General features: G+C 41.8%; 2 protein-coding genes and 2 pseudogenes across 2 annotated transcripts; 3 read left to right on the top strand and 1 right to left on the bottom strand.

The window, feature by feature from the left end:
- Positions 1-13,964: 13,964 nt before the first annotated feature.
- LOC136506462 (uncharacterized) lies at positions 13,965-15,138 on the top strand. Its single transcript, XM_066501394.1, has one exon. It carries the CDS (start codon positions 13,993-13,995, stop codon positions 14,911-14,913), a length of 921 nt encoding a protein of 306 aa, XP_066357491.1. The 5' UTR covers positions 13,965-13,992; the 3' UTR covers positions 14,914-15,138.
- A 20,785-nt stretch (positions 15,139-35,923) lies between these two features.
- Positions 35,924-37,281, top strand: LOC136507863 (protein ALP1-like; annotated as a pseudogene).
- Positions 37,282-37,437: 156 nt separating this feature from the next.
- Positions 37,438-38,515, bottom strand: LOC136506738 (glutathione S-transferase T3-like). The gene is made up of 2 exons (XM_066501630.1): positions 38,106-38,515; positions 37,438-38,026 (listed from the first exon to the last, which is right to left on the bottom strand). The coding sequence occupies exons 1-2, from the start codon at positions 38,513-38,515 to the stop codon at positions 37,438-37,440; spliced, it is 999 nt and encodes a 332-aa protein (XP_066357727.1).
- A 1,940-nt stretch (positions 38,516-40,455) lies between these two features.
- On the top strand, positions 40,456-67,992 carry LOC136507375 (uncharacterized; annotated as a pseudogene).
- The last annotated feature ends 4,097 nt before the right edge of the window (positions 67,993-72,089 follow it).

Genomic DNA, 72,089 nt, shown 5'->3' with positions numbered 1-72,089 from the left:
TGCTCAAATTCAGCACACAACTCACTTGACATAGATGCCACTTGCACCTCCTTGGTGTAACTCTTCCTGCTAAGAGCATCGGCAACAACATTTGCCTTTTTAGGATGATAGTGTACCTCCAGATCATAATCTTTAATCAACTCTAACCATCGACGCTGCCTCAAGTTCAGATCTATCTGGGTGAATATGTACTTCAAACTCTTATGATTAGTGTAGATATCACTCTTATGCCTAATAAGATAGTGCCTCCATATTTTTAGAGCATGAACCACTACTACTAACTCCAAATCATGAGTAGGATAGTTTAGCTCATGCTTTCTCAATAGTCAGGATGCATAGGCCACTACTCTTCCTTCTTGCATAAGAACACATCCGAGACCTTGACGAGATGCATCATAATAGATGGAAAAGTTCTTGCTCAAATCTGGCAAAACCAACACTGGGCGGTAGTCAACCTCTTCTTCAATTCCTCAAAGTTAGTCTGGCACTTCTCAGACCACACAAACTTAGCATTTTTCTCCAACAGAGCTGTCATAGGCTTAGCAAGTTTAGAAAACCCTTCTATAAACCTCCTGTAGTATCCAGCCAATCCCAAGAAACTTTGAATCTCACCCACATCAGTTGGTGGTTTCCAATTCAACACATCTCTCGCCTTGCTTGGGTCTACTGCTATTCCACCATTAGAGACAACATGACCTAGGAAAGAAACTTCCTTCAACCAAAACTCACACTTGCTGTGCTTAGCATACAATTTGTATTCCCTAAGCTTCTGTAAGACCAACCTTAGATGTCCAGCATGCTCTTCTTCTATTTTGGAGAATACCAATATATCATTGATAAATACCACCACAAACTTATCCAAAAACTCCATGAACACCTTATTCATTAAGTACATAAAGTAGGTAGGTGCATTGGTCAATCCAAAGGACATAACGATGTACTCATACAAACCATACCTCATAGTAAAAGCTATCTTGGGTATGTTAGTTGCATGAATCTTCAACTGATGATAACCAGAATGAAGATCAATCTTAGAGAAAATACAAGCACCTCTCAACTGAACAAACAAGTCATCAATTCTAGGTAGCGGGTACTTGGTCTTGATAGTAACCTCATTTAGTGACTGATAATCAACACACATTCTCTAGGTACCATCCTTCTTGTAAACAAATATAACCGGTGCTCCCTAAGGTGACGAACTAGGACGAATGAAACCTTTCTCCTGTAACTCCTTTATTTGTTTCTTAAGTTCCTCTAATTCATTAACCCCCATTCTATATGGACGCTTAGCTATAGGTGTAGTTTTAGGTAATAATTCAATAATAAACTCAATGTCACATTCAGGTGGCAAACCTGGTAAGTCATCGGGAAACACATCTGGAAACTCATCCACTACTGGGTCTTCCTTGTTGACGCGATCATCAAGCTGGTTCACTGTGGCTATCAACTATGCTTGTACTACAACATCGACACTAATTCTATCCCCATTCGGTGCGGTCACAACAACTACCTTCTCTTGACACTGAATGACTGTCCGGTTTTGCTTCATCCAATCCATACCTAGAATCACATCAATGCCAGATGTTCACAACACAATGGGGCTCACTTTGAACTCTACCCCCCCTTAAGGATAGACTAGTCAGAAGACAATGATAAGAAGCTTGCATACTACCTCCTGGTAAGTTTACTAGTATGGGATCTTTCATGGCACATAAGGGTATGCTATGCGTTCTAACAAATGCTTGTGATATGAAAGAATGCGAAGCTCCAGAATAAAAAAGAACAGTGGCAGGAGTGGAATTAACAACAAACATACCAAGCATGACTTCTGATTCCGCAAGCGCCGTCTTTGTAGACACATGATTCACGTTTCCTGTGTTGGGTGCTGGCTTCTAAGGAATTCCTTTTGGATTACTGTGCTGACCCTAGGGTGTTAGCTGATTCTGCTTTCTAGGGCAATGGTCGGCATAATGTCGAACTTCTCCACAACGATAGCATATGTTGGGGTGCTAGGTGCACTGGTCTTCATGGGACTGTTGTTAGGCGTTCCCTATCATGGTGTTTGCTGGCCACTCTACTGCTGGGGGCGTTGATTGCCTTTCTACAACTGATACGGTGGACGCTGCTTGTTTAGGTTGTGCTAAGGGTACTGACCACGATTCCACTGATTGTGTGGCCCCTGGTACCTCTGCTGGAAGCCTTGCTGAGGGTTGATGCGTGGACGAGTGTTGCTTCCAGAGGCCTATCCCTGAAGCCTCCTCTTCTTAGCCTCCATCTCTTTGCGCTTATTATCAATAACAATAGCGCGATTCACCAGTGTATGGAAATTGGGGTATGTATTGGACATAAGATGGAGTTGCAGACCATCATATAGACCCTTGAGAAAGAGGCGTTGCTTATCAGCATCATCAGCCACCTCATTCTGAGCGTAACGTGACAACTGAGCAAATTTGTCATGATACTCAGCTATAGACATGGATCCCTATTTCAGAGCTCTGAATTCCTCCCGCTTATGCTCTATCAATCCCTTCGGTATGTGGTAGGATATGAATTTCTCTCTAAATTCTTGCTAGGTGATAGGAGGAGCATTAGTGGGATGTCCATACTCAAATGCCACCCATCAGTCTTGAGCTTCTCCCTGGAGTTGTCCTGAAACGTACAACACCTTCTGCTGGTCATCGCACTGCGCTATGTTAAGTTGCTTTTCCACTGCACGAAGCCAATCATCTGCTTCTAGTGGATCAGTGGCATGAGAAAACACCAGGGGGCGGCCCTTCGAGAATTCACCACGCTTTTCACGCGGTGCTCCACCAATTGGTTGATTTTGCTGATTCTGCACCAGAGCTTGCATAATCTGTGTCTGCTCTGCTAGAAGTTGCTCAATTGTCAGTGGCGGTGGTGGATGTGGGGGAACACCTCCACGACCTCGGCCTTTCCTCTTCTAGACATCTGACATCCAACACAAATATTCAAAATTTAGAGATTTCCAAGTTATATGCACTTATAGAGATATAGACTACATTCTGAAAATTTTCTGGACGAGTTCCAACATCAGTAGCTCGGTAAAATAGTCATATCTCGAGTTCTAGATATCCAAATGAGGCGTACTTTATATGGTTGTAAAGCTTAGGAAATTATATACAACTTTTATTCAGACCACATACCCATATTATGTCGCTAGTTTACTCAAAAACAGGATACAACTGAAACTATTCTAGATTCCAGACTGCACAGAAACTTCAAGTTAAAACAGCTATATCTCTCAAACAAGATCAGATATTAGGGTGATTCCAAAGGAATTATAAACATACTTGAGTCTAGTTGTTCCCATTAAAATTTCATAATTTTTGGTCAAGTAGATTTAGGTTGGCATTAATATAAGGGAAGACTGCTCTGAAAACAGATCCAAGAGAACAAGATGTACCAAACCCAACTATTTATTTATTGAATCAAACTTTAATATTCTTAACTATGGAACTTGTGGACATGCCCACAACGCTTCAGCATTCATTACAAAAATCCAACTCACACATAAACATGATAATAAATCAACTAGCATACCAAAGTTCACACCACACTACTAGACTCGACTTGACTCAACTTGACCCGTGCTACTAACGTCTTATTACATAGAAATGACTCCAACACCTATGGGAGAAATTCATGGGGAAGCTCCTCGTAGATCTTTGGCAGGTTGAGGCACACCCTTTGCTCATCTATCACTTGTTGGTATCTCTTAAGGGTCGCCTCCTGTGCCTTTAGCTGATCTTCCAGCCGTCGATTCTTGTCCACTAAGAGTAGTGGGATCCGTGCCTTCAGGGTTCATTATTGCCCATCCCAAATTAGGGTGCTGGCGAGGGAGGAATTGGTATTGGTCTTCTTTCACATCATCAAAGCGACGACCACGGAGACCCATGCAGGATACAGCGGCTACATCTTTTATGCTATCTTTCATGGTGGCACAGTGAGCGTGATGCAAATAGTTTGAGTCCATCTGGTATGCTTCCTTCTCTTCATCCCTGATGGAGATGCACACTCTGGTCTTCCAATAAGTGTCCTCCATAGGATGCGTATGCTCATTGCAGACATACTCCCTCCGGTTCTCTAAATCAAGTCGTTTTGAGGTTGTCCTAAGTCAAACATTTTAAATTTCGACTATAAATAACTTTTTTTGGGTTGAGTTTGAAAATATAAAAATGATGTAAGTAGATTCATCTTGAAATGTAGTTTTATAAAAGTATATATTGACTATATTTTATAAATATTTTATAGCAAAAAGTTACAGTCAAAGTCGTTTCTTAAAGACCGTGTCGATGTCCAAAACGACTTGTTTTATAGAACCGGAGGGAGTACTCCACAGCTGTGTCCCAATTAGCGTAGTAGGTCTAAAGAATCCCCATAAGTCGGTGGTACGAAATGGAGGATTCACATCCCGGCTTGTACCAGACCTTCGTAGTCCATCCCAGGGGAGGGATATGCTAATTTTCTTGAACGACATCCTCATCATCATCATCATCATCATCATCATCATCATCATCATCATCATCATCATCAGACAATATGATGACCTCCACTTCTACAGGTTCTTCTTTTTTTGGGCTCTTCCTGGAATAGCTCAGGCGTAGGTGCAGGTGCTGGCGAATCAACTTCTTGCTCCTAGGGTTCCTTCTCCTCACGTGGCTCCAAGGACTCATACATGCCACAAGGCGGGTAGTAGCCTCCGATGCTGATGCAAGCGGTCTTATTGGCACGAGGCATCTATAGAATTAGATTTAGTCAGTTTAGAAGCAATAATTTTCATAACAGAGTGAGGCAAAGGAAGCAAAAAATTTAGCAAATAACAAGAGTGAGATGGGAAGCATGAAATGAGTGAAGCAAAAGAGGCTAAAATGACTATTGCTAACTAGGCTTGCATCCTACAGTCAACACGGCTCTGATACCAATCTATCACACCCGATTTTAAGGATAAAATGGGATGCATAATCTTATGTGCGCCTAGAGATCAGTCACACACATAAGCCAACAAATTATAAATAGTATCATCACAAGTGTTTATTACAACACGAATAATAAGACATAGTCTTCACATAAATGTAGCGGAAGTATAAAGAAAAATCTATCGCGAAAGCTCCATATCACAGGGACATCAACTGGTTGACCACAAGTCTAGTATTCCTTAGGAAAGTCATTATTACCATAGACATTTGTTGCCCATCCTGGATTTTATCCAAATAATGAAAATAAACAAGCGTAAGTACGTGTCGTACTCAACAAGTGTAACATGGGGTTCATGAGGCTCAAAAAGGTTTGACACAAGTTTAACAACATTCAACTTTTAATTGTCACAATTTTAGCATAAGAGTCGCAACAAGTTGTTTCAATCCCGAAGTAAACACATGATCAATGTAAACAAGAATAATGAACAGCATAAATGGATAATTTTTAGTGATCATCGATTCCATAAGGGTCCAAGGCCGCTCGTGACCGTGAGCACGGCTGGTATACCAGTTTTACACTCTGTAGAGGTTGTACACTTTCACTGTGAGTCGTGATACCCATATGCCTAGGTTAATTACTCCCAAAACACTTCCAAGGTGAGCAATCAGGGGTCACTATGAAGCCTTTCAAAGGCTCGTCTAACAAGTTAGGGTCATTAGATTCACTCGGCAAACAGATATAGGAACCCCTGTCGAATGGCACAATTCCATCATGGCTATACACATAAAAGTAGAGGCTGTCCTATACCCGATTCGGTAAGCCATTCTTACGGCAATAAAGGTAACCACTAACAAGCTAAAAAAAGGTCCTCATACTGAGCGAAAGCTAGAGCCATGTAGCCCTCACAGCTGTACTGTAAGTCCTGAATGATCGATTACAGATAAGTCCTTAGGGAGAGATATCTAAAGCATTTAGAAAGTAACTAAATACTCCAGCCCCCTATTTCTAAGTTGCTAAAAAGTCATATTTTAATGTTTATTGCATATACCATTAGTCAAGTTACAAGATCATGGTTTAGTTGAACACTAGCAAAGCTACCCAATGCATATCCCATAGGAAACAATGTATAAGTTCAATTCTAGGGAATCCCTATCAAGGTGACACATGCAAGCATGAATTAAATGTATTAAGGTGAATAGGAAATAAGGATGATCTCATGCTATACTTGCCTTGGATAAAGTGCTCCTGCTGATCCTGCTCGTTAAAGTAGTACTCTTGGTCACCCACGAATTGCTCACAGTGTATACTCGATAACCACAGCAACACACAAGCATCTAAAAGCAATTATGCATAGCAAACAAAAGCTATAGATTAGAATAATACACCAATCAGCATAAAATCTAGATGAAAAGTTTGTAAAATGAATCTACATCTCGCTACGATCACATAGACGCGAAGATCACAAAATTCAGAGCTAAAACAAAGAAGTTATGAATTAAACAAGATTTCCTTTATTAAAATAATAGATTAAATCTAACCATGAATTTTAAAAGTTGAAAACATACCTAACATTAGTATGAACATGTAGATTATGCAATTATGAACCTAACACAAGTTGAACGGGTCAAATCGGAGCTAAAATGAAGATTTTATGGCATAAACAAGATTGGTGGCAAAACTGTAAATAGATAAAAACATATTTTAAATCTAATCCAAAGGAAACTACACTTTCTAAAGAAGAAAACGTATTCTAGATTTGCACATTGGAGTGCAGGTTCTATAATAAAAAACCTAAGGGGTTCTTTAGCAAAAATGACCCGCGAAGGGGTATCTTAAGATCTGGACCGTTGGATCAGGATTGGATGGCGCGGATTGGATTGGGCGGGGGAGAGAGAGTGCTGTCGCCGGCATTGACAGGGACAGCGGCGCCATGGGTTGCGATGGTTGCTGCTCAAACGAGGGTGGCGGCTAGCGAAGAGGGTTGGGAACAGGGCGGCGCACCGCAGGGGTGCTATTTATGGGGCAAGAACAACTTGAGACGCAAGGCAAGGGAGAAGACGTGGGCGGCGCGGAGTTGGTGACAGAGGCAGTGTGCGTGCTGGACATGAGCTGGAGGAAGGAGATAACCCTGACACGCTTGCCCGGCGTGTCAGCGAGACAGCCGAGAGAGGAGAGGGCGCGAGCGGTTGCGCTGGGCTAGGCCGTCCACAAGCGAAGGTGCAGGAAGCTAGGCCTGCGGAGAGGGAGAGTGGGCCGACGACGAGGCCAATAGGCCGAGAAGAGAAGGGGAGGGAGAAAAATCCTTTCTCTTTTTCTTTTCTAATTTTCCAAACCAATTTTGAAATACAAATTTAAATCAATTTAAAGTTTGATTTCAAACCACAGAATTCAAAAATAATATGCAGCAGCATGAATGCATAGACATGTAGGTAAACCTTATATTTGATTTTTAATTTGATAAAATTTATTATTTTTCTATGTTGCATGCACACACTAATGCATAAATAAATCCAATCCACCTATTTAAAAGTGATGCTAATTTTAGGGTGTTACACTAACCGTTCATGTACCTCATCATCCACTTCCACCTCACCTATGAATGATTGTTTCACTTGTGATGCCTCACTTATGGTTGAGAATGAGACCTTGAAGAAGGAGGTCAATAAGCTCACTCTTGCCTTAGGCAAAGCCTATAGTGGAGAGGACCGCTAGCTTATGTGCTTGGGTAGCCAAAGAGCTTCTCTCTACAAAGATGGATTAACTATACCTCCAAGAAAGGCAAGGCGGCCTTTGCTCCTCATAAGACTAGTTTTGTGAAGAACAATGGTCGGTTTTGCACTAGTTGCAAGCAAGTTGGTCACATTGAGCAAAGATGCATGAACAAGAGATCACAAGCTAATGTATCCTCAATTAAGCTTGATTCTTTCTATGAGCTTACCAAGGGTACTAATGGTGTGAAGGCTAAGTTCATTGGTACACCATGGATGGGCTTAAAGAAGAAAGCCATTTGGGTACCAAAGAGCTTGGTAACTAACCTTCAAGGACCCAAGTAAGGTTGGGTACCTAAAAAGAATTGATCTTCTTTTGTAAGTCAATTACAAAGCTGGAGGAAGGCATTGGGTTCTTGATAGTGGGTGCACTCAACACATGACCAGTGATGCAAGAATGTTCAACTCAATCAACACCAATGGCAATGATAGTTATGATAGTATCACATTTGGTGACAATGGCAAAGGCAAGGTCAAAGGGCTTGGTAGGATTGCAGTATCAATGACTTGAGCATATCCAATGTGTTGCTAGTTGAGAGCTTGAACTTTAATTTGCTATCCATGGCTCAATTGTGTGATCTTGGATTCAAATGTATATTTGGGGTAGATGATGTAGAGATCATAAATGTAGATGGCTCTAACTTGATCTTCAAAGGCTTTAGATATGAGAATCTATACTTGGTTGATTTTAATGCTAGTAAAGCTCAATTGTCAACACGCTTGCCACTATGTCTAGTATGGGTTGGTTATGGCATAGAAGACTTAGTCATGTTGGAATAAAATAATTGAATAGATTGGTTAAGCATGACTTGGTTAGAGGCTTGAAAGATGTTGTGTTTGAGAAGGATAAACTTTGTAGCTCTTGTCAAGCTAGCAAACAAGTTGGAAACATCCATCCTAAGAAGAGCATAGTGAGCACTAGCAAGGCATTTGAGTTATTGCACATGGATTTGTTTGGGCCAACACAATACACTAGCATCGGTGAAAACAAATATGGCTTTGTGATAGTGGATGACTATACTAGATACACTTGGGTATTCTTTCTAGTGGACAAGAGTGATGTGTTTGCAACTTTCAAATCATTTGACAAGGGCATTCACAATGAGTTTGAAACAACCAACAAGAGAGTTAGAAGTGACAATGGTAGTGAGTTCAAGAACACTAGAATTGATGAGTTATGTGATGAATTTGGAATTAGATGTCAATTCTCGGCCAAGTACACTGCATAATCAAATGCCCTTGTTGAGAGGAAGAATAAAACACTTATTGACATGGCAAGGTATATGCTTAGTGAGTACAATGTGAGTCATTTCTTTTGTGCCGAAGCAATCAACATGGCTTGCTATTGTAGCAACCAACTCTATTGTCACCCATTGAAAGAGAAGACACCATATGAGCTCTTGAATGGTAGAAAGCCCAACATTGCTTATTTTTAGGTCTTTGCTTACAAATGCTATATCTTGAGGAAAGACACTAGATTGAGCAAGTTTGACAAGAAATATGATGAAGGATTTTTACTTGGATACTCAACCACTAGCAAAGCATATAGAGTTTGGAATTTGGCAAGTGGTACTCTTGTGGAGGTACATGAAGCCAAGGGTTCCCAAGATGAGAATGAGAATCTTGAAGATGTTAGAGGCATTCAACTTTTAAATGCCATGAAGAACATGAATGTTGGTGAATTGAGACCTAGGCAAGTGATTGATGAAGAAGATGATCAAGTGCAAGTGCTCTCCAACTCAAATGTGCAAGTTGACACTAATCAAGCAAGTACAAGTGGCTCTCATAACAATGAAGAAGATCAAGTGGCTAGTACATCATCTCAATCAAATGAGCAAGCAAGTGCAAGCAACAATGTTCCAATACTCCAACCAACTCATATTGCAAGAGATCATCCATTGGACACTATAATTGGAGATATTTCTAGAGGTATGCAAACAAGATCAAGATTGGCTTTATTTTGTGAGCACTTCTCATTTGTGTCATCAATTGAACCAAAGAAGATAGAAGAGCATTGATGGATGTTGATTGGGTGAATGCAATGCATGAAGAATTGAATAACTTCACAAGAAATCAAGTATAGGAATTAGTGGAAAGACCAAAGGGACACAATGTGATTGGAACCAAATGGGTCTATAGAAACAAGCAAGATCAAGATGGGATAGTAGTAAGGAAACATATGCCTCGGTATCACAATGTTACACTCAAGTGGAAGGTCTTGACTTTGGAGAAACATATGCCTCAGTTGCTAGATTGGAAGCAATTAGAATCTTGCTAGCCTATGCTTGTGCCCACAACATCAAGCCCTATCAAATGGATGTCAAAAGTGCATTTCTCAATGGCTACATCAATGAAGAAGTATATGTTGAGCAACCTCCTGGTTTTGAAGATGACAAGAAGCCTAACCATGTGTACAGGTTGAAGAAGGAATTATATGACTTGAAGCAAGCATCTAGAGCATGGTATGAGAGGTTGAGGGGTTTTCTACTCTCAAAGAGATTCATAATGGGCAAGGTTGACACCACTCTTTTCACCAAGAAGATTGGCAAGGACTTGTTTGTATTGTAAATCTATGTTGATGACATCATATTTGGGTCAACCAATCAAGACTTTTGTGAAGAGTTTGGAAAGATGATGGCTAATGAGTTTGAGATGTTCATGATTGGAGAGTTGAGTTACTTCCTTAGACTTCAAATCAAGCAATTGAAAAATGGTACATTTGTGAGTCAAGGCAAGTATAACAATGACATGCTCAAGAAGTTTGGCATGAATGAGAGCAAATCCATTAGCACACCAATGGGAACAAATGGCAATTTAGATAGTGATGCAAGTGGCAATATGGTGGATCAAAAGTTGTATCGATCTATGATTGGAAGCCTACTCTATGTGACCATATCAAGGTCGGATGTCATGTTTAGTGTGTGCAAGGTTTCAAGCCTCACCAAGAGTAAGTCATTTGAAGGCTACAAAAACAATATTGAGGTGCTTGAAGCATACACAAAATATTGGTTTGTGGTATCCCAAAGGAGCAAAGTTTAAGCTTGTTGGATATTCGGACTTTGACTATGCGGGATGCAAGGTTGAAAGGAAGAGCACTTTGGGCACTTGTCAATTGTTGGGAAGATCACTTGTTTTATGGTCATCAAAGAAGCAAAATAGTGTTGCATTATCAACCGCCGAAGCCAAATACATATCCGCCGGTAGTTGTTGTGCACAAATTCTTTGGATGAAGGCCACCTTGAATGACTTTGGAATCAAGTTCAAGAAAGTGCCATTGCTATGTGACAATGAGAGTGCTATTAAGCTCACCAACAATCCGGTTCAACATGCAAGAACAAAGCACATTGTTGTCCGCCACCATTTCATAAGAGATCATCAACAAAAAGAGGACATTTCAATTGAGAGTGTGGGCACCGAAGATCAAGTTGCTGACATATTCACCAAGCCACTAGATGAGAAAAGGTTTTGTAAGCTAAGAAATGAGTTGAACATATTGGATTTCTCAAATATGTGTTGATGCACCCCCACTTATATGACATGCCTCTCCTTCGAGCAATCCAAGGTAAAATTGATTGGCATGGCATACATCCTTTGCTAAGGACATGTTTAGTGCATCTAATCATTCCTCATGTTTTATAGGCTCATTCACATAAATCAAATGAATTTAATGCATGTATGGTACCACTATTGCTTCTATGCTTGACTTGATCTAGTGGTAGCATATGACATTTGTGGGCTTGTACCTAGTGTTTGATTTAGAAAATGAGCTATAAGTGTTTAAATCAACATGGTACAAGATAACCCTTGAAATGAGGTGTGAAGAAGCTTATCCTTCGATCAAACAGAGTTAAATACTTTGGCAAGCGTTCTAGATTGAACAAAATTTGGAAAATTGATCCTCACCCCAATGATTGACATTGATAATCTTAATCTATCTAAAATTGAACCTTTGTGGTCATTGATGACAAAGAGGGAGAAGTAATGCACAAACATAGCGATAAGATGACAAATGGGGTGAACTTTGACATAGAGGGAGAAATATGAAAGTAAGGGGATACATTAAAATTTGAGCACACAAGTAGGGGGAGCAAGCTCCTAAACTTCATTGATGCATTTGAATGTGCATTTCATATGTTTGCTTGCATGGCACAACTTTTAAATGAAAATTCCATGCTTGTGTGGTGTATGCTAGTTGTAGGTTTGAATGATGAAATGAAAAACTAGCATGCATAGGTGATAGTTAGATATGCCTTGCTTTGCTTTCACTAGTGGTACTAGAGCCTTGCATATAAATGTTGATCTCATGAAGTATCTAGTTCTTGTCTTTGCAAGTGGTATCTAACTACCAATGGTGTTAAGGATGGTATATTTGGTGCACTCCGATTGGTATCACGCTTCAAAGGTCCATCTCTTATACCTTAGCATCATTATACGCTGACGTATGGTGACGCAAGGTGTAAGAGTTGGCCAGAGAGGATCATACTCTGGACCGTGTCTGGTCATGCGTGAACTGACGTGTTCAGTCACGATTTTTCCTCTCTGGATGCTTACTAGACTCGACCGGACTCCATGTTGTGGAGCGTCCGGTCACTTGACTGGCGTGTTAGGTCACAGGTGCGGCGGCTCGGGCATAGGCCCGATTGGATGCCACGGGTGGCGCGTTCGGTCATATTGCCCTACGTTCGGTCATCACTTAGACGTTGAATGCGGGGGACACGTGGACGGCATCCAGCGACCGGACGTTGGAGTCCATGCGTCCAGTTGGTTGGACCTGTGCATCCGGTCGCCCCGAGTTGGGCTGCTGTGAGAGCCCAACGGCTCTATTTCGAGTGAGCTTCTATTTAAGCCCCATGACTGGCTCTAGCTCACTCTCTTGGCTATTTTGCATTGACATAACAATCTTGTGAGCTTAGCCAAAGCCCTCCCACTCATCTCCATCATGGATAGATCATCTTTGTGAGATTGGTAGTGAATCCAAGTGCATTGCTTGAGTGATTGCATCTAGAGGCACTTGGTGTTCGTGTTTCACTGCGGGATTTGCTTGTTTCTTTTGGTGGTTGCCGCCACCTAGACGGCTTGGTGCAGCGAGGATTGTCGAGCGGAGGAAGGTGATTGTCTTTGACTCCGATCATGGTGATTGTGAGGGATTCTTGACCTTTCCCCGACGGAGAGCCAAAAGGTACTCTAGTGGATTGCTCGTAGTTTGTGGATTCCCATCTTGTGTTGGTTGTGCGGCACCCTATTGCGGGTTAGGAGTGTGATGCTAATTAGCGCGTGAACCTCCAAGTGGGTGAATGGCTACAACGAGGACATAGCTTGCCGGCAAGCAAGTGAACCTTAGGGATAAATCTTGTGTCATCTTGTCCCGAGGATTTCATTGGTTATCTTGTGTTTGATTGATTGATCATCACACGTCGGTATAACATCACTACCTCACTCTTGTATTTACATTCCTAGTGTAGCTAAGCTCTTTAGTGTAATTAGTTTTGAGAGCTAGCTTGAGTCTTGTCTAGTAGTTAGTGTAGCTGTTTAGTTAGTCTTTGAGAGCACACTAACTTAGTGGTAGTGACATAGCATCTTGTGTGTGAAATAGAGATCATAGCAACTAGAATTATGGATAGAAGACTTGCATTTTTAGTAGGCTAGCGCAACACTCGCTTCGCCGTTTAATTGACTAACCACTTGGCTTAAGTGTTGTTGTAGAAATTTTTATAGGCTATTCACCCCCTCTAGCCATTAGGACATTTCAAAAAGTCCTTAGATATCTTCCACATGGGGGGTCATACCACTCATAGAATCCGCAATCAAAGACGGGCCACGAAAAAAGAAATTACCATGAGGTTCGGGCACAGATTCAGTACTGGATTGATGGGGGACGAGGATAGACTGTCTTTGATACCTACTGTAACACCCGTGGCCAAGGGCGATCGCCGGAGACGCGAGAGACAAGGGGATAACGCCAGAGCGGAGAATGGAGCAGAGGACGGCTTTGTCTCCCGTTGCTTTAATGATAACAAGATTCGATAATTGTCTTACAAGACATAGTACAGGAATATAAGTATTGCCACTGGTCCATGGGATCCGCTAGTCATACTCTATTACATAGCAGAAAGTAAATGAACTACGCTTTCTTCTGTTGGTAACGCGTTTCACCCTTGACGCCTTCACCCCTGGGTCGTAACAGCCTGTCTTATGGGTTTGTATAAGTACACACATCTTCTTCCTCCGATCCAATGTGCACTCATAGGCATAGTTAAGGAGGGAGAGTAGACGAGTATTGCAAAAGATGAGTGACATAAAATATATTATTGCAGGCAGCGACGACGATGCCGAGCACACAAGATTTGGATGCCTGGCCATGGTGCGCTACGCTGTGGCTGCCGTGGTGACCGTGCTCACCATCACCGTGATCGCGTTGTCGATCCACGCCGTGCTCCGCTCCGAAGACATGGGCCTCTCCGTCAACAAAGGTTTCATCGGCGCCGACACCCTTTGGAGCCATATGTTTTCTCCTAATGCTGTTACATCGAAGTCGCCTGTGCCATCAGCAGGGAAGAATCATCCAACAAGCTCTATTAACAAGGTCGCAGAACCGGCAACAGCTGCAGCCAAGCTCAATCGTCGTCGAGGTCTGATGGATTTTGCGCCAAAAGACACTGATGAATCGGAGCTATCCACTGGTGCGGCAACACTGTCTGTCGGAGCATCATCAAGCAGATCACTTCCCAAGGACTGCATCCTTGGGTGTTCGGGTGGGGATGGTGATGAGCCTACTCAGGTGACATTCAAGAAGGCGGACCGGACAAATCTTCGCATCATCCTCATTGCCAACAACCCCGGCGGCCGCACCAAGATCGACTGCAACGGCACCCGCGTGAGCCTCTTCGACATGTACTCCCCGTACGGGCAGATTGGCGACGTGACTCAGCTGGACAACTTCACTGTGCCGCCACTGACGACGGTCACGCTGCAGAAACGGCTCAGTATCACAAACACCAGCTACATCTGGGAGAACTACCACTTGGCTTCCAGGTTCAGCGTCCAGGTGCGGGTGACCTCCGACGTCACCTCCTATCCGCTGGGGAAGAGAGGGAAAACGGTACAGCAGACCTACATGTGCCGGCCTGTCACCATCGGCCTGATAGACGACGAAGCCATCTACGCCAGCGACGACCATGTTCATTGTACGGCCACTAGCTCGGGATAACTGGCGGCGGTGGCGCTCACACTGCCACCGCCCATAATGGAGAAAGCAAGGTCAGCGAGCCACCATAGCAAAATTTCATCTTCAACACCGTACGTGTTTCCTGTGATTGATCCATTGTAATTCATTGCCACGTTGGTTGGTGCCGGTGTGCACTATATAGCAGCTTTTGTTTGTTTTCATTCGTTTGTTTTGTTTTAATTTAATGTTGTAATATAATAATACGTACGTACCGTGTGAGACTGTTTCTTTTGTTCAAATTGCTCCGCCCGGGTCCTTTGTTTCACGTGTTCTGGCGTGTGTTCTGTCCTTGTGAATCGATCATAAATGCATGAACCCTTTAACTTTTCTTTGTGGTCATTTGGAATTTGATGGGTTTTTACTTCTCATTCAGTACCACAAAACGGCGGAATATATCCTTAGGACAAAAATCCTCAAGATAACAACCATGAAAACCGTTAAAAAATTGTTTTTACCAGCACCGGAGGACGTGATGGAGTATGATCCCATCAAACTTCCCCTCCACCTTGCGGATCTCCTTGCAGTACGCCTTCATTTTCTCGTCCTGGCAAGTTGATTCCTTCATGACCTAGTTGATCACCAGCTCTGAGTTCCCACAAAGAGGCGACGTTCCCCAAGGGCATCCACCACGCGTATGTCGTGGATGAGTGCTTCGTACATGGTCCAGTACTCATTCTTGATTGGGCCGGGCGGGGTCGGCTCCTCCATTCACTCAGCCACGAAGTTGGTGAGTACCTAGGACTCGATGGCGGTGCGTGGGACGTAGGTGATGTTGAGCCCCATGAGCTCTAGGCCCCACTTGGTGATGCGACTAGAGAATTCCCGGCTATTGATGATGTCTCCCAAGGCGCTGGAGGACACCACCGCAAAGGGGTGACTATCGATGTAGTGGTGCAACTTGCACTTGGTGATGAGCATAGCGTAGAGCAGCTTTTGGACCTACCAGTAGCGAGAGTCGGAGGGTACTTAGCTGATGAGGTACACGGGTCGTTGGACCTCGATGGCGTGCCCTTCCTCCTCCTGCTCGACCACAAGCGCCGCGCTCATCACGTGCGTCATCGCTAAGACAAATAGGAGCATGGTCTCTCCCGTGGTCAGGGAAACAAACACCGGTGGAGCGGTCAGGAAATGCTTCCGATCAAGGGCTTGCTAGGCCTCCTCATTCCATTGGAATTGCTCAGACTTCTTCAAGAGCTTGTACAGGCCGGGGCATCCTACGCTTGCCGAGGCATGAGACAAATGGTTGAGCGCCACTAGGCACCCCGCGAGCCTCTGGGCTCTCTTGAGGTGCCCGACTGGTTCCATGTTCATGATGGCAGAGATCTTTTTGGGATTGCCTTCTATGCCACGCTCCGACACGATGAACCCCGAGTAGCTTCCCGGATGGGACCTTGAAGACGCACTTCCCTGGGTTGAGCTTGATCTGGTTAGCCCAGAGGTCCGAGGAGTGTCAATAGTTTGGAAATATTCATTGGTGTGTGCTGCGGTGATGTATCCAATTTCCCAGACGTGGCTGTTTCGAGGTTGTGAGCAAGATTTCATAGGCCAAATTCATTCTCCGTCATCAAAGGGGCAGTGTTTTTTTGTTACTATAGATTACTCTACAAAGTGCACTGGAGTTGTGCACTTGGACAATATGACACATAAGGCTGGCAGGTGGTGCTTCCCTGGATGAAATGATTTTTTTTACTATTTTTTTTTTGCCTAATTTAAGATTTCTAGAAAATCAATTACGAGCCATCTCTAGAAATCCATTTATAGAGAGACGGCCCTTGTTTCTGGCCGCCGATCTATAAATCGATTCTTAGGGACTGTTGGACAAACGCCTCTATAAATGGTTGATTGTGGAGACGAATAAATAGGGCTATGCCAGCCATAACTATAGAGGCTTTTCAATCGCCTCTAAAAACCGTTTCTGTAGTAGCTAGTGGTTAAATATGTCTTTAGCCGGTTCCCCAGTCACTTTCTAAATAAAAGTAAACGAAATGATGATTAACACTCCACATGGAGCAGTGTGTACACGCAACATGTATTCCTGTGGCGCATGAACAAAAAGCAAATTCATTGGACACATGTCGGTAGAGTGATCATGATAAAAGCTCCATGCAATCGGCTAAAGACAAAAGACAAAGTAGGCTAGTAGCAAAACAAAGAAGAATGATATTGGTCGACAATATAAAAAGAAATGTCTTACTCTATTATATTAGTTGCCTCATAAGAGTCTACATGCTAATCCTCATAAAATGCAATAGGAAAAGAAGATAAATACTAAGGATTGTCTAAAAATATAAAAATATCCAATAGTTAATTCAGTAGACTTTATCATTAACTACAAACGTGCACGCTGTTGCAAAGAAACATACACCTTATTGCATAATCACCTGAATGACATGTGACTCGGAGATTTATGTAACGGTCATGTCATCTATTCCAAAATAGTACGTATTGGAATCAGAGTCTGTACAATCGCTGGATGCACGAATGCGTGTGGTTCTAACTTATGAGCACGTTGTGAGTCCGGGTCACAGACGAGATAGGGAGAGATGCAAGGCCATTGTTGGAAGTAAAATAACCAGATAAAAGAATCCATTTGTTCTCTAATATTAGGTATAGATATAGATTATCAATAACATACATTAGAGTGTTCTTTCCTTTTAAAAATTATCCAACACTTCCCTGGATGAAAAGATTTTTTTTACTATTTTTTTTTGTGCCCAATTTAAGATTTCTAGAAAATCAATTATGAGCCGTCTCTGGAAATCCATTTATAGAGAGACGGCTCTTGTTTCTGGCCGCTGATCTATAAATCGATTCTTAGGGACTGTTGGACAAAAGCCTCTATAAATGGTTGATTGTAGAGACGAATAAATAGGGCTAGGCCAGCCATAACTATAGAGGCTTTTCAATCGCTTCTAAAAACCGTTTCTGTAGTAGCTAGTGGTTAAATATGTCTTTAGCCGGTTCCCCAGTCACTTTCTAAATAAAAGTAAACGAAATGATGATTAACACTCCACATGGAGCAGTGTGTACACGCAACGTGTATTCCTGTGGCGCATGAACAAAAAGCAAATTCATTGGACACATGTCGGTAGAGTGATCATGATAAAAGCTCCATGCAATCGGCTAAAGACAAAAGACAAAGTAGGCTAGTAGCAAAACAAAGAAGAATGATATTGGTCGACAATATAAAAAGAAATGTCTTACTCTATTATATTAGTTGCCTCATAAGAGTCTACATGATAATCCTCATAAAATGCAATAGGAAAAGAAGATAAATACTAAGGATTGTCTAAAAATATAAAAATATCCAGTAGTTAATTCAGTAGACTTTAGCATTAACTACAAACGTGCACGCTGTTGCAAAGAAACATACACCATATTGCATAATCACCTGAATGACATGCGACTCGGAGATTTATGTAATGGTCATGTCATCTATTCCAAAATAGTACGTATTGGAATCAGAGTTTGTACAATCGCTGGATGCACGAATGCGTGTGGTTCTAACTTATGAGCACGGGTTGTGAGTCCGGATCACAGACGAGATAGGGAGAGATGCAAGGCCATTGTTGGAAGTAAAATAACCGGATAACAGAATCCATTCGTTCTCTAATATTAGGTATAGATATAGATTATCAATAACATACATTAGATTGTTCTTTCCTTTTAAAAATTATCCAACACTTCCCTAGATGAAAAGATTTCTTTTACTATTTTTTTTTGCCCAATTTAAGATTTCTAGAAAATCAATTACGAGCCGTCGCTGGAAATCCATTTATAGAGAGACGGCTCTTGTTTCTGGCCGCCGATCTATAAATCGATTCTTAGGGACTGTTGGACAAACGCCTCTATAAATGGTTGATTGTGGAGACGAATAAATAGGGCTATGCCAGCCATAACTATAGAGGCTTTTCAATCGCCTCTAAAAACCGTTTCTGTAGTAGCTAGTGGTTAAATATGTCTTTAGCCGGTTCCCCAGTCACTTTCTAAATAAAAGTAAACAAAATGATGATTAACACTCCACATGGAGCAGTGTGTACACGCAACATGTATTCCTGTGGCGCATGAACAAAAAGCAAATTCATTGGACACATGTCGGTAGAGTGATCATGATAAAAGCTCCATGCAATCGGCTAAAGACAAAAGACAAAGTAGGCTAGTAGCAAAACAAAGAAGAATGATATTGGTCGACAATATAAAAAGAAATGTCTTACTCTATTAAATTAGTTGCCTCATAAGAGTCTACATGCTAATCCTCATAAAATGCAATAGGAAAAGAAGATAAATACTAAGGATTGTCTAAAAATATAAAAATATCCAGTAGTTAATTCAGTAGACTTTAGCATTAACCACTACTAGAGAACAGACTTTAGAACGTTGTTCCAATTTAGTATTAGCCCCGGCATTTTTTGCCCCCGGGACTAAAGGACCATTTAGTCCCGGTTGGTAATACCAACCGGGACTAAAGGTCCCTGCCCAATGGTCGTCCGTGGGGCAGGGATCTTTAGTCCCGGCTGGTATTACCAACCGGGACTAAAGCTTTTAGTCCTGGTTTGGGTGATGCCCCGGGAATAAAGATTAATTTTTAGTCCCGGTTTGGCCTCCTAACCGAGACTAATTATCCCGGCCTATAATTCAGCTCATTTCTTCCTCCCCGAGCCCGAGCCATTCCATTCAAACTCACTGCCTCTGTTCTTCAGCTTGCTGTTGTTCTTGCTCTCTCCCCCTCCATTGGTGTTGCTCTTCGATTTTGGAGGTAACAAACTTAATCCTCTTATGTTTTATCAGTAGCTTATCTCATTTTGCGATGTAGATGCATGTGTAACTTTATATGTTGGACTTTATTATGATTTTATATGTCATTTTTAGCTCAAAATCACATGATGATTTGCATATATGTTTGGATAAACAAAAGTTAAATTAGTTCATCAAAATCACGCCTCGCTCGTCCTCGCTGGAGCACGCGCCATCCTCGTCCCCGGTGGCTTACGTGATCTTAGAATTAATTTTTCCATGAAATGAAAAACTTAGAAAATTGTTAGAAAATTGTAGAAAATCCGTACTAGTTGAACTTGCGGACCCTGTTCAGCTCGGCAAGCATGTTCTCTGCCGAGCGGTAACGGACGTCAAGGAGGAGCTTTGATTCTACGAGGGAGAGCGGCAACGGTCATGGAAGACCGTGTTCTCTTTCTCGTAGAATCGGAGCTCTTCCTTGGCCAAGTACGGTGCCGTCCAGTGGAGAAATGCTCGCCGAGATGATCACGTAAACAAGGTCAACTAGTACGGATGGTTATTTATTGAAACACGTGAAATCCGTACTAGTTTTGTTTAAATATATCATTTTAGAAAATATGAAATTTACACTAGTTTGCAAAAATAAGTATAGAAAGTAGATGACAACTGGTACCGGATCCTCGGCCTCTCGTTCGGTTGCGAAACGACTGAGGCCAGAACTCCCTCTCATTATCTGCGGCAAGTGTAAGCAGAAGATTATGATGGAGTACCGAGTCAAGAGACAGGGACCCAACATGGGTCATGTTTTCTACAAGTGCCCGGATCACGATGTGAGTTTCTTACGCATTTTATAATTATGGCTAATTGACCTGCCTTTCTTGAATATTTTTGACTAAATATTTTTTGGCTTTAATTTCAGTGGGAGGGCAATGGATGCGATGGTTGGTACTAGGAGGAAGATTATGCTACATACGTGTAGAATTTGGGTGCGCTTGAGGTAGCGGCTGCTGATGATGAGGTAGTGAGCCAGCATGACAAGCTTATTGATATTCAACAGAAGAATGATTTGTCTGTTTTAGTTGCGTACGATCACGAAATAATTATGTTACTGAAGTGCATTGTAGTTTTAGTTTGTTTAGTGATAGTTAGGATTGCTTACGTTGTAGCCAAGCTTAGTTAATTAATCAACTGTGTGTGTGTCATCTATGTTGTGTAATAAAATACTTAATTATGTTCAAGGTTTTCATAATTTGTCGTGTAATGCAGATTATGTCACGCCATTGGATGTATAATGCCAATCGCCGCTCCCAAGACTTTATTGAGGGTGTGCACTATTTCTTAGGTGTGGCCGAGGCAAATAAGCGGGATGGTTTCATGTGCTGTCCATGTGCCATATGTAAGAATTTAAAGGAATATTCAAGCTCAATGAGTCTTCATTCACATTTGCTTAAGTTAGGTTTCATGTCAAACTATATATGTTGGACTAAGCATGGAGAAAGCGGGGTCATGATGGAAGAAGGTGAAGGAGAAGATTTAGACATTGATGACATTATTGCTCAGTATGCTGCCTTTGATGATACTACAATGGGGAGAGATGAATAAGAGGTAGCGGCAGAAGATGATCTCGGTGATGCTCTTGGTGATGCCATTCGTGATGCACAACAAGAATGCGAAAGTGAAAAAGAGAAAGTTAAGTTCGAGCGCATGCTTGAGGATCATAGGAAGTTGCTATACCCGACGGCCGAAGAGGGGCAAAAAAAACTAGGTACAACACTGGAATTGCTACAGTGGAAGGCAAAGAATGGTATATCCGACAAGGCATTTAGGAATTTATTGAACCTCATAAAGAAGATGCTTCCGAAGCCAAATGAATTGCCCACCACTATGTACGAAGCAAAAAAGGTTGTCTGCCCTTTGGGATTAAAAATCCAGAAGATACATGCATGTCCTAATGACTGCATCCTCTACCATGGCAATGAATACGAGAATTTGGATGAATGCCCGGTATGTAAAGCAGCGCGGTATAAAATCAGGCGCGATGATCCTAGTGACGTCGAGGGTGAACAACGTCCTAGAAAGAAAATCCCTGCCAAGGTTATGTGGTATGCTCCTATAATACCACGCTTAAAACGTTTGTTTAGAAATAAAGACCATGCAAAGTTGTTGCGGTGGCATAAAGAAGACCGTAAGGTAGACAATATGCTGAGACACCCAGCTGATGGGTCCCAGTGGAGAGTGATAGACAGGGAATTTCCAAAGTTTGCAAATGAGGCTAGAAACTTAAGGTTCGCCTTAAGTACAGATGGTATGAATCCTTTTGGGGAGCAGAGCACTAGTCATAGCACTTGTCCAGTTACTCTATGTATCTACAACCTTTCTCCATGGTTATGCATGAAGCAGAAGTTCATTATGATGCCGATCCTCATCCAAGGTCCGAGGCAACCTGGCAACGACATTGATGTCTATCTGAAGCCATTAGTTGAAGAACTTCTAGTTTTATGGAACAAACCAGGTGTACATGTCTAGGATGAGTACAAACAAGAACACTTTGACCTACGAGCAATGTTGTTCGTAACAATCAATGATTGGCCTGCTTTAAGTAATCTTTCATGTCAGACAAACAAAGGATATAATGCATGCACACATTGTTTTGATGACCTTGACAGTATATATTTGAAAAGATGTCGAAAGGTCATGTACCTTGGCCATCGTCGATTCCTTCCTTTGAATCACCAAGTAAGAAAGAAAGGTAAGCATTTTAAAGGTAAGCCAGACCACCGGAAGAAGCCTCATAACCGAACCAGAGAAGATGTACTCGCAATGGTCAAGGATGTGAAAGTAGTATTTGGAAAGGGACAAGGCAGCGAATCTGTTCCCAAAGATGCTAAGGGACACGCACCCATGTGGAAGAAGAAGTCCATCTTTTGGGAGCTACCCTATTGGCAAGTCCTAGAGGTCCGCAACGCAATCGACGTGATGCACCTAACAAAGAATCTTTGTGTGAACCTGTTAGGATTCATGGGTGTGTACGGGAAGCCAAAGGATTCACTTGAAGCACGCCAGGACTTGTAGGGCATGAAAGAACAAGACAACCTTCATCTAGAGAAGACAGATGATGGACGTCATTACTTAAGTCCTGCTAGCTACATGCTTAGCAAAGAAGAGAGGGACAACATGTTCGAATGTCTAAGCAGCATCAAGGTCCCATCGGGATTCTCCTCCAATATAAAGGGTATAATAAATGTGCCAGAGAAGAAATTCCTAAACTTAAAGTCCCACGACTGCCACGTGCTTATGACGCAATTGCTTCCAGTTGCTTTAAGAGGAATTCTACCTCCACATGTACAGTCTAGCCACCGTGAAGCTATGTGCATTCCTCAATGCAATTTCTCAGAAGGCAATCAATCCAATGGAACTAGCTACTCTATAGAATGATGTGGTTCAATGTCTTGTCAGCTTTTAGTTGGTGTTCCCTCCATCCTTCTTTAATATCATGACACACCTCCTAGTTCATTTGGTGAAGGGAGATTAGTATTCTTGGACCTATGTTCTTACATAACATGTTCCCCTTCGAGAGGTTTATGGGAGTCTTGAAGAAATATGTGAAAGTCTGTTCTAAGCCTGAAGGAAGCATCAGCCCAGAGCTATGGAACAGAGGAGGTCATTGAGTTCTATGTTGACTTTATTCCTGACCTTGCCCCGATTGGCGTTCTTGAATCACGATACGAGGGGAGACTCAGTGGTAAAGGAACTTTAGGGAAGAAAACATATATTGGCATGGAAGACGATTATTTCAATAAAGCACACTACATAGTTCTTCAGAACTCGTCATTGGTGCATCCGTACATCGAGATACATAAGGAGTTCTTACGATCCAAGTTTCCAGGGAAGACTGAAGCTTGGATTAGGTGTCAGCACATGGAAAGTTTCAGTGGTTGGTTGCGAAAAGAATGTCAAGGCGATGACAATATTGATGAGCAACTGTATTTGTTGGCTAGGCAACCATCATGGCATATCCTTACGTACCAAGGGTATGAGATAAATGGGAATACATTTTACATAGTTGCCCAAGATAAAAGGAGCACCAATCAAAATAGTGGTGTTCGCATAGATGGCACAGATCCAAATGGGAATATACAAACATATTATGGCCGCATAGAAGATATATGAGAACTAGACTACGCACCTAATTTTAAAGTCCCTTTGTTCCGGTGCCAATGGGTGAAGCTGACCGGAGGAGGGGTAACAGTCGACAAAGAGTATGGAATGACAACAGTGGACCTCAACAATATTGGGTACAAAGATGAACCATTCGTCCTTGCTGCCGATGTGAGTCAGATGTTCTATGTGAAAGACATGTCTACAAAATCAAAGAGAGGAAAAAACGAAGACATCAACTCAATGATCAATGAGCCAAAGCGCCACATAGTTCTTTCTGGGAAAATAAATATAGTGGGAATTGAAGACAAGTCAGACATGTCAGAAGATTATGAAAGAAATGTCCGAATTCCACCCTTCATAGTGAAGAAAGATCCAACCATCATGTTAAATGATGAAGACACTCCATGGTTACGACAAGATCATAACCAAGGGTCATACGTCAAGAAAAAATTCACTATTGTGCCCGCATGATACAACGATGCATTTTTTATTTGAGAAAGTTTGAACAAAATGTAGTTCAAATTTCACAAGTGTGTGACATAGTTTTAGAAAGTCTATATGAGAATCAAGGATTTGTGACTAGTGTTTGATAAAACTTTCTCAAATGGAAAAATGAGCTATGTAACAATTGTAGATTTTGCTGAGATGATCAAACTTGGTATTCAGAGATTTTTCATCTGAGGTCATTTAGTGTCTCATTTGAGCAAGTTTGAGCAAGTCAAATTTGGTCAAATGAAAAAACAACACTTTGACTCTAGTATTCTGAACTCTAAATGACTTCAAATTGAAAAGTTTTGAGTACCAAGTTTGTTAAAATCATCAAGATCTACAATTGTTGTTTTGGTCAACTTTCCATTTGAGATAGTTTGGACCGGTTCAAATTTGTGATTTTTAAATTTCAACGCCTACAAACTAGTTTTTGGAACCCTATATTGTCTCCAATTGAAAAGTTTTGAATACCAAGTTTGTTCAGCTCATCAAGATATACAATCCTTATATAGGCCATTTTTCATTTGAGAAAGTTTGAATAAAATGTAGTTCAAATTTCACAAGTGTGTGACATAGTTTTAAAAAGTCTATATGAGAATCAAGGATTTGTGACTAGTGTTTGATAAAACTTTCTCAAATGAAAAAATGAGCTATGTAACAATTGTAGATCTTGCTGAGATGATCAAACTTGGTATTCATAGATTTTTCATCTGAGGTCATTTAGTGTCTCATTTGAGCAAGTCAAATTTGGTCAAATGAAAAAACAACACTTTGACTCTAGTATTCTGAACTCTAAATGACTTCAAATTGAAAAGTTTTGAGTACCAAGTTTGTTAAAATCATCAAGATCTACAATTGTTGTTTTGGTCAACTTTCCATTTGAGATAGTTTGGACGGTTCAAATTTGTGATTTTTAAATTTCGACGCCTACAAACTAGTTTTCAGAGCCCTAGATTGTCTCCAATTGAAAAGTTTTAAATACCAAGTTTGTTCAGCTCATCAAGATATACAATCCTTATATAGGCCATTTTTTCATTTGAGGAAGTTTGAACAAAATGTAGTTCAAATTTCACAAGTGTGTGACATAGTTTTAGAAAGTCTATATGAGAATAAGGATTTGTGACTAGTGTTTGATAAAACTTTCTCAAATGGAAAAATGAGCTATGTAACAATTGTAGATCTTGCTGAGATGATCAAACTTGGTATTCATAGATTTTTCATCTGAGGTCATTTAGTGTCTCATTTGAGCAGCTCATCAAGATCTACAATCCTTAATGAAAAAACAACACTTTGGCGGGCTGCAAAAATTTCAGGCCTTCAGTCCCGGCCCAGGCCAGGAACCGGGACTAAAGGGTGGGCGAAATTGCCCGGCCAAAAATACCTTTAGTCCCGGCTGGTAACACCAACCGGGACTAAAGATCCTTTAGTCCCGGCTGGTAAGCCGAGCCGGAACTAAAAGTCCCGGCTCGGCTTACCAGCCGGGACTAAAGGATCTTTAGTCCCGGTTGGTGTTACCAGCCGGGACTAAAGGGTCCCAGCCTATATATATTGACCGGTTCATCTTCTACTTTTCGATCTAGAATCGATCTCGTCGTCTCTACAGCACCCGCGCGCACCGCCGTCGTCGTCTACCCCCGCCCGGCCTCGATCGTCGTCTCTGCCGCGCCCGCGCCGCCGTCGTCGTTGAGCCCCGCCCGGTGGCCATCGATTCTCCACCGTACGTCGTCCTCACGCGGCTGTGCTCAGCCCCGTAGCCGGCCAGCACGCCCAGCCGCCATGCATGCATGCATGGCCATCCATGCATCCATAGCCTGTTTTATTTAGATAGTTTTTTAGATACTTTTTAGATAGTTTTTTAGATAGTTTTTTTAGGTAGTGTTTGATATATATGTTAGATTTAAATGTATTAAAATTTAATTAGTAGTTTATTCTTAGTTTTTAGATAGTTTTTGATATATGTTAATTAGATTTAAATGTATTAAAATTTAATTATTACTTTATTTAGATAGTTTTTTTAGATAGTTTTTATTATAGTTTTTGATATATTTAGTAATTATTATTCTATCTCTCTCTATATGTGTTAGATTTAATTTTGATTTAGTAAAATTCTATCTATGTATATATGTTAGGTTTAATTAGATTTAGTAATTAATTCTATCTAGAGATTCTATATGTATACATATATATATGTACTTAATTATTTCTATGTGTATATATACATGTACTTAATTATTTCCATGTGTTGAGAGAGAGAGAGAAAATTGTATCTAGAGAGACATTCTATGTGTTATCACATGCATATCTAGAGATATATACATATGCACTTATTCTATGTGTTGAGAGAGAGAGAGAAAATTGTATCATTCTATATGTATATATACATGTACTTATTTCCATGTTTTTTGGATCGAAAGTGTTTTTTATTTGATTCCAAAGCCTATACCTTATTATTGTTTATCCTTATGAAATATTATGTGTTATTATATTTAATTGGATTTAGTAATTCTATATGTGTTATCACATGTACTTATGTTATGTGCCATAGTAATTCTATATATCTATGTGTTATCTTGAAGATACAAATGGCTGCTCCGGATGATAACTTGAATGATGACATAATGGCGAATATTATCAACGCCGGCACCAATGTGGATGACACGAGTCAGTACTTTGCTGATTATGATGATATCCTGAATATGCCGGTGGTTGAAGATCAACAAATTATCGCGCAAGAAAATACTGACGAGGTATATTCGATTATCTATCATCTCTTATAGATGCATGCGTACGTATATTTGTTGTTAATCGTTGTGTTTCTACTCATGTAGCCGGTCTCTGGATCTACATCAACCACCGGCAAGAGTAGGAAAGTACGAGGGCCAAAAAAGCCATTAGAGGGCCGTTTCATAATATCAGAATTCGACACCGACACCGGCAAACCATTGGGACCACATGCTCAGACATATGTCAATCAATGTGGGTTCATTGTAAGGGATAGGATCCCAGTTAGTGCTCGTGAATGGAAGCAGAAGATATCCGCTCCTAATGTTAGTTTTGTATCTGATCGTGACAAGAACCTAGCTTGGAGAGATATCACTCAGCATTTCACATTACAAGCAGATGATGCTTTGAAGGAGCTAGTGAGGGATTGGACAATGAAGAAGATGGCAACATTGTTCCAGAGTTGGAAGAAGACATTGTATAAAAAGTTTATCTTGAAGAATGAAACACCGAATTTCAATGCTAAGGCATTTGTCAAGTTGGAGTCCCATTGGGATGACTTCGTACAATACAAGACATCTCAAGAGAGTGAGGAACGTGTGATGAGGAATGAGCAGAATGCCCGATAGAAGCAATACCATCATCGCATGGGATCAGGTGGTTATAGGAGTGCTATTCCCAAGTGGCAGAACCTAGAAGCAGAGATTACTGCCAAGGGAATCATACCTGAAACAATAGAGAAGAACTGGCCTCAACACGCAAAGAATTGGTTCTACACTCATGGGGGAAGCCTAGACCCAGACACTGGCAAGCTAATTTTCGGCCAAAAAATTGAGAGAGCAACACAGAGACTAGCTCGTGCTAGGGAAGAAGCTGATAGTGGTGTTTTCAAGCCCAACAGAGAAAATGATGAATTGGCATATGCCCTAGAGAATCCCGAACACGGTGGTCGAACAAGAGGCTATGGGGCGGTTCCATGGCTACAAGCATTCCCAGCAGACAGGGATACCTACAGAAGCCACCAGAGAAAGAAGGCTGAGGAGGCAAACCGAATCCGTGTATTGGAGCAATTTGTTAATGAGTCACGACAAGCATTGCTTGAATCACGTGAACGAGAAAAATCTCTTGAGGCAAGAATGCAGGAGGAGATCAAGAGGCAAGTGCAGCTAGCAATGAGTCAAATGCAATCGACGCCGGGAGTCACCATTAGCCCCGTTGGTCAGATGAAAAGCAGTTGTGCTTCCACGGAGCTGCCAGTTATTCAAGGTGATGCTGGGTTGCGCTTCCCTGTTGATGACATTACCGAGCCTCTAACAACATGTGAGCTGCACATTCCAGATGGTAATGCATCAATCATGGTGGCTGTCGGGGTTGTATCTCCAATAGACCGAACGAAGACACCAAGAATCCATGGGTCAGTTATTCAACCTGGATATGCTAGCGTCTCAGTCGATAGAGTGCTCAAAGGTTACAGCAATGTTCCTCTTGACATTGAAGGCGGTGATGGGGAGAAGACACTAGGAGAAGCAGAGAAGACATTTATTCAATGGCGCAAATGCTTCATCATCATTCCTAGGGGCGCCACCGCTTCCCCTACCTCACCCTAGGTACGAATGATAGTGAATGAAATATTATTTTTCCATTAATTTTATATTGGCTTCAAAAATAATTGACCACAACTTGTTTTTGTAGCAGGGTCTCCCCCCAGCCTAGCCCAATCATTCATTCCCCATCTCATCACAGCGTCGCGGGGGGCGAGACGACTTCATCCCCATGGCTGATCTCCAACTCCTACACCGGCCCCATCGCCTCCACAACGATCTCCAACTCCTACACCGGCCCCACCGCCTCCACAACGATCTCCAACGCCTCCACGCTAGACTCCAACACCTGGCCTCATCGCCTCCACGCCGGTCTCCAACACCGCTCCCCACCACCTCCACAGCGACGCACTACAAAGACGTCTAAGGTCCCGGCGGCAAAGAAGACCAAAAAAAAGAGAGTTATTTCTCAAGAAATACTTCCTGAAAAGACTGATGAGCAAATAGCAGCTGAAGAAGGCAAAAAAGTGAAAGATTTTTTTATAGATATCCAAAAGCAGAGACAAGCGAAGCTTAAGGAGAAGTCGTACTTTTACATACCACGAGATCAGCTGAGGCAGAAGGTCGAAGCTCACAAGAAAAAGATGCTTGAAGTTCGTAAGCCACCGCCACTATCAGACTATGACCGCTCCCTTGTGAAGTCACATGATGCACATAAGAAAAGGAAAAGAGCATCAGGGAAGGATGTCCCACAGCTCGGACAACAGAAGCAACCAATGTAAAATCTTGTTGTTGCTAATCAATATGGTTCCAACATAGAAGTCTATCGACCAGACAACTCTGGAGAAGTGTCGGTTCAAGACCTTAATGATTTTTTTGAACAAACTGGTTTAACCTTGGATCAAGTGACGGGCAAAGCTCCAATCCAGAACCTGGAAGTTGATACCTAAAAGACTTATAAATTTGGCAAAAGTCTGTACAACCCTGCGGCTCTGAATGAATTGGGTACGCAAATGTACTTGCTCAACTAAGTGGTACATGCAGGCGTGTGGCAGGGGTGAGCAGTGGATCTTTGTCAGATTTAGAGACCATCATTACTTCCTGTGGAGATGACATCTTACATATTAGTTTTGAAGAATTGCATCAACTATTCCACTTGGACGCTCTGGACAAATCAATCATTAGCTCCTTTTGTTTGTAAGTGATTCTTACTTTTATTTAATAAACTCACTTCCATGCGTACGTGTATATAATTATCCTCACATGTAACTTATATTTATATACAGATTCCATATGTCAGAGCTCCAAAGAATACAAGACACCAGTGTTGGCTTCATTGATCCTTATATCGTATTCAAAACCGATATTATTGTCAAGGACCACTGGGTATCTGAAGCACAGACGAATATCATGAAGTTCTTCGTGAAGCAGCACGACAAGACAATAATACTTTTCCCGTACAACTTTGAGTAAGTGTTAATAATAATGTAGTCTACACATTTGATGTAATATCAATACAACTTATATGCATGTACGTGTGTGTATAAACCAATGCAGGTTTCACTAGGATACTCATTGTCATTGAGTTAAACTCAAGTCAGTTAGTAATCTTAGGACTCATTGAGAAAAGAGCGAGCACAATACCAAGATATGATAGACATTATCCAGGGGTAATTTCGATCTCTCGCGCACAACTATTATTGAATAGACTTTGCCATAATTTATTAACGATCGTACATTATTGGTCGTACAGGGTTTGGAAAGAGTTTATTCGGCAACACCGCAAGGATTGCAAGGCACCACTTAATGTAGTTGAAATACCAGTAAGTAGTACTATATATACTTCCCCACGTGTTTAATTACTATATCGTACTTCAATTTACTGTGTGAGATGATGAGAATAATCTTCTTCTCGTACAGTGGTGTTTGCAGGCAGGAACCAGGTAATAACTTGTGTGGATACTACGTTTGTGAATTTATCACTGCATACATAAGAAGAACTCCTGAAGATGTCCTCAGAGTACTGTATATATCAATTTTTTATTTATTTTTAAATGAATATATATATATATATATATGTATGTATTAATACTTTTCCTTTTATTTCAAATGCAAGACTGAATGGTTGAAACGAAGGGTCATGTAAAAAGACCATCTGAAAGCAGTTTAAGAGTCAATAGCAGGATATCTTCTAGAAAAAGTGCTAAATCCCAACGGCGAGTTCTACTTTGATCTAAGGAACTAATGATGTAAATTAAATGTTTATTGATATCGTTATTTTCGAGAACAAGATTATGAAAGTGTTGTATATATACATATATATCTATAATATATATAGTTTCATACTTTATTCGAATATAATAATGCTCGAGATGAGAATTAGATGTAATTATATGCGTGCGTGTATTTATATTAGCAGCGTAGAATACGTACATAAAAACATATTATATATTAAACAAATATGTGTAACTGAACTGAAAACAAATTAAAAAAAAAAAGAAAAAGAAAAGGAACCTTTAGTCCCAGGTTGGGGTTACCAACCGGGACTAAAGGGTGTGGCCAGGTTTGCTCGACTGGAGGACCTTTAGTCCCGGTTGGTAACACCAACCGGGACTAAAGGTCCCTCTTTAGTCCCGGCTCGATGACCCGGGACTGAAGGTTTCCACCTTTAGTCCCGGGATTGTTGTCCCGGCGCGGTAACCGGGACTAAAGGCCGTTACCGCCCTGGGACAACAAGTCCATTCTGTAGTAGTGAACTACAAACGTGCACGTTGTTGCAAAGAAACATACACCTTATTGCATAATCACCTGAATGACATGCGACTTCGGAGATTTATGTAACGGTCATGTCATCTATTCCAAAATAGTATGTATTGGAATCGGAGTCTGTACAATCGCTGGATGCACCAATGCGTGTGGTTCTAACTTATGAGCACGGGATGTGAGTCCGGGTCACAGACGAGATAGTGAGAGATGCAAGGCCATTGTTGGAAGTAAAATAACCGGATAAAAGAATCCATTCGTTCTTTAATATTAGGTATAGATATAGATTATCAATAACATACATTAGACTGTTCTTTCCTTTTAAAAATTATCCAACACTTCCCTGGATGAAAAGATTTTTTTTACTATTTTTTTTTTTTGCCCAATTTAAGATTTCTAGAAAATCAATTACGAGCCGTCTCTAGAAATCCCTTTATAGAGAGACGGCTCTTGTTTCTAGCCGCCGATCTATAAATCGATTCTTAGGGACTGTTGGACAAACGCCTCTATAAATGGTTGATTGTAGAGACGAATAAATAGGGCTAGGCCAGCCATAACTATAGAGGCTTTTCAATCGTCTCTAAAAACCGTTTCTGTAGTAGCTAGTGGTTAAATATCTCTTTAGCCGGTTCCCCTGTCACTTTCTAAATAAAAGTAAACGAAATGATGATTAACACTCCACTTGGAGAAGTGTGTACACGCAACATTTATTCCTGTGGCGCATGAACAAAAAACAAATTCATTGGACACATGTCGGTAGAGTGATCATGATAAAAGCTGCATGCAATCGGCTAAAGACAAAAGACAAAGTAGGCTAGTAGCAAAACAAAGAAGAATGATATTGGTCGACAATATAAAAAGAAATGTCTTACTCTATTATATTAGTTGCCTCATAAGAGTCTATATGCTAATCCTCATAAAATGCAATAGGAAAAGAAGATAAATACTAAGGATTGTCTAAAAATATAAAAATATCCAGTAGTTAATTCAGTAGACTTTAACATTAACTACAAACCGTGCACGCTGTTGCAAAAAAACATACACCTTATTGCATAATCACCTGAATGACATGCGACTCGGAGATTTATGTAACGGTCATGTCATCTATTCCAAAATAGTATGTATTGGAATCGGAGTCTATACAATCGCTGGATGCACCAATGCGTGTGGTTCTAACTTATGAGCACGGGTTGTGAGTCCGGGTCACAGACGAGATAGGGAGAGATGCAAGGCCATTGTTGGAAGTAAAATAACCGGATAAAAGAATCATTTCGTTCTTTAATATTAGGTATAGATATAGATTATCAATAATATACATTAGATTGTTCTTTCCTTTTAAAAATTATCCAACACTTCCATTATGTAAACTAACATAAAGTAACTCTTGATCTCAATCTAAATTACCTCATATGCCATTGTACAAAATAATATAGGATAGCCCCTAAATTTCTTTCTAAATTACACTAGGTGCACTATTATAAAACCTTTAATTAACCCCCTAATTAAATATAAATAGCCTCATCTTTAATTAAAATATCTCAAGATTGTATGATATTTCTAGGTTACTCTCTTCTATCTCCATTAATGTAGAAAAACTAACTCAAACTTTTACATGTCACTACACATATGCTATTATATATAAGCATATGCATGAAATGGTTAGCCTATTGATTGCCAAAAGTAAATAAACTTCAATATAACATAAAAATCACAAATTCTAAGACTTAATGTCGGATGGGTGGGCAGTTGCTAAGGTACTCAATTGGTTGATGCGGTCCAGGAAGCCAGAGGTAGTGAACCGTAGCGAAGGTGACAGCATCTCCAGTCCATGGGCACATTGTATCTATAAAGTATGTCTACTTGCTGTCCAATCCTGCAAACCATAAAAATCTCTCCACAAACAGGGTCTTGAATGATTCTTGTCAAATTTTATGGTCTGAGAAGGTGACAAACAGCGGCTTCAACAATCAACGGTCGTTCCGAAGTGAATGCTCCATCCCCAAGTAGCAAACAACATCATCTGGGGTCCTAGGTGCCAACCCTAGCCGCTAAAATGCAAGGTTGCTCGCATTGAAATGACTTCTTCCGAAGTAAGACATCTGTTGCAATGAAAAATTCCTAACATGAACAAAACTTTTACCGAACCCAAAACCAATTGGAACCAAATGGAAACAGGGGGTTGATTGAATCCATCTAAGCTTCACCAGGCGTTGTCCACGACGACAATGCAAGTGCTCGAGGTAGGGCAAGTACAGGCGACGGGTTAAAATAAAGATGAAGCAACGGGTGGGGAGAATGGAGATGAAGCAACAACAGGTGGGGAGAACTAATGGATTCGTATTGGGGTTTTTTAGTTGGTCGAACGGCCGCAAAGGCGCCGGCAAGCCCCGAGGGGAGTTGGGAACGGGCCAGGCGCTTCTAGATTTGTTGTCAAACGGATGGTCCAGATTGATCGGCGGCAAGAACGGACGGCATGGGATAAGTTAAACAGTGTCCGTATTAAGCCGACCATTGCCACGCTAATCCAACGCTATAATACGGCGATTGTCAGCGGTTAAACTGCTTTTAGATTCTCCTAGAAACAACCGCAACCATACATGATAGTTTTTTCACAAATATATAGAAAAACAAAAAAAACATTCAGTCGAGAGATCAAATCCGTGCACTGGCATTTTGCAAATAGTATTGGAAAGAAATTGCTTTGCACTTTCATATAAAAAAAGGTGGCATTGAAGAGATCAAATCTACGCAAATAGAATTTTTTTCATTGATTTATTTTATATATCTAACATATAGATACAATTTGGACGAGTATATGACTTGTACTCATCCGGAAGCATAATAACTAACCTAAACTATTAAAATAAAACTACTTGTACTAACTATAAACTACTTCATCTAAATATGATCCTCTCGCAGAGAGGATCATGCTCGCCTCGCTCGCTTGGGAGGAGGCGAGTCGAAGTCGAAGTCAGATTCAGTCGGAGTCATAGTCGTCATCGTCGTCGGCATCAACGTCGACGTCATCCTGGTCCTCGTCCTCCTCCTCCTCCTCTAGGTCCTCCTTCTCGCAGCTCCACGGAGGACTATAATCAGACGACATCCACTCGTCGAAGGAGATGTCCTCCTCAGAAGAGTGGTGGCAGGCAAGTCGTCCTCGCTGGATGATGGGCTGCTTGCATTGGAAACTTGATGGGTCTGTCCGACATTTTCTTTATAGATTGGAAGAGAAGGGGATGATGGATGAAGAAGAGGGGTGGTTTAGAGGGCACCGGGCTTCAAGTATATGTAGAGCAATGGGTACGGCTCTTAGGCTTCAAGCGGCAGAAACGATGGTGATTTGACGGCCTTGGAAGTTGAGGCAATTCAACACACATGCTGAATTTACCGCTGCTTGACCAAACGCTAGTTTAGGGTCGGTGGCCAAAATGCGTATCCCAGTCGGCCCGGCTTTTCATGCGACAGAGCAAATGCAACCCCAATACCACTGCCGCATCTATCGTTAACCCGTCGGTGGTAGAAGTCTAAACTGCCGGTTTCATTCCCAGGAGGCCTCGCTATCGTTTCAACCGACGGTGGAAGTATCACACCGCCGCTTCTATCTCTACGGTAGTGAAAGTGGCCACAGTGATAAATCAATCTGTAGTAGTGCTTCTTCTTCACCAATAGCACTGGGAAAGCAAAGGGATTGTGACTATGAGTGATTAGACCAGCTTCTAGCAATTGCTTAAGTTGGTTTCAATTTCTATCTTGTGTTGGAGGGAGTAGTGATATGGTCCTGCATTAACTGGCACTGAATCTAGGTATAATGGTACAACATGGTCATAGCTTCTAGGTGACAGCCTTTTGGGGTCTTGGAATAGATCAGCATACTGAAGTAGTAAGTCCGAATTTCTTCTGCTGGTAGTTGTTTTGGAGTTGTAGTGCTTGTGGAGGTAGATGTAGGGCTATCCACAAAGACATATGCCCAGGTATCATTCGCTTGGGTGGATTTGAACACCTGCTTGGTAGAGAGTGCTTAGGGACAGTGGTGGTGTTTGTAGGCCCTTGAGAGTAATTAATTTGCCTTGGTGCTGAAACTGCAAAGTCTTGGCCTGCCAATCACACTGCATAGGACTGAAGGTTTTGAGACAATCAAATCCTAAGATAGCAACATAGGGGAGCAAATTCAACACTATCATATCAGTGGTGAAAGTGTGGCCTTGAATGTACCACTGGAGACCTTTGACTTGCTTAGAGCATCTCCTACAGGTTAGCTAAAAATAAATGCTAAATCTCTTGATTTAGCCATCATGTAAAATAGAAAAGCCTCTCAAAAACATGATGGCTACAGCAGCCTAGCTAAAGATGCTCCTTTTCTATATTTAAATGGGCCAAGACGGTTGGTCGGTACTTGCCGTCAGGCCTGCTCGCAAGCAACGCACCCGCCAGGCCTGCTCGCAAGCAATGCACGCACCACCGCCGCTGCTCGCAAGCAACGCACGCACCGCCGCCAGGCACAACGCACGCCTTGGTACGGCTGTCCCTGCGTGGCCGCGCCGCTCGGTTTGACGGTGGAGCCGAGCAGCAACCGTAGGTGTGTAATGGATTCTGAAGCCGAGTTCAATCTGCTGAATGAAGTGGTGGATTCATCATCTTCGGATGATGACGATGAATTGTATATTGCCGCTGCAGACATAGTAGCAACGGATATTGGCAATGAGCCACGTCATCGTGGTTCCGTTGAGGGACATCGTGTAATAAATCGTGATAGACAGTCAGGGCATGTGAGACTTTATCGAGACTATTTTTCAGATGATCCTACATACGGGCCAAATTATTTCAGGCGCAGGTTTATACGTACCCCATATTTCTTTTCAATTATACCTTGTATATGCATTCGATTTTCGCCTAATTAATTTGTCTTCTTGCATAGATATCGAATGAGGCGTCATGTGTTTGTCCGTATAATGAATGCTGTCGAGGATCATGACGACTATTTTGTGCAAAAGAGAAATGCAGCTGGTACCCTAGGACTATCTTGTTTTGCAGAAGGTGGTGGCGGCATTTCGGATGATAGCCTATGTTCGTATTGGTGAGAGTACTGCTCTAGAGAGTTTGAGAAGGTTTGTCAGAGCTGTTGTTCATATATTTGGGCATGAGTACATGAGAATGCCTAATGAACATGATATAGCTAGATTGCTTGCAATTGGTGAGAGAAGAGGTTTTCCAGGTATGCTTGGTTCCATAGATTGCATGCATTGGACCTGGAAAAATTGCCCTGTTGCATGGTAGGGTATGTACGTGGGGCACAAAAAGGATCCTACAATTATACTAGAAGTGGTTGCTTCTAAAGATCTTTGGATTTGGCATGGTTTTTTTTGGATGCCAGGCTCGCATAATGATATCAATGTTCTCCAAAGATCTCTTGTTTTTGCAAGGCTTGCTGAAGGCGAGGGTCCACAGGTTAACTATAGCATCAATGGAAACAATTATACAATGGGTTATTATCTCGCAGATGGCATATATCCATCTTGGGCCACTTCCGTGAAGACCATACCAGAACCTCAAGGTAACAAGAAGAAATATTTTGCTAAGGCACAAGAAGCATGTAGAAAGGATGTTGAAAGAGCGTTTGGGGTTCTACAAGCTCGCTTTGCTATCGTTCGAAGACCAGCTCGTTTGTGGGATGAGGACACGCTTGGAGAAATCATGAACGCTTGTATCATTATGCACAACATGATTGTTGAGGATGAGGGGGGTGACTGAAGATGATTTCAATTACAACGACATGGGAGAAAAGGTGACAGTATCCCATGATAGTACCCCTGAGCTCGATGCTTTCATTCAAAATTACAAGAACATCAAGGACGAGGAAACGCACACACAACTTCAGGCCGATCTTATTGAGCACTTGTGGCAAAATTATCCAGATTTATACAATAATACTATTAATGATTGATTTCATTTGTCATTGAACTATAATGATGTTATGCTTATAATTATTGTAGAATGTTATGATTTACATTGCAGAAAACCAGCACAATATCATACCGTATACAACCAGCACAATGTTTAAGAAATATGGTACTCGTATCAGCACAATATGATAATTTATCTAATTTTTTATACGCCGTGCAAGTATGTCATTCTGGAGCTGTTCATATAGTAGCTGCTGTTTGGTGGACATGGTACTCGTATCGACATTCATAATTCTCTCTTCTTCAAGGTTCCTCTCGAACTCAAATTTGTCTTTCTCAAATCTGATTCTTTCTTCCTCGATTCTGTTCCTTTCTTCCTCGATTCTGATCCTTTCTTCCTGCAATGCAAAGGCTTTTTTGCACCTCTCCTCTTTCTTCAAATCCTTCTCTATATCAGCCTCTTTCTTCTTTGCCAACAAATAATCCAATGCTTCGATGCTGGAACGTTGTCGTAATTTGTCTTTCTCCTTCTTCTTCCCTGCAGGTCTGTCCACTGTAGGCATTGCTGCCTGACTCTCTTCACCATTAGCACTGACAACTAATTGTGCAGCCGCTATAGGACTTGAATTCGCCGTGGTCTTTTGCTTTTTCCTTGAAGTCGTTCCACTCTGATTGCTTCTATTTTTCCACTTGGCCTTGTCTTTCAATTTTTCCCAGCAATGGAGGTAAGGGAAATTCCGGTGTTGCTTGTCCTCAGACTTGAACATTTTTAATGCATTTTTTCCTGCAAATTCAAACACATAGAGACTGCATGACATAGAGAAACATCATATACAATTGGAAGGGCAAGGTCTGTTATCTTACCTTATCAGCGAAAGATAAACCACTTTGATTTCTAGCCTCTATCTTTGAAACGCAACCAGCATATAAGTTCACATCATGTAGAATACCAGACCACCGGCTCATTAGGGAGCTTTGCGTTCGATCAGAATCAAATGTCTTGTTGATATGAAAGTAATCATATATTCTTTTCCAATTAGTCGAACGTGATTGATCAACTCCATGCACTGGATCCAAACTCACATTTAGCCATGCTGAGACCAACATTTCGTCCTCGTCTTTACTGAAATTCTTGGACCTTTTCTGACTCCCTTTCACACATGCTAGGGCCTCATCACATGCTAGCGTTTCATTAGGAGTTGGGACATTATCAGACAAAGCAGCAGGATTACAACCCCTTGTAATTATGTCGGTAAAAGATCTTTCGGAATCCATGGCGCCTGTGAAAAAAAAAACCACAGGGACAATCAAGATCATAGAATGAAATACCACAGTGAAATGCCATAGAGACAATCAAGATCATAGAATGAAATACCACTAGTGAAATGCCACAGGGACAATCAAGATCATAGAATGAAATACCACAGTGAAATACCACAGGCACGTCTAAACATCAACCATTAGTTGCAGATGTACTGTTTTGTCAGCCAGTGCATCCTGGTTATTACAGGGGGCAATATGCACATGTCTGTTTGTGTCAGGTTAAAGCATATCGCCTAATCCTATGTACAAACTGTACGCAAGGATGCGAACTTGAACTCTTCAAGCGTGACTGATCACTCCTGGCGCGACTCATCAAATGGTAGTCCAGACAATTGACTACGTTAGCCACAAGACGACGTTGGAAGAACAAACCCCAGGAACAAGAGGAGCCAGTCATATGTTTTCCAGTTCCAAAAATGTTACAAAAAGGGCAGTTCAGAACTAACAAGGTTACCTACTGCACTAGACAAATGCACTAGATTTATAAAAAAAGCGGTATTTCATTCTATGATCTTGATTGTCCCTGTCAAGATCATAGTGGAGATCCTAAGTCAAAGTAATTAGAAATAGACAGGCACTTTCCAGCCAGCCCACTCAACATGCAATATTTCTAAAGTACCGCCAAGTGGAAAGACCACGACAGACAAGTAGTGCTAAATAAAAAAATCATGATATAAAAGGATCATCTTAAACTGATAAATCAGACAGGGAAACAACTTATGAATGAAATAACACAGTGAAATACCACAGTGAAAAAATACCACAGTGAATAAAATTACTAAACATACTGAAATACACAAGCTCTAGTTCAATAAATAAATTTGTAAATATGCACAATCACTACCTTCACTATACTGCAACTACTCGAATTGTACTATCGGAAAGTAACAAGAATGCTTTCATGATTCCTAGCTCACCAAATCTGAGTTCACAAAAATGCTTTCATTCACAAGTACTCGCAATACATAGCTATTCACAAATTGCATCTGAGCTAACAGGTACATTTCAGATGTGGTATAGAAAAAAAATTAAAGCCCTATTTGCTCCATAGGAAGATGACTAAATTCAATGTGCTGCAGAGCTACAAAGATTCAACTGAAAAAAAAAACTGAAGAATAAAAAACTACTATTGATAGCAAATTAGACAGACACTTGAACAAGTTTCACAAAACTCTGACCTCAACTCATTATATGCACAGTTTAGCAATTGGATAATCACAGGGAAGAGGGTAACATACTGTTCACAGAATAAAATTACTACACATACTGAAATACACAAGCTCTAGTTCAATAAATAAATTTGTAAATATGCACAATCACTACCTTCACTATACTGCAACTACTCGAATTGTACTATCGGAAAGTAGCAAGAATGCTTTCATGATTCCTAGCTCACCAAATCTGAGTTCACAAGAATGCTTTCATTCACAAGTAATTGCCAAGAATGTTTTCATTCACAAGTACTCGCAATACATAGCTATTCACAAATTGATGTAGGAGATTACATGTACAGTTCGAGTAGGCTTCATTATTAAAAAACAAAAAAATTGGATCTAGGTATTAGGAACTCACCGGAATACATGCAGACAAGGGGGCTGATGCAGCGGGGGCAACATTGGGAGGAAGAACTCCACGCCGCAGCCCAGGTACCCCTGCACTTTGCAACCAAGGCAACGACGGCAACTGCTGTTGCTCCCAACCGCTGGCCGCCGAGAAGACGGGGAACGACTGGAGCTCAGAAGAATTGGGGTCCCCGTGGCCGTGGCTCGTAGACATAAGATCCTCTTCTGATTGTGCCTGCGACATGGTGCCTCCACACGATTCCGAGGTCCTCGAAGGGATCCGCGTCGTGGAGAGAGGAAGATGCAGGTGCCGAGAAGAAGAAGCGCGGGATGGGAAGAAAAACAGGAGCAGGACAGGGGGGGCGCACGCGGGAGGGGGAGAGGCTGGCGCGCGGAGAAGGAAATCGACCGCGGGAGAGGCGAAGCCTGCGCGCGGGATTCCATTGCCGCCGCGGCGTGGAGAAGAAAATCGAGCGCGGGAGAGGCGAGCCTGAGCGCGGGATTCCATTGGCGCCGCGGGATAGCAAGCGAGTCTCGCATGGGAAAATTGGCCAGCGACGACTCCGGGATGGCGAGCGGTGAAAAATAGAAGACCGGATAGAAAGACTCTTGGACAACTTTTTTGGGCCACAATAGCTATAATAGCCTGCACAGATGTATTTAGCCCATCTGTAGGAGATGCTCTTAGTTGTAGTCACCCAGTTGCCATTAGCCAACTTTACCTTTTGCTGCTCCATCGGGACTGTTGGTAGTTTGGTGAGTTGGACAAAATGAGAACTCACAAAACTGTGACTGCTACCAGTATCAACTAGTGTAAGCATTATCTTGCTCTGAACGGTGGACTTCTGTTTGATGGAATCAGCAGATTTAGTACCAGCCATTGCATTAAGAGACTACTGACAGAAATTTTCAGTTAACATCTCATCAATTTCCATTTCATTGAGGAGCTCTTCATTCATTTCCTTGTCCAGATCATTAAGAACCAAAGCATTGAGCTGAGGTTTGGTCTTTTTGGCACAATGTTCTGCATATCTAGGCTCATACTTTTCTCCACAGTGATAGCAAAGATTATTGGCCTTCCTGTAATCTCTTAACTGTTTGTCTCTCCATAAAATACCATAGACAGAAGGAGACCTGGCGTCAGTTTTAGGTGGCTGAGGCTTTGGTGTGGAGTGTTTATTCTGGTATTTAAGCTTGCTCCTTTCCACCACTTTTTGTAGGATTTATTACACTGCCCTTTCCACAGTAGTTGGGACTTGTGGTTCTACCACAGCTCTAATATCCTCTCTGAGGCCTCTCACATATTGGGTGGCAAAGAACAAAGCATCATAATTGCAGCTATGCATAGTTACATCATACTGTAGTGACAGAAACTGATTGGTATAGTCTTCAATAGTAGATATCTGCTTAAAATCTAAGAGCCCATTGATGGCTGACCTATAATCATCACTGCCAAACTGCTCTTGCACATCTGCAAAGAACTGTTTCCCAAGTAACTGAAGCATGAGTCTGCTTATAAGTCTACCACTGTTTTGTAGCATTCCCTTCTAACTGCATAGTGGCTGCTTCCACCCACGGAGAGTCAGGAATGGAATATATGGATAAGTAGTTGTTGCACTTGTCCAGCCAGATTTTGGGTTGAGTACCATCAGAAGCTGGGAAATGCATTTTGGGTAGGGTGTGGTGAGGTAAGGATTCTTTCTTTGGAGGTGGTGCGGTACTGATGGGATGGTTCTGGTTTGGTTTTGTGTTTGCAATTGGCAAAAACATTCTCAAACATGATGTTCTTAGTAATGTGCCAGTGTGCATTCCTACCAACAGGAATCTTTGACATGCCTCGCTTGGATCTGGCCTTCCTTCTACCCGAACCCTCTGGCTCCTCGGCCGGCGGAGGCTCCTGCTAGAGACACCAAGTAAGCTATGACCCTCTCAATTGATTAGCGTGTGTGGCTACATAGTCACATGATACCAAAGTTACCTGGCTATCTTGGTCATTTTGACCTAGATCGAGCAGGCCGGACGGGGTCCATGGCTGCTCGTTCTCACCGTCCTGATTGGCACCATCACCGTTTGTCGGATCATGCGGCTCTCCCGTTCCAGCGATATCAGCCGCTTCTTGTTGCCGAGTTGTTCTTCGGCGACGGGGTAATAGGCGACGATGAGTCATGGCTGTGACACGATCGTGGTTAGTTTTTGCTGCGGACAACTACTAATAGCATATGTTCATATATATATATATATATATATATATATATATATATATATATATATATATATATATATATATATATATATATATATATATATATAATATGTTTAATGCAAAGTCTAATAATAAGTCGTCCACATACAACAAAGTCAAATAATAGCATATGTTCACCTAGAACAAATTCATTGTTTGATTGACCACATACAACAAAGTCCACCTACTGTTCTACGAAACTAAGCCTACATCAACTTCCAAATAAGAAAAGCAATGACCATAGCCATAAATAAAAGCATGACATCTTTCCAAGACCAATGAGCAATTCTTCTAATCTTCACATCTCCGGCGGGTGGCTTCTCTTCAATCTCCAGTGCCAGCGGATGGCCATGGTTTGCATTCATTGGACAATAGTAGGCCGGTTGCCCATGGTTTGCAAGGTACGCCAGATGACTATAGTAGGCCCTCAAAGCTTCAGCTTCTGTGTTGTACTTTTTGTGCAAATTACTAGGGTAGCGATTTACTTGAGCATAGCAATCTTCCCAGGTTCGATAAATCCCAGGCATGTGACCAACGTGCACTACATACCATGCCATGGTTGCCTATACATTTAAGTAAATTAGGCATGTGGTAAGTGGTAATGGTAACTCACTAAACAAGAGTTATTATTCGAGTTATATGGCCAAACTAAATCTATTTAATGTTACTCATCCTCTAAGCAATCCAGGTGACATTTCAAATGAAAATTTTGTAGGGCTGCAAAGTCAATTTTACTAAATCACATAATGCACATAAAATACTCACTTTGCAATCATTGATCATGAGAGAAAGTAAAACAGCTTATTATGTGCATTGCTTTGCTAGTATTGCCTGTCGCTACTACAACAATTGAGAGATGCTTTTCGGGAATGAAGATTGTCAAAACAACTTTGTCTAATTGCATGGGTGATCAGCACTTGAGTCATAGACTTATTTGCTATCTAGAGAAAGAAGAATTGAAGAAAGTGACCAATGAGGCCGTGGTTCGACGTTTCATGATAATGGAAGGAAAAGGGCGTAAATATGATCTCTGATAGGTAATGCAATGCATCTACTATTAATGGAAAATTCTACAGTTTATTTGCTAAATGGGGCACATTTTGTTCATGATTTTGGGATTCTATCAATGATGACTACACTAAAGTGATCAATGCTGTCTTCTTTTTGTTAAATGGTGAGTGTTATGTTTGGACCAAAATCTCATCTCTATTGCTAGAAGTCAAAATTGATGCTAAAGTGATGGAGTTCATGAATTAACATAATTTGTACAAGAAAAGTGTTTTTATGACAATTAAAAGGGCTTTCTTGCCTGCAGAATGACGTGGGGAATGATCGCCAGGGGCAACAGGGCCATCCAGAAGTCGAAAAGTTTGATCAGGTAAGGGTGGACAAAGATATGATGACAGCTGATGTCAAATTATCAGTTTGTAGGGATACAGGAAACTCTCTTGCAAGTGAAGGTAAGAGGGCGGTTCCATGGCAAGACCGGTTAGCGTTGAAGGCCTAGGCCCTCAGTTCATGTGGCTAAGAAATAAGCTACTTCTCTATTAGCTGGCTTTGCAACTATATCCCTCAAATGCTCAGTAGTGCTTTGTACAAAAACAATGGGACATGATAGTTATATGCATGTTGCATTGCCTGATTGACAAAATCAGATGGTTGTACCGTGCTCCTAAGCAAGTTAGACAAACTGTATGCTAGCATTGCAATAAAGTAGCAGTAACATAAATTATGGCAAGTAAATTATCATATCAAACAATAAGTTGTAGTACTTGGTAAATGAAAAGCCTCTACTGATTCAAGTAAGCAGCTGTGGGACACCGTGGGACATTTCATCAGACACATAGCGGGCAGTGAGCCACGCACTCATCGTGGGGGTGGGAAAGTAGCTGTCCACGCGCTCCTGAAGGCCTCAGCGGTGGGAGTGCGGGCATGGAGGAGGAGGGGCACAGCCGGTGTCGTGGACGAGGAATGAGGGCACGGACGGCACGGTGCTCTGGCTTGGGGCGGTGGACGGCGTGGGACGGTGCTCCGGCGCGGGGTGGTGCTTCGGCGGAGCGGGGGGAGGGGATGGCGTGGGTTGAAATGAATTTGGATAATTTCAACCCGCGCCTCTTTTATACCAGTAGCTCATCACTGCCGGTTTTGATTGTAAACCGACAGTGATGGGGTACATCACTGCCGGGTCATTCCCCAAACTGACAGTGATGTGGTGTAGCAATTAGGTGTTAAGTAGGATAACTTTTCATTTTGTTTCGAACTCCTCCTACTGGCGCAATGGTTAAGACCCCTCAACTTAGCCCCTGAGACCCGTATTCGAGTCCTAGGTGGCCCAAATTTTTTTGTTCTATTTTATAAATTATTAATTTACTTCGGGAAATAGCTCATCACTGCTGGTTTTGATTGTAAACCGATAGTGATGGGGTACATCACTGTCGGGTCATTCTCCAAACTGACAGTGATGTGGTGTAGCAGTTAGGTGTTAAGTAGGATAACTTTTCATTTTGTTTCGAACTCCTCCTAATGGCGCAACGGTTAAGACCTCTCAACTTAGCCCCCGAGACTCGTGTTCAAGTCTCAGGCAGCCCAAATTTTTTTGTTCTATTTTATAAATTATTAATTTCCTTTGGGAAATAGCTCATCATTGCCTGTTTTGATTGTAAACAGACAGTGATGGGGTACATCACTGCCGGGTCATTTTCCAAACCGGCAGTGATGTGGTGTTAAGTTAGGTGTTAAGTAGGATAACTTTTCGTTTTCTTTCGAACTCCTCCTACTGGCGCAACGGTTAAGACCCCTCAACTTAGCCCCTGAGACCCGTGTTCGAGTCCCAGGCGGCCCAAAAATTTTTGTTGTATTTTATAATTTATTAAGCGGCCTAAGGTCAAAAGGAAAAAGTAAATAACCCTTGGCACACATCCTATACTAGCACAGCGGTTAAGTCTCTGAAGTCTGCAGCCCGAGACCCGAGCTCGAACCCGAGGGCTGGCACAATTTTTTTTAATTTTTTATATATCACTACTGGTTTTTAAAATAAACCGACAGTGATAACCAGTATCACTGTCGGTTTATTCTCATCAATGCCGTTTTTTTGAAACTGACAGTGATGTTTATATATATTAAAAAATTTCTTTTATATACTGAATAAATAAAAGCATATGTATTCCTATGTCGAAATGGCTTGAAATTTTTTTGGCAAGCTTGTACACCCAAATTAAGACCCCACACAGGATCTTAGGTTTTTCTGATTAGTTTTTTTATTTATTATATTTTTCTGTGTGCTAAATGAGACAAAAGAGGGTGAATTTCATCTTGGACCTAGTAGATTTTTCATCCACCTCCACAAAATTCTTATCCCTAGGACACATTAGAGCTTATGTAAAAGTTTGGCACCATTCTAGATCTTTTTGTGGGTAGACTCAATTCAACCTATAATTAATCGGTGTCGTCGCGTGGAAATTCAATTAAACCTCAGAAAGTAGCAAATCATCTTTGGAAAATCCCAAACTAGGTGTTTCCTGCACACGTGGCACGTGCAAGCCTAAGAAAAAGTTTAAGACCAATACGATACCGGAATGCGTATGAATCATAGAAACCTTGATAACCTATGTGTATAGTCATGGTTCGGTGAAAGGGCACATGTACCTCTTTGAAGCATGTATACTCCGCCTATGTCTAAATGGCTTGAAATTTTTTGGCAAGCATGTACACCCAAATTAAGACCCCACACAGGATCTAAGGTTTTTCTGATCAGTTTTTTTTATTATATTTTTCTCTGTGCCGATGAGACAAAAGAGGGTGAATTTCATCTTGGACCCAATAGATTTTGTCATCCACCTCCACAAAATTCTTATCCCTAGGGCACATTAGAGCCTATGTAAAAGTTTGGCACCATTTCGGATCTTTTCGTGGGTAGACTCAGTTCAACCTATAATTAAACGGTGTCGTCGCGCGGAAATTCAATTAAACCTCAGAAACTAGCAAACCATCTCCAAAAAATCCCAAACTTGGTGTTTCCTTCACATGTGGCACGTGCAAGCCTAAGAAAAAGTTTGAGACGAATACAATACTGAAATGGCTATGAACCACAGAAATCTTGATAACCTATGTGTATAGTCATGGTTCGATGAAAAGGCACATGTACCTCTGTAAAGCATGTATACTCCGCCTATATCGAAATGACTTGAAATTTTTTTGGTAAGCATGTACACCCAAATTAAGACCCCATGCAGGATCTAAGGTTTTTCTGATCAGTTTTTTTATTTATTATATTTTTCTCTGTGCCGAATGAGACAAAAGAGGGTGAATTTCATCTTGGACCCAATAGATTTTGTCATCCACCTCCACAAAATTATTATTCCTAGGGCACATTAGAGCCTGTGTAAAAGTTTAGCACCATTCCAGATCTTTTCGTGGGTAGACTCAGTTCAACCTATAATTAAACGGTGTCGTCGCATGGAAATTCAATTAAACCTCAGAAAGTAGCAAACCATCTCTAGAAAATCCCAAACTAGGTGTTTCCTTTATACGTGGCACGTGGAAGCCTAAGAAAAAGTTTGAGACAAATACGACACCGGAATGTATATTTCTAGTTGCCCAACAAATGTTACACGAATTACATGCATGATAATAATTAACACATACAAAGCCATACAAATTAAAATTAAAACCCAATTAAACTACGACCTTGAAAACAACCTAATAAATATTAATTACTATCGGAATCACTGCCGAGTTCGATCGGGTCACGCACACTAACATGCCTCTGTAGCCATATATGGTAATTGATGTCACGGATTATGTATCCGCTTGTATCGATGAAGTTCAATGCCCGTATGAGCGCACTCTCTCGTGCCTCACAATACCGAAAGAATGGTCGGGCATAGATGAAACCTACTGAATGACCACTGCCCCTATTAGTAATCCTTATGCAGTACTTGCGTCCTTCTATAGTGAGCTGGCTGAGGTTACCATTGCAAAAGTCCCAATCGTACCCGAGTTGCTCCGTAGCTTGGTCTAGAACGGCCCACAAGCCACATGCAGCATATGTAAGGTTCTGGAGCACAATCTGCATGCGGAGAAAAAGAAAAAAAAGTTAGAGAATGTTATTATAATAATAAACAACAAATAACTATGACTCAGGTATAAGTGACCATTTTACCACATCCGCACGGTTGTAGTTCGCAAACCATTCGCTTGCTTGCGGGACGGGGATATCACCAGCATTCAAAGAAAGTGCCTTGAAGTGCAAGAAATCAGGCACATCATAGCAAACACGTCGAAGTGCCTCTAAATAGATGCGCACGACACTGAATTAGGCGCTTATCATGTTCGGGCTCTGTCTTCCCGTCTCGTGGACATGGTTTCGATGATTTGCACCCCTCAAAGGGATGGAAAAACTGAGTTCACACGTCCATAGCCGACCACTTGCAATAGATGTCGTGTTCTCGATGATGTTCGAGATAAAGAACCAGCTAAGTGATGTTCACAGCCAATCTATTGGGGATATAGTCTGCGACATATATGTATGCAACAATGATATTAAACTAATTACACTTATTTGTTAGCATCAAAAAACAAAAGATGTTGGAAAATATTTCATACAATAGCTGGAACAGGGAACCGTGGAATGGCTACATTAGGAGCGAATGGCTCATCGCCAGGGTGGAAACCTGGTTCTTTTGGTGGGGGAGGTCCGTTGTTCATACCACCTGATCGATAAAATGCCAAAAAAATATGAACATAAAATATATGCACAAAAAATTCTTCCAAGTAAATGTGGCAACATAATTAAATATGGATCGAATGCAAGGAATAAGAATATATATATAAATGTAGAATGCAAAGAAACATGAATATAAATATAGATCAAATGAATATAGATAGAATATTGGAGAAGACAACATATCAATACCATTAAAAATGCAGGAGCCATGACCAAATCACGTAGAGTGGATTTCTTGAGAAGTGAGAGTGAAGCGTAAGAAATGAGACTGTGAGAGTTCGTGGGTGGGTGGGATCGATGTATGTGGCCGGCGGTTTGTTTTATATATGGGGCATGGACATCACTACCGGTTTTTAAGTAGAACCGACAGTGAAGGTGCATATTTGTAAAGGATATATTTATTTAGATAGTATAGTGGGAAAGTTTTAACAACAACGATATATTTATTTAGATAGTAATAAAATACATCAAAAAATAACAAAAATATTAGAAATAAATTACATATACGATAACAAATACCTTACACTAAAATTCCATATACGATAACAAAGACCTATTTGCGTACAGGTCAATGTTACAATCAATGTGTATCAACACATTATAATGTAACCACCTTAGTAGCATTCTTCTAGCACCAACTAGGGGCAAACGGTAGCACCGAGGTGGTCTACGAGCTATACCGGTTGGAGATGACAAGGTGGCATCGATGAATCCACCTTGTCTGTACATGGCCTTTTCCTAGATGCGCACCGTAGCGGATGGCTCAGTGTACCTCGTGGCATCTCCAATCTTCGGCGTTGCTCTATCTTCAGTAGCATTCTTCTAGTACCTCTTGTGTGCACCATTTTGATGGACTACGACGCATAATGATATCTGTGGTTTCTTGTGAGAGGAAAACATTGTATCATGGCTGATAAGGCCTGGCTAAAACCAACATGCATGGACAGGCTAGCTCCTAGCCGAGGGCCATTTTATAGGGGCTAGTAGTCGTGGTACATTTTATTTCTGAACTAAAGTTGTCGGGGTAGGTGGGAGCAGTGTTCCAACTGTTGTGGTTAGTGAGAGCACTGTTGGCATGTGAGGAGCATCTACACATCACTGTCAGTTTTAGTTTAAAAACTGACAGTGAATGGAGCCTTCTGTGTCGGTTCGAGCAACCGACTGTGAAGAACCAAAAACCGGCAGTGAAGGGCCCTGCTGCGATCGTAGCCAGTGAGGTGTTAAGTTAGGTGTTAAGTAGGATAACTTTTTGTTTTGTTTCGAACACCTCCTACTGGCACAACGGTTGAGACCCCTCAACTTAGCCCCCGAGACCCATGTTCGAGTCCCAGGCGGCCCAAATTTTTTTGTTCTATTTTATAAATTATAAATTTACTTCGGGAAATAGCTCATCACTGCTGGTTTTTATTATAAACCGATAGTGATGGGGTACATCACTGCCGAGTCATTCCCCAAACCGGCAGTGATGTGGTGTAGCAGTTAGGTGTTAAGTTAGGTGATAACTTTTCATTTTTTCGAACTCCTCCTACTGGCACAACGGTTAAGACCCCTCAACTTAGACCCCGAGACCCGTGTTCGAGTCCCAGATGGCAAATTTTTTTTTATTCTATTTAATAAATTATTAATTTACTTCGGGAAATAGCTCATCACTGCCGATTTTGATTATAAACCGACAGTGATGGGGTACATCACTGTCGGGTCATTCCCCAAACCAGCAGTGATGTGGTGTAGCAGTTAGGTGTTAAGTAGGATAACTTTTAGTTTTCTTTCGAACTCCTCCTACTGGCGCAACGGTTAAGACCCCTCAACTTAGCCCCCGAGACCCGTGTTCAAGTCCCAGGCGGCCCAAATTTTTTTGTTCTATTTTATAATTTATTAAATGAATTTTCTCTGTGCACCTTCTTTTTCCATGGCATTCTTAGTGTTCCTCTTCATCTCGACCTGATCTGGAGACTAGAACAGTACATGCATCAAGTAAATGGATCACTCAACAGTCAACACACAAGCCACAAGCATTCCCATTCACATCTCTAGGAGCACATACATCAATGATCAATGAAGGTTGGAGGAGGAATGGAGCTACTACACCTTTGCTCAATGCCAACTGTGGGCTGGGCTCATTTGAGTATTGCAAGCAGGGACTACAAACTGGTTGGGGACCAGTGGCGCCGAGGAGCTATGGATCCCTCACTACTAGTAGTATCTCGGAAGAGAATGGCCACCCCAATGTCCTTCTATCAGAAGTCTAGACATATATATTTATATTTATCTTTAGCTGGTGTTTAAATTCAGAGAGTAAAGTTTACAAATGTTACGTCCGGTGTCTAATCGAGTGTTTGAATAGTAATAAGGTCAGTCTCAATGGTAGTTTTAAATAACTTTCATTCTCATTAATTGCTATGATACGTCGGCATATTTGCTGAGTTGGTAGAGTATTAACGAGGAGGAGAGAGGAGATGAGAGTTTCATCAGGGTCAAACATCCTTCACGGTTATGTGCATAATGATTACATAGTTAACAATAATCTAACTATCTTTAGGTGCATCAATAATGAGGGCCTCATTGTGATCAAGCCATACGTAAGTAGGTTCGTCACCCTCTTGAATGATAGGTAGGGGTACGTTCGCCCCGAATAGAGGCATTTCCTGATAGCCCATGTAGTCTTCTTTGTCCGTCACTCCATCGACACCGACAATCTTCCTTTTCCCTTCTAGGACTACTTTTAGTCTTCCTTTTATCTTGTTGTCCCTTGCATAGAAGACTTGCATAACATCTCTTGCAAGGACTAAGGGGTCATCTCTGTATGCGGTCTTAGTGAGATCAACGGTAGTGAACCCTTCGCTGCCAGTGTTGATTTCCTCGAGCCGGATCCATTGGCAGTGAAAAAGAGCTGCCTTCAACGGACCATAGGCTAGCTCACATATCTCCTCTATGAAACCATAGTATGTCGCCTGCACATTGCCATTTTCGTCGTGAGCATCAAAACGAACACCACAATTTTGGTATGTGCTCTTTCCATCTTGCTTTTTTATATAAAATGTGAATCCATTGATCTCATACCATTGATACTTAAGATATGTACTCGAAGGTCCCTTGGCTAAGGCATCTAGTTGAATACCCAACTTTATTCCAAGCAAGTGATGTCGCAACCAGTTGTCAAATTCCTCCTTACGTTTTTATCTAGCCAAGCCTGTGACCTACTCGGATACAGAGTTTGCAGCGATTGCCTGTGCTCATCAATGTATGGCATCACACCCTCGGCTTGCTGAAGAACAGCGAACTGTGCCTGTCTGAAAGAAACAGGGTCATCTACTGTAACAGATTTCTCCCCAATCGTTCCTTTGCCACATAGTCTTCCCACGTGACGAGATTCTAAAACTCTGACTCTTTTGATGTCCAGATAATATGTGCAGAACTCAATGGCCTCCTCTGTTGACCGTCCTTCAACCATGCCCCCTTCTGGCCTAAATCTGTTCCTAACATACCTCCTAAAAACTTTCATCAATCTTTCGAAAGAGAACATCTGATGCAGGTACAATGGGCCAAGGGCTCTAATTTGGTCAACAAGATGAATAAGCAGATGCAATGTGATATTAAAGTAAGTCGGCGAGAAATGCATCTCAAGCCTAATGGGAGTTTTGGCTATGTCCCGCTGCAGCTGCTCTAGCATGGAAACATCAATGACCTTTTTTGAGATCACGTTGAAGAACGAGCAAAGCTTTATGATTGAGGCACGGACCTTTGGGAGGATGATACCACGTATGGCAACAGGGAGCAGCTGAGTCATAATGACATGATGATGACGGTCATGGGCCTTCATAGGACCATAGTTGAACTTGAGTTCTCTCATGTTCACTAGCCTCTTCGGGTTCGCACAGTAGCCCGTCAGGACTTTGAGTTCATTGAAGAAAGAAATAAGCGCACGCTTTTCTTCCTTCTTCAATGTCCATGACGCAACCGAAAGTTCGAACTGGCCATTCTCTAGCTCAACGGGATGCAGCTCCTTCCTGATTCCCAAGTGTTGCATGTCCAGGCATGTGGCTAGTGAATCCTCCAATGTCCCCTCGGTGTCCATCAAGGTGTTAAGAGTGTTAGCGCACATGTTTTTAGTGATGTGCATGGGATCAAGATAGTGGCGTACACTCAGAAATGGCTAGTAAGGTAGTTTCCAGAAAACCAATTTTTTCTTCTAAACGCTCCCATCAGGCGCTGCTACTACATTGTCCCCCTTCCCAAGGACAACCTCTAGTTTGTTGAGTTCTCGAAGTATCGCAGGCCCGTCTCGATATTTTGGAGCTAAGCGTTTCTCAATAGTATCGTCGAAATCTTTTCTATTCCTACGGTAAGGGTGATCCATAGGTAGGAACCTACGGTGTCCTATATAAACTATCTTTGAGTTATTTGGCAGATTTACCGCATCGGTGTCGTCCAAGCACTCGACACATCCAGTATAGCCTTTTGTCTTCTCTCCAGACAACGAACCTCGACCTAGCAGGTCAGTGACTGTAGCGATAAGTACTCCCTTGATCGTGACATGTTCCTTTTTGTACTCGTCCCAAACATCCGGCACACCCTTTTCAAACATCTCCACTAGTTCATCGATCACTGGTTCCAGAAACACATCGATGTCATTCCCAGGTTGTCTTGGCCCTTGGATCAGTAGTGGCATCTAGATGTACGACCGCTTCATACAGACCCAAGGTGGAAGGTTGTATATACAGAGCTTCACTGGCCAGGTGCTATGATTGCTTCTAACCTGGTCAAAAGGATTCATCCCATCTATGCTCAAAGCAAACCAAATGTGCCTTACCTCTCCATCGATGTCCTTATAGAACATAGTATTGATAGTTCTCCAGTCATGCCCATCAGCGGGGTGCCTTATCATTGTATCTTTCTTACGCTCTTCGCCATGCCAGTGCAACAGCTTGGCTGACTTTGCACATGCAAACAGCCTATGCACCCGGGGAGCTATAGGGAAATACCAAACGACCTTTACGGGACCTCCCCTAGTCTTGGTACCCTCATTTGACGGCCCTTCCTTGTACCGTGGAGCTTCACACTTGGGGCACTTGTCCAAGTCTTTGTATTTTTCTCCACGGTACAATATGCAATCATTGGAACATGCGTGGATTTTTTTCAACCTCGAGGCCGATGGGACAGATCATTTGCTTGGTCAAGTATGTCTTTTCTGGCAACTCATTTTTTTCTAGGAGCATTTTCCTTATTATACCTAACAACTGATCAAAGCTTTTATCGCTCAATCCGTTTATCGATTTGAACTCTAACAGCATGATGTTGGCTTCCAGTTTGCTCATTGGACAATTCCTATACAATGGTGTTTTGCCATCTTGTCTTATTTTCTCTAGCCTTCTCAGTTGTCTTTCACTAAGACATCCGGTCTCTACATTACGTAGCAACTGAGAAATGTCATCATTATCCTCGGTGTCGTCAGCTAGCGTGTTCCTAAACACATTATTAACTATGGCCATAGGTTTTGTATTGACACCGGGTTCCTCGTCAGCATCGTGGATGGCTACGTCAGGCATGTCCACATCATCATCGTTTTCCTGCAGAACATTCACACAAACCTCACCATGCATAGTCCATATCGTATAGTTTGGCATGAACCCCCTGGTAATCAAGTGTGATCGTATAGACTGAATTTGACGAAAGTTCCTATGATTCTTGCAATCTTTGCATGTGCAGAAGATAGGGTTCGTATTCCCAGCATGGGCTTTGGCATCAGTGATAAACTGGCCGACACCATGCATGTACCGCTTGTCCATTCAGGACAGATGCATCCACTCTCGATCCATCTCTACACAAAAAAAAATACTGAGACAGTAATTACAAAGAATTAATAAGAAATCGAGCTTCATGAACAACAATTGTAGCTCGAAAGTACCATTTTTGGAAAACATTATTGTACACTAATTATTGGAAAATTGAAATTGGTAGCCCTGGCCCTGTAAATTGAAAATCGTAGTAAAAAACAATTATTGCGCGATAATGAAAAACATCTATTCTACTCTACTTCTAAGAACTAATTATAGCAACACATACTAACAATGATGATCTTGACCACCATGGAATAATTAGCTAGGAATTTAAATGTGTTCATAGACACCAACCGTTTGAATGATGGATTTACCACAATTTGAGCCTTGCACAAATATCCAATTGCAAAAGTGCTCTCTAGAATGGAGAAAGAACTAGAATGAGAATCAAGCAATGTAGCCATCAAAACAAAGCTAATTAAGCAACAAAATCAAAGGAGTGGATGTTTGTTACTAACCTTAAAGCAAAAAGATCAAGCCATTCTTCAAAATCCAAGCACTAGCTTCATGGTGAAGAGCAGCCGCAACAATGGAGGAAAGGGTCCAAATGCGCACCTCTGTTCTCGAGATGGAAGAGAGGAGGAAGGAGAGGACGGCTGTAGCCTTTTTGTGTTGTAGGCTTATCACCGTCGGTTCTTGGCTAGAACCGACAGTGATAGAGCCCAATCACTATCGGCTCTTGGCTTAAACCGGCAGTGATAAGTGCCCTCCAAAACACTGCTGGTTCAAGCCACAAACCGGCAGTGATGTGGTCCTTCACTGCCGGTTTTAGCCCAGCCCCAATCATTTTTTCATTTTTAAGCTCATAACCAGCAGTGAAGGTACATCACTATCGGTTCTCACAAATCCGGCAATGATGATGCCAGCAGTGATGTGCAAATCTGGCGTAGTGGGAGCCATATGTTTTCTCCTAATGCTGTTACATCGAAGTCGCCTGTGTGTAACACCCTAAAATTTGAATTTTTGGAAATAGACCTAAAAAGATTTAAGTTGAAATTTTTGTGCTCATAAAATATAGGAAAATAAAATTTTTCATTAAATTAAAATTCATCATAAGGTTTAGCAACATGTTTGTGCATACATGCCCTTGCATTTGATGTATTTGATTGAGTGGTTTTGACTAAAAATTCAAAATGGTTTAAATTGCTTTTGCAAAAGAAATTAAAAATGGTTTTGAAATAAAAGAAAAGACAATTTGAAAATAAAAGAGTTTAAAAATTGTCAAATTTATTTTTGAAAGCCTACCGAAATTTCCATTTTATTTGAGTTGAAAATGTATATTTGGAAACATATTCGAATTTGATTTGGTTTTTAAAACAAATTAGAAAAAGATTTGGGAAAAAAAACCCCTCTCTCCTCCCCTCTCTCCCTTTCGGTTTGTATGGCCCAGTTTGTTTTCCCCACCGGTCTATTCTCCTCCCACAGTTCTCCTCTTCTCACTTCTCCCACCGCCTGGGCTTCTCTCTCTCCCGGCCCAACAGCTCCTCTCCCGTGCAGCCCAGTAGCCGGCCACTCCTGCTCCCACTTTCGGCGGCCCATCCCTCCTTTCCCCGCCTTGGCTTCGGCCCATGCCAGTGCGCCGGCCTAGCTCTTCCTTCCCGCGTCTGGCCTAGCAGCGCAAGCGCACGCTCCTCCATCTCTCTCTGGCTAATAGCCCGGGCCCAACCGTTGGTGTCGCCTCCTACCTCGGTCCGTCGTCGACGCGGACTCTACCGCCGCCGCCATGCACTCTGTGCCCGCGCCGCTCCTGTCTCCTCGGTGCCGTGCGCCACAAGTTCCTCCACCCCATAAGTATCAGCCGAGCCCGCGCCGTTTTCCCCAAACCCGAGAGCACACCGCCCTCGCCTCAAGCCATGCCCTAGCCGCCGAGTCGCCATCGCCCGCCGAGCATAGCGCCATCTCCGGTGCTTGGAGGTCCCCACCAGTGCCCTAGGTGACCTCGCCTCAACCTCCTCTTCCACCCCGTGCTTTTCCCGTTGAAAATCGTGCACCGTAGGCCGTGTTTCGAGTTTCGTCGCCAAGCTCCCTTTGCCGGCCATGGCGCCGCCGCATTTGACCTCGCCACCGGCCGGCCGATCCTCTCACTCTCCCTTCTTTTCAATCTGAGCCGCTCCTCTTTAATCTAACGGTCCAGATCTGCTCTTACCCCTTTGCCTGGCATAATTTCTAAAGAGCCCCTCTAGTTTTCCGTTTTTAAACCCGTAGTCCATAGCACTTTTTCAGAATCCGTTTTCTTCTTTGGAAAGCGTAGTTTCGTCGGTTTAGATCCAAAATACGTTTTCCGTTAATTATAGTTTTTCCACTATTTTCTTTAGGCCATAACTTCTCCGTTTTAACTCCGATTTGACCCATTCAAATTGCGTTAGGTTCGTAATTTCATAATATACATGTTCATACTACTGTTAGATATGTTTTCAACTTTTAAAATTTGAGGTTAGATTTAATCTATTATTTTATTAATGGAAATCTTGTTTAATTCATATCTTCTACGTTTTAACTCCGTTTTAGCCCATTCAAATTGCGTTAGATTCATAGCGTCGAGATCTACGAGTTAGTAACAATGGTTACCATGTCACTATTTCTGAAATTTCATGGTTTAAACTCTAATTTGAATAATAATTATGCAACTGGGTTTTATAAATAAAATATGATTTATTTTACTTTAGTATTATATTTCAAACTTAAATTTGACTTAATTTATATTATCTATAAAATATCTTATATATGTTTTTATATAATTAGAACACATGAAACTAATGGTTTTATGAGTAGATCTCTCGGTAGTTGTATCTTTTCAACCGTAGCTCCGATTAGTGTGCTTTTCGCGTCTATGTGTTCGTAGCGAGACGTAGATTCGTTTTACAAACTTTTCATCTTGACTTTATGTTTGGTGTACTGTTCTGATTTAGTTCTATTGTTTGCTTCATGTATGATTGTATGGATGCTTGTGTGGTGCTTTATGATTATGTCCAGTCGGTGAGATATACGTGGTGATCAAGAAGAAGAAGAAGAACGTTGAAGATTAAAGCTTACTGAAGGATCGGTGTTTAAGGCAAGTATAGCATGTTGTCCTTGTTGTCCTATACACCTTTAATACATTTAATTCATACTGCATGTGTCTACTTTGACTGCCACTAAGGATATCCTAGTCTTTTGTACTTGTACCTTGATTCCTATGGGGTATTGGATTGGGTAGCTTTGCTAGTGCTCAACCAAAACCATGATCTTGTAACTTGACTAATGGTATATGCAATAAACATTAAAATATGACTTTTTAGCAACTTAGAAACAGGGGGCTGAAGTGTTTAGCTATTTTCTAAATGCTTCACATTCCTCTCCCTAAGGACTTATCTGTAAGTGATCATCCGGGACTTATAGTACAGCTATGAGGACTATATGGCTCTGGTCTTAGTCTAGTACCTTGCTCTTTCTAGTTTGTAGCAGTTTACCGAAAGGGCAAGAGGGGCATACCAGGCTGGGTATGGGCCTCATCCCTAGGGTGTGTACTATGCTGCGTGTATAAGTGCCACTTCTGGAGATGACTCCATAACACTTGGGAGATGAAATCCTTAGCGTATGCTCCTTATTAGAACGACTGGGGAAAAGCTTCGTAGTGTACCCTGCCTGCTCACCTTGAAAGTGTTTTGAGAGTTATAAACTCGGGCATGTGGGTAACACGACTCATGGTGAAAGTGTACAACCTCTGCAGAGTGTAAAACTGGTATATCAGCCGTGCTCACGGTCACGAGCGGCCTTGGACCCTTATGGAATAGATGATGAACACTGATGATTCTGATGATAAAGATGCACACTAATAATTATTATTTATGCTATTCATTATTCATGTTTACCTGATCATGTGTTTATGGGCTTGTGATGAACTTGTTTCCACCCGATTGCTAAAAGATGATTCATTAAAAGCTAACCGTAGTTAAACCAGTATCAGCCTTTTGAGTCTCATGAACCCCATGTTATATTTGTTGAGTACGACATGTACTTACGCTTGCTTTATTTTTTAAATCTTTGAAAAAATCCTGGATGAGTACCAGATTGCTAAGATCAGAGTTGTCTTTCCGCTGTCTATACTCTGAGGTTATAATCTTTACACTAATACGCTATGTATTTAAGCATTGTCTTTTTATATTACCCTTATTTGTAGTTATATATGAGATTTGACTTTCTAGGCTCACATATGGTGTGTATCTGATTTTGTTTTTAAAATCGGGTGCTACGCTGTGCTATCAGCAGGGAAGAATCATCCAGCAAGCTCTATTAACAAGGTAGCAGAACCGGCGACAGCTGCAGCCAAGCTCAGTCGTCGTCGAGGTCTGTTGGCTTTGCTGCCAGAAGCATCTGATGAATCGGACGTATACAGTGGTGCGACAACACTGTCTGTCGGATGATCATCGAGCAGATCACTTCCACTTCCCAAGGACTGCTTCCTTGGGTGTTCGGGTGGGGATCGTGATGAGCCTACTCAGGTGGCATTCAAGAAGGCGGACCGGACAAATCTTCGCATCATCCTCATCGCCAACAACCCCGGCGGCCGCACCAAGATCGACTGCAACGGCACCCGCGTGAGCCTCTTCGACATGGACTCCCCGTACGGGCAGATTGGCGACGTGACTCGGGACAACTTCACTGTGCCGCCACTGACGACGGTCACGCTGCAGAAACGGCTCAGCAACACAAACACCAGCTACATCTGGGAGAACTACCACTTGGCTTCCAGGTAAAGCGTCCGGGTGCTGGTGACCTCCGACGTCACCTCCTATCCGCTGGGGAAGAAAGGGAAAACGGTACAGCAGACCTACATGTGCCGGCCGGTCACCATCGGCCTGATAGACGACGAAGCCATCTACGCCAGCGACGACCATGTTCATTGTACGGCCTCTAGCTCGCCGGCTCTTTGCCGAGTGTCAAGTGGTTTACCGAGTGTTGTTTTTCGGGCACTCGGCAAAAACGCATTTGCCGAGTGTTTTTTTTTTTGACACTCGGCAAAGAAGCTTCTTTGCCGAGTGTTTTTTTTTACACTCGGCAAAGAAAATTTCAAAACACATTTTGAAGCAGTAAATTAATTCAAATAAAAAAGTTTTCAACTACAAAGTTTTATAACTCATCAAGATGTACAATGTTTGTTTTGGTCTTTTCTTCATACGATAAAGTGAAAGTAAATTTATTCACAAGTCTAACATATCTCTCTCGTAGTTTATGAAACTATAAGAGATATATATAAGATTTGTGAATAATGTTAGAACGACCATGTCGGATGAACAGATGACTAAACAACCAAAATAAACTTTGTATATCCCGAAAAGTTATGAAACTTTGTAATTGGCAACTTTTTAATTTGAAATCATCTTGTCATGCAAAACTGTGTTTGAATTTTAAAAATTTAAAATTTGAACTTTTCAAACGACCTCGGATGGAAAAACAACCAAAATAAACTCTGTAGATCTCGAAAAGTTATGAAACATTGTAGTTGGCAACTTTTTTATTTGAAATCATCTTGTCATGCAAAACTGTGTTTGAATTTCAAAATTTTAAAATTCGAATTTTTCAAACGACCTCGGATGGAAAAACAATCAAAATAAACTATGTAGATCTCGAAAAGTTATGAAACATTGTAGTTGGCAACTTTTTGATTTGAAATCATCTTGTCATGCAAAACTGCATTTGAATTTCAAAATTTTGAAACTCAAATTTTGTAAACGACCTCGGATGGAAAAACTTCCTAAACTAAAAGTGTAGATCTCGAAAAGTTATGAAACTTTGTAGTTTACTACTTTTTTATTTGAATTCGTTTAGGGCCTCAAACAAGCAATTTACACTTGGTTTAGTATAATATGTTGGGAACTAAAACGGAATCCAGACACAAGTGACAGTGTGGTGTAGTGGTAGAGGAGGTTCGTGCGTAGAGGGAGGTCGCGGGTTCGAATCCCGTCGGCCGCGTTGCTGCGAAATTTACGCGAAAAATGCCGAAGATGGGCGGGCGCAGGCCGGTGGGGGCCTCCACTGATTAAAAAACATTTTCCATTTTTTTTTTCCATTTTTTTTTCCATTTTTTCGGGTTGTTTTTCGGTTCCAACTTTGCCGAGTGTTGTGCCGAGTGCCCGTTAAAAGGCACTCGGCAAACAATTCTTTGCCGACAGATTTTTTACCGGAGGCTCTTTGCCGAGTCACTACTACACAAAGCATTTTTAGGGGCGGCTGGTAACCCTTTGTAGGGGCGGTTTGGCCAACTGCCCCTACCGAACCGTCTCTACAAATCATGCATTTGTAGGGGCGGTTCCCAGGCCGCCCCTATAAATCGATTTGTAGGGGCGGTTGATGATTAAGCCACCGCTACAAATCGATTTGTAGGGGCGGCTGGTATTACGAACCGCCCTTACAAATAGATTTGTAGGGGCGGCTCAATCACCAACCGCCCCTACAAATCGATTTGTAGGGGCGGCTGTAGTGCCAGCCGCCTCTATAATACCTATTTGTAGGGGCGGTTCAATCTAGAACTGCCCCTACAGTACGTTTTCCCGCAAAAAAATTCAAATTTACAATTCAAATTCGACGATAACTGTTTGTTTCTGCGTATTCCATCCAGCGTTCGCGTTGCCGAACGCCCCACGACCAACGTTCCGAACCGCGTTCGCGTTGCCGAACGCCCCGCGACCAACGTTCCGAACGCGACTACCAGCACAATAGTATTATATAAACTATAATTACAAGTCCAATTCGTAAGGATATATACAATCCATCATTTAATATACAAATTCCATAAACATTGTTATCAACGTCCTAGAGCTAGCCTTTCAGTCTCACGAAGGTGTTGGTACTGAGGATTTCTACCTAAGTCAGACTCTCGGTCATGGTAGGCGCCTTTGACGTGTACAATCTGGTCCAATATGAAGTTGCAAAGGTCGCCGATGAGCTCTAAGAGTTGGTCATCCTTGTATGGGTCTTTTTTCATTCCTTTCTCTTCTCTCTACTACAAGAGAACAAATTTCGGTTTAGTATTTCATACCATGTACGAAGTTTTTATACTACTGATGAAGAGGTTCAAACTTACCCTTAAGGGGTGTCTCCTGTAGGCACTGGTGTTACTCATCATAGAACATATATAGTATCCACAATGTACACTCCCAGGCCTCTGCTTGGGGCACTGTGTGTTTTACATATGAAAATGTTAGGTAATGCTTTTGACAGCCATGTAACGGAGTACTGAAGAAGTAAGTTACACTTACCGCACATAGTGTTTTTATAGCCAGCTTTTCCTTCCTCGCTGGACCATGCCTTCCGTGATGATGAGTGACATAGAACCTAAATGCCCTGTTCGAATTATTTTAGCAAATACAACTTGTTAGTATCCATAAGTGAACGTTACAACTATGTATACAAACATATAAGCTAATGAGGATTGTCAATATGTATACGTCTTGAGAATCGATATGAAATCTTTGTGTGTCGCCGGGTCCTTATCTATTGAATCAAAGACCCATGACATGCTCCTCCCGACATTGACGGCTATACAAATCCAGTGGTTGCTGCATAGATTTAATCATAGAACTAGATAAGCTCTTTTACATCGAATAAAATATATCGAACAAAGCTTTAAGTATATAGTTGAACTTACTCGAAGTTGTATGGTAGCCATATAGTAGAGTGTTGTTGTAGATTTTTGAAAGCCAGAGCAATGTATGCCGCAACCTTAAGGGACTCTTCCTTTAGTTTCGCCGTACAGATGCGCTCTTTCTCCCGAAGAGTCTTTGCAGCAGCTAGCTCTTTGGCATCCACTGTCCACTGTTTAGGGTAATTAAAATTTGGTTGGGCTATAGCTTGAGGGTCTACATACCCGGCTTTCAGACTTGGCATTTGTTTGACAATGTGCACTTGCATTCTACAAATCACGGCGTTGGTTAGTTACAACAAAATTCAAAGATTACATTCATATCATATCGGGAGGACAAGGACTTACAAGCACCACGTGCGAATTAGATTCATCTCCATTTCTCCTAGGTGAAAGCATGTGTGCATGTCATTGAAGTCAAAGACAATTTTCCCGGCTGGGCTTCCAAATGTGCCAGTGGGGAAGCATGCTTGTACGAGATCTATGCTCGTTGGAAGAACACGCAAGTACCAATCATGGAACCTTCTCATTCCAAGTGGTAGGCACCGGATGTCCCGGTTTGGTATAAAGGGCTTGCCTCTTTCATATGTTTTTGGGCAATCCTTTGACCATTTGATGTCATCAATATTTGGATACTACTTTGCAATTTGGTGGAGTTTGCTAGTTCCGGCCTCCTCAGAACCCCATTCTGGGACTTGTTTAACTTGGTTCTCAGGCTTGAACTGGTCATGTGAATACCACTTGGACACCGACGAGACATCTTTCACTGGAACATAAACTGGCCTTATGTTGATTGGAATCTTCTTTCAAAGTTCCCATTCAGGCACGTCCTCGTCTTCTTGTGCATCACCTTCTTCAGGAGGCACTCGTTGTTCAAGTATCGGCTATGCTTGTTGAGAAGACTGTGGCATCTCATCATGAACTTGCTTGGTACGAGCTGGAGAAGGTTGTGGCATCTCATCAGGCACATGCTCGCTAGGAGGCGGGGAAGAATGTGGCATCTCAGGTACGTGGTGGTCACGAGATGGTGAAAATATCTCCCCAACCTCAACAACTCGCTCCAAATTTGGGAGAGGGGGAGGCGGCGAAGAAGCAGTCAATATAATGTCCCGTTTGTGCTAGAGGATGAACTGCCCAATAACGTCTCCGAGTAACACCAGCCCCTCGAGAGTTGTGTAATCTATCCTCCACTGCATGAACTCGGGCTTCATGGTATGCACCTCGACCTTAGTGTAGTCCGGCGGTATCTTATTATTGTAGTGTAAGCCACCAGGAGGATGTGCCACACCCATTGCCACCTCCATCACAGTGTTCTGTCGGCCGCTTAGAAACACCAAGGTGCAACTAGTTGGTTCCCGTATACGATCGACGGGGGTTGAGGCTGCAGTGGAACCTTGGCTGCTAGGAACTTTCGGAGGGCTACCAACTAATCCTAGTTCTCCCGGCAGCGTCACTAACATCCGTGGCTCCATAGACAGTCCTTGCTCCTCCAGCACCTTCGCAACTAGAGCCTTCACTTGGAGCTCAAGACTAGTCTCCTGGTCTCGGCCATGTTTCTTGTACATGTGCATGTCCTCTTCGAATCCTTGCTTCCAGGTCGTCCTTTTCCCTAGCCCCCTGGTGTGGCCTATGTGCTCCTTGTTTCCCAAGCCAAGGCTAAGCTCGTCCCTCTCTCTGGAAGGATTGAAGGAGCCCTTCTCCTTGTCTTCAGCATATTTCAGTATCCATGATACCGCCTCTTGGGTCTCCGGCTAATCAAACTTAAGATTACTGCCGGATGTTTCTGTACTCCTCACATATATCTAGTTCCTTGAGCGTACCTTCAGATTCGTCACATCGATATTCCCAGCAGCTATGGCCTCTTCGTCCATCTTCCTAAACTGCTCTTCCTTGGCATAGTAGCCACTGGGGCCTAGATGATGGTGGTGTTTGTTCCTCTTCGCCAGCTCGGTGTTACAGGCACGGAGCTCCAATGCCTCTAGTGAAGTCTTCTGAGCCACGAGCTCCACCCATTGACTAGGAGTTATTTTGCTGAACTCTTTGAAGGGAGTTAACCCCTTTTGGATATACTTCATGTTGAGCTCCGACCTCCAACGTCGGAATACCTCTCCCATCATCCTAAAAGCATTTTTTTACCAGTTCGTGCTTACCCTCCAAAAATCTAAAATTGACCCTCTGGTGCCTATCCCATAGTTCATTCTTTTTGTTCTTTGGTACCTCTTTCCAGTTAGGGATTGTTGGGTTCAATTTATCTCTTACTAGGGCCCCGATTGCATTACGGAATCGTCCTCTTAATTCCTTTGGCTCAAGGACCTCCCCTGCTGGCCCAACCTCTGTTATCACATAGCATGCCTTATCTGGATATAGATTTCCTTTTCTGTCCCCTCGTTTCCTCTTAGACTTGGTAGTCGTGGTTGTGTCTTCAGGTTGTGGAGCAGAGGCATCGTGATCCATCTCTGTGGCTGTTGCCTCTGCTCTCCTTTCCTCTACTCCGTCTTGTCTAGCGAGATGTCGCAGACATTGACGTCGTCTTTTCCGAGTTTTAGGAGGGACCTATATATACGACAGGTTAAAGTGTTAGCAGAGGTAACACAGCCAAAGCTTTAGCAAAATTTACAAGCTAAGGCTTTTTCCCTACCTCCTCGTTCGGGTCAAAGTCCTTGTCCAAATCTTCCTCCATTGGCCTCCTTCTGGCTTCACGTGGGAAAGGATCCTCGGGGCTTACATATCCCTCTTCTAAGTCATCATCAGCATCATCCTCTTCTTCTTCACCTTCAGCAGCCTCTCCTTTGGGGCCTTCCTCCTCGTCACACTGCTCCTGAGTAAGCATCACTTCTAGATCATTTTGTACCTCCTTATTGAACTGTTCCTTAGTAAGCTGGTCCTCTAGTGCTTGCTCCTCAAGGGTTGGCTGCTCATCATGCTCGGGCATCGGGCTGCACTGTCTGGTGTCCGCTGACATTATTTCGCGCTTTGTTCTAATAGATGCAAGAAAGTGTGCTTTAGGTACGCGAGAAGGTATAAGAAATCAAAAAGGTCTATAAACCAAAGTAGTCCTATAAAACAACAATATATAAAAAAACAAGAAGTAGCAGTGGTAGAGGCCTCAAAAACATGTCAAACATCATCTGATCTTGAACTTGGAGCATCAAGGCATCATAACAGAGAAGAGAGGAGAAGGTAATGTAGGGGCGGCTACTAATGATGCCAGGTTCCTCACAAGTTCTTGATCATCAGCTCATATTCCATATAATGTATGGACTTGGACAATTTCATCATCGGCAAAACAAAGGAGAGGAGAGGAGAGGGGGAGATTTGGCAAAAAAGCAACAGCTTGCTTAAAAACATAGAGAGGAAAAGGTGTAAAAAAAGCAGCTACTGCTTCCCAAACATAGAGGATAGGAAAGGTGGCAAAAATAGAGGAGAGGGGAGATTTGACAAAAAAAGCAGGTGCTGCTTCCCAAAAAAAAGCAACAGCTGCCATACTGACTTGCTCAATCACACATGAACATCATATGCTTAATATCTTCTCGAACCTGATAGACAGATCGAACAATCAGAAGTAGTAGACAGTAGTAGTAGGGAAGTAGTATAAGTAGTTGACAAAAGTAGAAGTAGTTGATAGAAGACAGAAGTAGAAGTAGTAAATAATAGTAGTAAGGAAGTAGTAGAAGTAGCAAAAAAAGCAACAACTACTTAGGAGAGGAGAGGAGTAGAGTGGAGTAGAGGAGAGTAGTAGTAGAAGAGGAGTGGTAGAGTAGTAGGAGAAGAGCAGGAGGACAGTATAGTAGTAGAGTAGCAGCCAGCAGCAAGGGAAGAGAGTAGAGTAGCAGCCAGCTAGTAGGAGTAGGAGTAGCTAGCAGTAGCAAGTAGAGTAGTAGTAGTTCAGTACAGTAGAGAGTAGTACAGTAGGATAGTAGTATAGCAGTAGCAGGTATGTAGTGAAATGCTACAACCAATCATAAGTGAAATGCTACAGTCAAGATCTGGAACCTGAAATGGCTAGCTACTACTGATTTGAATATGTAGTAAGAACCGACTGCTTGCACTTGATAAATATGAGCTTATTTTATTGCCATATAACAATCTGATTTGAATATGTATGATTCACTTGCAATGTTGTTAGCAATGTCAAATGGCCTATTTAGAAACTTATTTTATTCACTTCTCAAATATTTAAAACAGAAAGGCTCAATTACTAACCACTCAAACATTGGTATGAAACTAACTTACAGCTAACCATCCACCAACGGGCCAAGCATGCATGCAGTTCAAGCTAAAAAGAGACTAATATAAGAAACAAACAGCTACAAAAAAACACAATAGCTAAGCATGGAACAAATTATAAAGGTAGATTGTTGTATCATGAAAATGACATTGCACAGGAAATGAAAACCACACTAAACTCAGCTAGCTACTACAAATTTTCTGAAACTCAATGAACCACTGTAATCTAAGTTGCAAATAAATAAACCAAATGTAAACTCAATGAACTGCAGCTAGTTGTACTCAATGATGCGGACATGACATGTGTCCGCCAGTCAACCTCACATGGTAATCTATCCTAACACGTTGACGTGCACTCACACATCACGTCGTTGTTGCTGCCATGTTCTCATGTGCACCGTGCACACAATGGGCAAAAGGCCATACTAGGGTTTTGTGTTCTGTCGACCACCAAACTTTTTTTTCCAAAAAATGTGTCGCCCTCAACTGCCATCGTGTGTTTCAGATGTGTGCAGATTGTGCTCCTTGCTCTCCTCAGGACCTCCAAGGAGGAGAGAGGAGGGAGGCTCAGAGGTAGGTGTGCTTAACTGCAGGAACTAGGGATGACACCGGGAAAAGGATAAGAGAAGAAACCAACAAACATAATCCTATAGTCCCTATGATGCATCATGACCGAGAAGTGACCTGGAAACCAACAAACTAACCATGTGTCATACAAGTACAGACCACTAGCACCTTGGATATGTTTGTGATTAAATTCCAGGTAATCCACTAACTGATTGAATACCATAAGTGTGGCTAGAGACATGTATTGAACTGCACCAGTGTAAGCAAAGTAATCAAGGTGCGAGCCCCATCACAAAAATGTATCATATAGCACATCAAGGTCAACTTCTCAATATCCTATCAATTCCTATAAAATGAGTAGCAGGATGAAGCCTTCAACGACTTTAAGCCAGGAAATTTTAAGCTGCTTTTGGAAGGACTAACGTAGGACTATAAGCATTGCCCTATATAAGAAACTACTATCCATTAATCATCATAATTAAAAATCCTAACTTCTTCAAGCATTAACTACATTTCTGAATCGGTGGATGGACAATTGAAATCCACAATGGGTCCAGGAAACTACACTCACATTACCTTTAGCTCAGTATTGTTCAGCACACCAAATTCGAAATACAACTTTTGAAGTCCTCCAAATCCCCTTTGAAAGTTCTGTTTTGAGCACAACAGGGAAGGTTTGACTTTAAATTCCCAAAATAATAAGTTGAAATCTCAAATGCAACATGGAGATGCAGTGAACACTCAATATACAGGGTGCCACATATACTTTATCTTTCAAACAGACACCGTAACGACATGGAATGCTGCACAAATCAATTGACCGACACAACTATAAAGCCCAATTAGGTTGGGAAAAATAACCAACATCAAGTTCTTGACAATAAACTATTTTGTTGTATAAGTCTAGGCTGTGTATCACATCCAACAGTAAATAAAATAATGCACATGGCATAGTCAACACAGCTGGAACTCAAATTGGCAACGTGGAGATGTAGTTAACATACGTGTGACTATTTTACAACATGTTAATCTTAAATTTAGAGACAACTCTAAGCTACAGAATGCATAGCAAAATAAGCTACACAATGCACAGTAGAAACAAATAGATGAACTTTTCATTCTTATTCTTCTAGTAACAGCACAAGTAGCTCAGGAACGGTAGGTGACCACTGACAACGAAGGGCCATAGAAAGAGAATGAATTGGCACACGGTTATATATACCTAAGAGACAACAACTTCACCAATCGAGAGTGCAATCACACAAAAAGGAACCAACTGTTACTATGTAAAGAGTTCCTATCATAAAACAAATACTAACTATGAAAGAACCCCGACTAAGGTAATGTTTTTCCATTACCTACGCCAAAATTCTCAACAAAAAGCAGTTTCACTATACAAGGCCCGTGGCAGAGCAGCCCACGGTAGCCGTATCGAATATACACGATAAACCAAAGAGGAACAGTCGAAACTCTGGGCTAAGGAACTTGGTTCCTCTCTCCTTAACTAAGAGCTGCGGTTAGCAGTGAATCTGAAGCTCCTTCTGCCAAGACGCGCCACCATCTCAGCCTCACCGACTCTCTTGCAAGCTCCTCGTCGCTTACAGATCTAGAAATGAATGGTCGGCTCCGCGTCAGCGGCGCCAGATAGCTGGCCTTTCCCAAATCCAATCGCAAAGAGGAATGACCCCATAGACCATGACTAGAATCGTTCCCTACCTGCTGGAGGCGGGCCTGGGAGATCTCCTCGCGCTCTTGCAGTAGTGGTTTCGGCCAAGGGAGTGGCAGTCGTGGCACGATGGGTCTCCGGCGGTCCTCGACTGTGAGGTGAGCGGCGATGGAGCGGTTGAGTGGAGCGCGGGGGCACACCAGGGCTATGGTGTTGTGGGGCCACCGATGTTGGGGCAAGGGAGCTGTCGTCGATCCGCCGGCTGGACCCACACAACTCGATGTGTGGAGAGTGAGATTGAGTCTAGGTGGGGGAGGGCAGTGGGGCTGGCGGCGTGGATCGAGGCGCTCGGGCTCTAAAACCCTAGCGGGAGCAGTGAGGGCGTTGTGGGAAACAGTTGGGCAGCAGAACGTGTCGGGAGGAAGAAGAGAGCGCCCAACACTTGTTCACCCAGCGCTGTCGCTGGTTATATACCCAGAACGATTTGTAGGGGCGTTTCCTGATCCAGCCGCCCCTACAAATAGTTTTTCTATTTTTAAATTATAAATTATATATGTTTTATATCATAAAACACAAAGTAATAATAAAACAATTTGTGTATATGCACAAATATAATATTTTGTATTATTCTATATATGAAGAAATATATATATATATAAACAAATTGTAGTCAAAACAATATAGAAAACAAAAAAACAAAAATTAAAATTTGAATTTTAAACTTTGACTACAATTTTATGACATTAAATTAAATAAAATGAAATGTTGTAAACATAAAAGTTGTATAACCCATCAACATGTACAACTTTTTTATTTTGGTCATCTTGTCATGTGACTTTGTTTGAACGATTCAAATTTTGAAATTGCAAACATTTGAACTTGAAACAATATTTTGAAAGATATGATTTCAGATGAAAAACTTATGAATACCAAGTTTGTAGAACTCATCAATATGTACAACTTTTATTTTGATCATATTTTCATTTGACCAAATTGAACAGTTGAAATTTTGAATTTTACTAAATGGCAACTTCAAACAATATTTTGAAACCTTAAATGAGTTCAACATAAAAGTCATAAACATAAAAGTAGTTGAACTCCTTATATCTACAACGTTTATTTTGGTCACTTCTTCATGTGACAAAGTATTAGTAAACATTGTTCATAATTACATATGACTCATAGTTTCAATCATGAACTATATGAGAACATGTTGATTTGTGAACAATGTTTACTATCACTTGTCATATAGAAATGATCAAAATAAAAGTTGTAGATCTTGAGATTATACAACTTTGGTATTCATCACTTTTTCAGCTGAAATCATTTAATGGTTGAAAATCTCGTTCGAACTTGTTATTTTTTTAAATTGAAATTTGAAGTGCTCAAACTTTGTCAAATGAAAAGAATGACCAATCAACACACTAACTTGATAGGGCAAGATTTAGAAAATTTTAGGAAAAAATCCATCACATTTGTAGTTAGTATGAGGGAGAAAAACTAGTTACAAATTTTACACCTAAATATTAAAAGAAAAATCACAGCTGTTCATGATAATCAATGATGAACAAATGTGATTTTCTAAAATCATGCTCTATCATTTTAATCTAGTCATCTATCTTTATCATAATTTGAACAATTAAAATTTTAAATTTTAGAAAATGACAGCTTCAAACCTGATTTTCAAACACTAAATGATTTCAACAGCTGTAAAGGTGATGAATATAAGAGTTGTATAACTCATCAAGATCTCCTACTTTTATTTTGGTCATTCTTCATTTCATAAAGTTTTAAGTGATTTCATAAAGTTTAGTAGTAATAGATGGATGTTCAAATAGAGTCATCTGGATGTTGCAAAGGGTAGTCTCACACTATGCATAAATGTAGTCTCACACACATACAAAAATATGTAGTCTTACACACGTACATAAATATATAGTCTCACACGCATGCAGCATAAAGTCTTACAAACACACACTTACACAACACTCCACGTTCAACAACTAGCTAGCCCAGTGTAACGACTTTCCCCTTGACACCTTTTCGTTCCCATGGCAATATGTCTTTGGGGAGGTTCTTTTCCACAACACTGATCTTCTTAGGAAAGTCTGTGAATAGCGGCACTCACATCTCATCGTAGTTTATTGTAAGCTTCAACATCGTCCACGCCATCAACTCCAATAATGTGCTTTTCCCGGAGGCAACCACGTGCTTTGTCTTCTTCTTCGGGGGAGGTTACTTTGTGGGTCAGACATATAGAAAACTTGTGCGACACGTGAAGCGAGCACCCAAGGGTCATCTTGGTAGCCTAGATTCTCGAGGTCCAGGACTCTCAATCCGATCTCGTTCAGTTGGTGTTGTTTGATCCAGCGGCATCGAAACAGGGCCACCGTTATATCCCTTCCATAGTCAAGTTCCCATATCTCTTCAATGATGCCAAAGTATTGGATCTTTCGCCCTAATCCATCGAGAGCCTCTATTCGAACGCCGCTGTTTTGGTTCACATATTTACTATCCTTTGCGTGGGTATAGTACGTATACCCATTGATGTCATAAGCATTCCAAGATGTCACTTGTCTCGATGGCCCCTCCGCCAACCTACTGATGGTAATAGAGTCTATGGTTTCTCCAGGCGGTATGTTTTGGTCCTTCAACCATGTAGTTAGTCGTTGCTTGTGTTGTTTCATGACCCAATCATCCGAACGGCCATTTCTCTCCGCCATAATGATAGCCAAGTGTTCATCAATATACGGTTGCATCAGTTGTGTACTCTGCAAGACACTGTAATGCGCCCGACTCACCTCTTTGTAATCATGGTCGATGAACACTTTTCTACCACTGGTGCCCTTCCCAGCCAGCCTACCCTTGTGACGAGAATCGGGTTTACCAATCCCTTTCTGTACTTTTAGGTACTCTTGACAGCACTCGACGACTTCTTCAGTACTGTAACCCTCTATCATGGAGCCCTCTGGGTATGCTCGATTATGCACGTATCGACTTAGAACCGACATGAACCGCTCATAGGACCACATTTCATGCAAGTAGCAAGGGCCAAGCGCCTGTATTGATGAACCATGTGAATCATGAGATGTGGCATTATATCAAAAAAAGCAGGAGGTAAACACATCTCCAGTTGGTTTTGTGTCTCCACCACAAATTCATGTAGGTCACTCAGCTCTTGCTTGCCAATCGTCTTCTGTGAGATCTTCGAAAAGAAGTAGCACATGCGGGTGATGGCCATTTTCAAGAACTCTGGCTTTATAGCCCTGATTGCAATAGGTAGAAATGTCAGCATCACATGGCAATCGTGAGCCTTGCAGTGTGTTATTGACAAGTCCTTCATCGACACTAGCTTCTTCACATTTGCTGAAAACCCAGTCGGGACTTTGATCCCCTCAGGAAAGTGCATATAGCTCTCTTCTCGTCTGGTGTTAGGTTGAAGCACGCCCGGGCAGAGTGTATTTTCCATTAGCCTCAGGTACCGGGTGAAGCTGTGGCATCACGTTTAGCTGCACCATGTCTTTCCGTGCTTTCAGACCATCCTTTGACTTGCCTGTGTCCATCAAGGTAGCAATGAGACTCTCAAAGACATTCTTCTGCACGTGCATAGCATCAATGGCATGGGGGACCTCCAAGTCTGGCCAATAAGGCAGATACTGAAAAAGATCGATTGTTTCTTGAAAGGTACGCCTTCGACAGGAGGTGTGCTTCTATCTCTGTTCGTCCCATCCGGATTCTTCTTTCCATAGACGACGCGTATGTTTTTCACCATTCTGTACACGTGTTCTCCGTTATGACGTCTCTCCAGGGGGTTCAATCTCTGGGGTTGTCATAAAATCTAAAGAACAATTTGCTGGTACTTGTGACTTATCTTTAAGAAGCGTCGGTTCCTTAGGTAAACTATCTTCTTGGATGCATCCAGGTACACCCATGTAGTACCATCCAAGCAAACCAAGCATCCCGTCTTCCCTTTGATCTGTCCAGACAAAGCAAACAGCGGGGTAATCATTGGTAGTAACAAATATTATTGCTCTACATATGAAGTCCTCCTTTCGGAACGCATCGTACATCTGCTCCCC

Source organism: Miscanthus floridulus, chromosome 15 (assembly GCF_019320115.1).
Source record: "Miscanthus floridulus cultivar M001 chromosome 15, ASM1932011v1, whole genome shotgun sequence".
NCBI lineage: Eukaryota > Viridiplantae > Streptophyta > Magnoliopsida > Poales > Poaceae > Miscanthus > Miscanthus floridulus.
Note: the sequence above shows the minus strand (reverse complement) of the source record. Positions and strands in the feature narration are given on the sequence as shown.

What these genes read in the sequence shown, in the direction of transcription:
- LOC136506462 (XM_066501394.1), top strand. Translation starts at nt 13,993, where the DNA reads ATGAGTGACATAAAATATATTATTGCAGGCAGCGACGACGATGCCGAG.
- LOC136506738 (XM_066501630.1), bottom strand. Translation starts at nt 38,515, where the DNA reads ATGGATTCCGAAAGATCTTTTACCGACATAATTACAAGGGGTTGTAAT. An exon ending in GGTTTATCTTTCGCTGATAA is followed by an intron (nt 38,027 to 38,105) that starts GGTAAGATAACA and finishes GTTTGAATTTGC; the next exon opens with AGGAAAAAATGCATTAAAAA.